This window comes from Brassica napus, chromosome C2 (genome assembly GCF_020379485.1).
Source record: "Brassica napus cultivar Da-Ae chromosome C2, Da-Ae, whole genome shotgun sequence".
NCBI classification, from domain to species: Eukaryota; Viridiplantae; Streptophyta; class Magnoliopsida; order Brassicales; family Brassicaceae; genus Brassica; species Brassica napus.
The window spans coordinates 31,777,722-31,849,302 of NC_063445.1; the positions used below are offsets into that span (position 1 = coordinate 31,777,722).

General features: G+C 38.8%; 6 protein-coding genes, 1 long non-coding RNA gene and 1 other non-coding gene across 8 annotated transcripts; 4 read left to right on the plus strand and 4 right to left on the minus strand.

The window, feature by feature from the left end:
• Positions 1–6,351: 6,351 nt before the first annotated feature.
• Positions 6,352–8,750, minus strand: LOC125581932. Its single transcript, XR_007319721.1, has 2 exons — positions 7,175–8,750; positions 6,352–7,080 (listed from the first exon to the last, which is right to left on the minus strand). It is a non-coding gene; the product is annotated as an uncharacterized LOC125581932 (long non-coding RNA).
• Positions 8,751–8,914: 164 nt separating this feature from the next.
• On the plus strand, positions 8,915–16,058 carry LOC106348846. Its single transcript, XR_007319722.1, has 3 exons — positions 8,915–14,189; positions 14,274–15,691; positions 15,777–16,058. It is a non-coding gene; the product is annotated as an NKAP-like protein (transcript).
• Positions 14,374–14,892, plus strand: LOC125574851. Its single transcript, XM_048748987.1, has one exon. It carries the CDS (start codon positions 14,374–14,376, stop codon positions 14,890–14,892), a length of 519 nt encoding a protein of 172 aa, XP_048604944.1.
• A 37-nt stretch (positions 16,059–16,095) lies between the features above and the next one.
• On the minus strand, positions 16,096–17,546 carry LOC106348845 (protein LIFEGUARD 3). The gene is made up of 4 exons (XM_013788661.3): positions 17,166–17,546; positions 16,967–17,080; positions 16,736–16,893; positions 16,096–16,517 (listed from the first exon to the last, which is right to left on the minus strand). Exons 1-4 carry the CDS (start codon positions 17,431–17,433, stop codon positions 16,311–16,313), a joined length of 747 nt encoding a protein of 248 aa, XP_013644115.1. The 5' UTR covers positions 17,434–17,546; the 3' UTR covers positions 16,096–16,310.
• A 14,255-nt stretch (positions 17,547–31,801) lies between these two features.
• LOC125582340 lies at positions 31,802–33,198 on the plus strand. Its single transcript, XM_048748988.1, has 3 exons — positions 31,802–31,844; positions 31,926–32,836; positions 33,058–33,198. The coding sequence occupies exons 1-3, from the start codon at positions 31,802–31,804 to the stop codon at positions 33,196–33,198; spliced, it is 1,095 nt and encodes a 364-aa protein (XP_048604945.1).
• Positions 33,199–36,917: 3,719 nt separating this feature from the next.
• On the minus strand, positions 36,918–37,804 carry LOC106350751. Its single transcript, XM_013790602.1, has 2 exons — positions 37,085–37,804; positions 36,918–37,007 (listed from the first exon to the last, which is right to left on the minus strand). The coding sequence occupies exons 1-2, from the start codon at positions 37,802–37,804 to the stop codon at positions 36,918–36,920; spliced, it is 810 nt and encodes a 269-aa protein (XP_013646056.1).
• An 18,191-nt stretch (positions 37,805–55,995) lies between these two features.
• On the minus strand, positions 55,996–58,067 carry LOC125582103. Its single transcript, XM_048748620.1, has 7 exons — positions 57,982–58,067; positions 57,788–57,917; positions 57,594–57,713; positions 57,331–57,507; positions 57,003–57,224; positions 56,664–56,926; positions 55,996–56,386 (listed from the first exon to the last, which is right to left on the minus strand). The coding sequence occupies exons 1-7, from the start codon at positions 58,065–58,067 to the stop codon at positions 55,996–55,998; spliced, it is 1,389 nt and encodes a 462-aa protein (XP_048604577.1).
• A 9,831-nt stretch (positions 58,068–67,898) lies between these two features.
• LOC106379110 (protein indeterminate-domain 12) lies at positions 67,899–70,916 on the plus strand. The gene is made up of 3 exons (XM_013819121.3): positions 67,899–68,401; positions 68,770–69,169; positions 70,054–70,916. The coding sequence occupies exons 1-3, from the start codon at positions 68,209–68,211 to the stop codon at positions 70,673–70,675; spliced, it is 1,215 nt and encodes a 404-aa protein (XP_013674575.1). The 5' UTR covers positions 67,899–68,208; the 3' UTR covers positions 70,676–70,916.
• Positions 70,917–71,581: the final 665 nt, after the last annotated feature.

Sequence of the window (71,581 nt, forward strand, 5' to 3'; positions counted from 1 at the left end):
CCTCATCTTGTCCTTCTTCATCAACCACGCCCTTGCCTTTGGTCTGATATTTTGGCGTGAAGAAGGATGGCTTGTCTACTAGTGCGGTAGCAGGGGGTAGGAACTCAACTGCAGCCTCTGAAAGTAGAGCAGTCAGGCCGATCTGAGGCAGGTGGCAGTAGAGTGTTTTCTTCGCTCGGTCCTGGAATACGTAGACGTAAGGACCATCCCGATGGATCCTCGAGTGGGGACCAGCTATGAACTCCTTACTTACTAGAGAAATGACATCCAGGTAGTTCCAAGCAATGTTGTTCGATCTGTCCAGTGCTACCTGCTGGTTCTCGCAGTCTACACCCACATGTCTAAGGATCCGAGTAATCACTGCACCAAATCCACATGCATTGCTCTTGGATTTGGTTACTTTCCCCTTGTATCCTGCTAAGTTTGCGGCCAGCACCGCTCCCATGTTGAAGGCAGTAGCAGGTGGGAATGTAGAGTTTCCAAATGCCGGTAGCAAATGCCTCACACCTTGGTACAGGAGGCACAACTCCCATTGCGTGACTGATGCGGCTGTGGTTGTCCCGTATAGCAATGAGCCAATGAGGCGTGTGGCATATCTCAGTACTGGGCTCCGGATAAGTGACTCCTTTGCCTGAGAACATCTATAAACCCCTGTGCCAATCGTTTCCCAGAAGTTCAACAGCTCTGAAGTCCAATAAAGACCCGATGTCCTCTCCCCTGCACTCAATCCAAATAGTCCGCAGAGGTCTGTGAAAGATACCTCATAGTATACTTTCTGCACTACGAATGCCAGAAAACCTTCCTGATGGCTATCATCGGGACGGGTGACGTATGCGGATGCTATGAACTGGCGTACCAACTCCGGATAAGTGGGTTCATTGAGGTTGCATAGTTGGCCTAGACCCATGTTCTGGAACAGTCCTTCAATGTCTGCTTTGATTCCCAATATTGTCATCGTCTCAGGACATGCTAGTTGTGTAGCCGGAACGGCTACCTTCTTCATGTTGTTGTAGTGGGTGGTATCAGACTTATCCCACTTCTTTGGCCTTTGCTTCTCCAGCTGAGACGAACCCTCTTCTTGTGTGTTTTTCTTTGCTGATGTTTTCGTGCGCTTCATTCTCTACAAAATAGAATCATTTCTCTCAACATGGTTATAATCAATTAAGAACTCAAAACAACATGAAAATGAAAAGCGAAATCGAGTTGTGATAAAAAACCAAATTGAAAAAAATTCTCAATCCCTAAATCATCTCAAATCATGTTCCAAACTCGTTGATCACAGACAATTGTGTTCTATTCCATGTTTAAACATCTGTTTCATGCATATTTGATCAAGGAATCAACACGGAAATAAGAAATTCACAAAACCCAAAAAATTGCTCAAGAACACGATTTCAGAATGTGGAGATTCGCGGAGTATACCTGTCTTAGGGTGAAGACGAGTGTAGGAATCAGGTAGAGCTCGAAAAATCAAGTGGAATAGAGCCCAAAATTGTTCAAATCGGATGATTATAGAGAGAGAAAGGGGGGGGGGCGAATTATAGGGGAAATCGGAGGGGATGAGAGTTCTAAGGTTTTGATCCAAAAAAGGTCGGGTTTTGCCTTATAATTCTGTTTTCCGAACACGCATCGATCGATGCGTTTTTGTTCTATAACGCATCGATCGATCACATTCTTACGGCCCGGGCCATCTTGGTAATCGATCGATGCGTTTTTATTCTATAACGCATCGATCGATGCGTTTTTAAAAAAACATAGAAGATTTTCCGAGGAAATTCCGAGGAACAATTCAGATTATCGATCGATCGATGGGATACTCTCATCGATCGATCACAATCTTACGGCCCGGGCCATCTTAGTAATCGATCGATTTGTTTTTGTTCAAAAACGCATCGATCGATGCATTTTTAAAAAAACATACAAGATTTTCCGAGGGCATTCCGAGGAACAATTCAGATTCTCGATCGATCGATGGGATACTCTCATCGATCGATCACAATCTTACGGCCCGGTCCATCTTAGTAATCGATCGATTTGTTTTTGTTCAAAAACGCATCGATCGATGCGTTTTTTTAAAAAAAATTACGTTTTGAAACCCCAAACACTAGTTCGTCGGAATTTCCTCGGAATATTCCGAGGAAATTCCGAGGAAGAAGAGGGTTTCCTCGGAGTTCCCTCGGAATAATCCGAGGAAATTCCGAGGAAATAGGGTTTTTAAACCGAAAACAACGTTTTGCCGTTTGAATAACACCTATATAACCCTTATTAAGTGTCTTACGTTCATTATGAAGTCAAAAATTTGTTCCTTACCGTATAATTAACACTTTTCCGATTGTATGAACGAAATCTCGCAACATAAGAGAAACACTTATACCTTTTAATGAACGGTAAAGGGAATACTTTCAATTAGTTTTGAAATTTGTTATTTCATGGTTTATGCTCATGTATACAAAGAATCCTCAATGGTATGCATTACAATTGTATAAGAAATGAAATACGGCAAAAAAAATTGATGTTTTGAAACCCCAAACACTAGTTCCTCGGTATTTCCTCGGAATATTCCGAGGAAATTCCGACGGATATTTTACTATCTGTCGGAATTTCCTCGGAATATTTTCATTTTACCGGGCAAATATTTCGCGAAAATTGAAATTAGAATTCCGACGGAATTCCGACGGATAATGTCCGTCGGACCCTAGGTTTTATAACCACGAGCCCCTTCTTCTTCCCCATTTCTCTCTTCTTCCTCTGCGCGACTCCTCTCTTTCTCTCCGGCGATTTCCCCCTGAAATCCGACGATATCTCCGGCGATCTCCCTCTTCTCTTACACAAATCATGTAAGGACCCTATCCCACTCTCTTAGGTTCTATTTGTTAGGTTTTTGTGTAGTTTTGATAGATTTTTGTTAGGGTGATTGGTTAGGATTGTGATTTGGTTGTATAATAGGTTTAGAATTGTGATTTGGTTGAATAAATTGTTTTGTTGAATTGATTTAGAATTTTTTTATAATTTTTTTTATTTTTTGTATTTATAAAATCGATTTTTGTATATAAAATCGATTTTTTTTATTTTACAAAACGATTTTTCTATATAAATTCGATTTTTTGGATTTTACAAAAAAACATTTCTATATAAATTCGATTTTTTGGAGTTTACAAAACATTTTAAATATCTATAAAACTTTTTTGTGATTAAATACTATTATTTGGGATTTAAAAATATTTTTCATATATATATATTATTAAAACTATTTTTTTGTAATTATTAAACTATTTTTATTTATTAAAACTATTTTTTGTTTATTAGAACTATTTTTATATATTTATTAAAAAAATTTAATATATATAAGTCTTTTTATGTGATTAAATTATTTGGGATTTTTTTTTAATTAAAAATAATAATTTATATATTTCTGTATTTATTAAATATATTTTTTTAATTTACAGGTCTCATGATGATCAGACCCGGCCTCGACAGCGTCGTGGTCGTGGTGGTACGGGGAGCCAGTTTCGGGATTCCAGCCATTTTCAGGATTCCCCTTCGCCCCACAGCTCCAACCATACATCTCCCTCTGCTGCACCCGCTCATGCTCCTCTCGCTCCCGCTGCTGCATCCGCTCCTGTTCCTCCGGGTCCTCCGGGAGTGATGAGGGTTGCGGAGTTGGTTCAACAGCCCGGTCGTGACCATCTTCCGTATCTCACTCCGTATCCACATGGACGGGGTCAAACATGGTAATTAAACATTTTTTTTTCTTTAAATTTGGATTCATTATTAACCGTTTGTTCTTTTAATAAGGTTCAACCGATCCGGGAACGGGATCAGCGCATGGATCAACCGTATGATGTACTCGGCCCTCGACAGTGGACATCCGACTTTCACTCACTTCCCAACCGACAAGCAGGTTCTGTGGTTTCGTCAGTTTGCGGTAAGTATTCTAATTTTTTACTTATATTTTTAATCTTTAATATAAATTTTCTACTAATTGTGTTTTTTTTTCAGCAAGAGTTCAACTGGAATTCCGATGAGACGCTCTTTATCTATCACCACTTCGTCCATAAAGTAATGAACAACTATGGGAAGCAGATCCACGAGTGGAAGAAGAAGTGGGAAATCAATAAGGTTCGATTTAATTTATTAAACAATTTTTTAATTTATTAAACTATTTTTTAATTTATTAAACTTTTTCTTTTTTTTTTAATTAAAAGGTCCCAAAGTCGATGAACGACACGGTCTGGAAGGAGTTGTGTGCGCATTGGGATAAGGAGGAGACGAAAGAAACTTCTTCCACCAACCGCAGGAGCGACCGTAAAGGGAAGAGCATCTACAAACATAACTTGGGTGCTCAATCTATTGCCACTCTCGGAGATCGCATGGTAAGTTCAACCGCTTTTTCTTCAATTATTTGAGTTTCAGAATTTAAATTTATTGTGCATTTCTTCTAATTTCTAATGTTTCTTTAATTTTATGTTTTTTTTCAAGGCGGAAGAAAATGATGGCGAGCCGGTTGATGATCTCGCCCTAATGAGGAGGGCGTATACCAACAAGAAGACCGGCCAGATTGATGACGGTCTTGTGAGGGACGTGGTCGACCTGGTCCAAACTCAGGTGGTAGACGAAGTGTCTCAGCTTCAAACCGAGGATGACGCTTCGACGGCTTCGACCAACTTGTCCCGGTTTCGAATCAACGAAATCGTTGAATCCGTAAGTTTTTTTTTTTTTAAAGTTCAATTCATTTATTTCTTGGTTTAAATTTCTAAATTTGGCTTTTTTCTATTCAGTCGGTTCCAAAGAAGAAGGGACGTTTGGTCGGTTTGGGTCGTCGCACCCGGTCGGTTCCTCCTTCTTCTGCACCACCGCCCTTTGTTGATCCAGAAGTACTTACGGCTCAGTTGAAGGACAAAGATGATCGTATATCTTTGTTGGAGACCCAGATGGCGGCTCAACAGGCGGGCTATGAGGCACAGAGGAGGCTGAACCAGCAAATGATGGAGATGATGCAGAGGATGTACCCGAACGAGGTGTTCCCGGACGTGCCAGACCCGTAGTTTTTTTTTTCCCCAATCTCGGAATGTTTTATTTTTATTTGTGAAACTTTGAATATTAATTAATATGATTTCAATTTTACTTTTAATTTCATATTTTCGAATTTAAATTTCAGAAATTTTATTTTTTCAAAAAAATTAATATTTTTTACATTCCGAGGAAATTAATTATATTTTTCACTAGATCGATCGATGCATTTTTGAACAAAAACGCATCGATCGATCCGTTTTTTTTTTAAATATAGCGAGGGACATTTCCCTCGGAATTTTTCGAGGGACAGCTCCCTCGGAAAATTCCGAGGAACGGATCCCTCGGAATATACCGAGGGAACAGTTCCTCGGAATAAACCGAGGAAAAAGTCCGTCGGTATACTCCTATCGATCGATGTATATATGTCCAAACACGCATCGATCGATGAACTTCCGAGGAATTATCCCGACGAAGTTCTCCCTCGGTATATTCCGAGGACTTTTCCGACAAACAAGGGATCCTCGGAATTTCCTCGGAAATTTATTTCATCGGAATTCCGTCGGAAAATTCCGAGGGATTTCCGAGGAAAAAAGAAATTCCGAGGAATTATTTCCGACGACGTGTTTCGTCGGAATTTCGTCGGAATAACGATATTCCGACGAAATTCCGACGATTTTTTCCCTCAGAATCCTTGATGTTTTCTTGTAGTGTATTTTTATATATTTTTATTTTTTTTCTTTCATACTATTTTTAAATTTGATTTTGATTATATATTAATCTTTTTTATTTATTTCTCAAAACTTGAGTTTAGTGATTAATATGAAAATAATATAATGATGGATTTTCTTCTTTTTATTGTGTGATAATTTTGTTCTCTTGCTATAGAAACAATTATGTATTGTAAGTAGCCTCTTTGGTAAGGTGAAAGCATGCAAAGCGATTGTTTAACCTTGTTTATATAGATTACGGATCAAAATTTAAAATTGTCTTCTTTTCAATTATTTTCAAATTGGTTTGGTTTGGATTTGAGTCGTTTAACTTATTTTGTTCCGAACCAATATAGGCTAACCAAATCATTGAATTATATTGTGTTAAAAATGAATTATATTGAATGTGTCAATCCGATTTGTTTATCAGGTTCCATAAATTTTGTTACGCAATTGAGTTTGATCTTGGTAAACTATATTATGTAAAAATGAAAAGATCTATTTGATTGGTGATTGTTTCACTTTAATGTTTGTGATAATTTCCAAACCTTCACACACTTTACTACTATTAGAGCAAAACTGACTTTTTACGGTTGGAGTAAACCATCGATGCAACAAACAGTTCACACGATTTGAAAGATTATATTTATATACATTATTGATGAACATGTTTTTGACCATCATATTTATACATTTCTAACAAATATCAGCATATACATCCTTAAATTAATGTTTGGCCACCCCAGATTGAGTATGTAAAACCTAACCCAATAACCCAAATGAAGCTACAAACGAAACTCAGTTGCACAAAGGGGAAAATAACATAGAAACCACATCTATGGGAGAAAAAATTGATCACCAAGATAACATAGGGGTTATGATGAAATGGCAGAATTAATGGTTCTGAATACTTGCAATGTCTTCGTAAGGCGTACCAGTATGGAACCGGTTTATATAAGTTTCAGCGCTGGTCCCAATTTTTTCTATTTTTTAAATGGGAGCTTTGATCTTGTCTACGAAATCCGGGTAAAGGATGTTAAATTTGTACCCTTGAAAGACATTTGGAGGCAAGATCGTCGTAGTGTGTTTGGTTATACTTAGTCTTGAGAAAAACCGGGTTGAGCAGATTAATAGCAGAAGGGGTACCTCAGAATTAAGGTTCACATCACGTTCCTCCATTGCTCCCACTGATTTAATCTCCAAGTTATCTTCTTTGACAGGTTCTAGTTTTGAGATCATAGCCTATTAAAACCGCTTCTCCTTGGGAGATGAATGACTGGGTACTTCTCCACCTTTCCATCGGTGGCGAAAAACCACATGATCTGCAACTTGTGTGATCACAAGAGTCGTCTTGTATTGTCTAAAAAAAAAATAACCAAACAGATTAATTCTAAATTGTCTTTGTTAAAACTTATTTAAAAAAAAAAAAACAGGGCGAAAATATGGCAATTTACCTCCCAGCCGTGAACCCTGCAGATTCTTGCCTCAGTCTCATTCCAAAACATACTCCATGTACTTGGTTCAAGCAAGAGTCTTGCTTATCTCTACATCTCCAATGATTACTCTAGGACACTGTAACATATAATAGTATCAGGATTTGGTAACGACATGTACTTCTCCTGAACCTCTATGAAGAACTCACAGATAAATGGAACATGAAGGTTAATTGTGATCACCTGCCAGATATGTGAGCAGTATCAATGAACTTGGTTGTAGTAAAGGATCATAGCTCAGCCTCCGTTTACCTTGGTGTTTGCAGCGGCATGTTCATATGCCTACTGTATGGAGTCTGGTGATACATGCTAGGGGAAAAAGCAGCAATGTAGTAGAACATGGCCTCTTCAACTGCCAAAGGAAAGTGAACATGTCTAACAAAGGTCTCAAATAATTCTAACAAATGAAAATATCCAATTTTAAAGATTAGACTGATAAAAAGGTCAGAGAAAGAGTTTTTACCAGTACCCAATTGTCGGAATGCTTTAGGTGTTGCATCTTGCAACAATTTGAATCAGAAGGATACGTTCAGAGACCTGCATGAAGGGAAACATGCCTCAACCAAGCCACCAGGAGAAGTTCCTTTTAAGTTAATCATCGCAAGAAGGCATAAAGAGTGATTTTTTCAAGAGTTCATTAAGAAAATAAAATCATCATAGCACATCATACTTTAGGTAAATAGAACCATCAACGAAAAACAATTAATGAGGAAAAAAATCGTTTGTATGAACTGTTAAAGAGTACCAGTAGTTATTGTCTTCCTCGGAATCGACTGTTTCCTCACGATCATCACCATACCTGAGCTCTGGGGAAAATGAACCAGCCGCTTCTCTTGCAATATAAGATTCTTCACATGTAACTGTGGAACTGAAAGAATATGTGTTCGCCAATGTAGCTTAAGGTGGGTTTTTGGTGGTGGTTTGAGCAGTGTGAAGGCTTCATATGACGACATCGTCTTATATAGAGTGGGATAGGGAAGTGGAAGGGTGATGTGAGTTAAGCTGTTTTTGTTTTGATGAGTGAAATAATGGTTTAAGTTAATGGGAATGGAAGAAGAAGTGGAAAAGTCAGAAAACGTTCAACAGCTACGAAGATAGAAGAAGAAAAGAGGCGAGGCGTTAGGTTAGATGAAATGTATTAGTTGGGCTTAGTTTTGTTGATTTTTTTCAGAGACTTAAGTATATTAAAACATAGCCCAATAAAGTTCACGAACGAAACTCACTTTCGCAAAGGAAAAAGTACATAGAAACAACACTGCTGATGTGTCACAAATGCCCTATACTATATGATGAGATGGCAGCAGGAAGAGGGGAAAAAATAAATCTGTTTTATTATTATAGATTTTATTAGCCTATTAGGGAATGCTGCTAATATATAGTTTCAGGTTTTAGTGTTGAAAAACTTTGTAAACCGCAGAGCAGTGTCAACGGGTAAATTCGGGTTCACCCAATCCAAGGCATACAAACTCTGAAGTTGGTAATAAGATTTAAGGATTGGTCCAAACATAGAAGTTGATTTGGATTCCTATGAACAAACTTTTTTCAATATTCGGAGTCTTTGGACAAAACCAGCACATAATAATCACATAAGAATTGAGGCGCTTTTGTATAAAATAACAAATCAATATAATTTTTAATTCATTTATGGCCTAATTTTTCAATCTGTTGGTGATTTATGTTTTCTCCATCGTCGTCGTCGGAGTGAATCTTGGACGATGAACTCGCTGCCAAGGAGATTTGGGAAGAATCAAGGATACTTAGATCGAGATCACCATAGAGGGAGGATATCTTGATCCCACTCATAATCTGATGAGGAGTTGAAGGGATTGAGTCATGAAGAGTACACGAAGATTAAACGACTCAAGATGAGGAAATCGGGAAATTTCTGCATCTGGAAGAACACGCTGACGAGATTCCGGAACGGGACGTAGATGATCCGAAACGGAAAGGTGAATCTGATTCTGGTAAGTCGGAATCTGATAGATCTTGGAACAGAAAGAGCAAGAGCTCTAGGCGTAGGAGAACGTATGATATCGATAGTGAATCTGAAGAGAGTGAGAGTGATTCCGATGACGAAGAAGGAAGATCTCTAAGAGTAAGCGTAGGCGTATGAGATTGTATGATAGTGATAGTGAATCCGATGGGAGTGAGAGCGATTCTGATAGGAGACGAAGAAGTAAGATGAGGCGAGGACATAGGAGGAGGAAGAAGAAGAGATACAGTGATTCTTAAGAGAGCAGTGAATTTGAGATTAGTGCTTCTTCCTCTGGTGATGAACAACACACCAAGTCAAAGAGCAAGAGACGGAAGAAGCCATGTCTGGTTCTGATACTGATTCCAACAGTGAAGGATTCTGAGCTTGATGAAGAGGAGTTGAAGAAGTTCAAAGAGATGATTGAATCAATCAAAGAAGAAAGCTTCAGCAGCTCCTGAAGATGATGAAGAAGCTGAAGTGCCATTACCTAAAGCTGAAGGTCACATCAGTTACGGAGGTGCTTTAAAACCAGCAGCAAGGGAAACGTATCCCACGTAGAGGAGTAGTGGGTCTTAACGCTGATGAGATTCAGAGGTTTGAGGATCTTGGATATGTGATGGGTGAAAGTAGGCATCAAAGGATGAGTGCTATTCGTATCAGAAAGGAAAACCAGGTTTACAGTGCTAAAGACAATCGGGCATGGGCTATGTTTAACTATGAAGAGAAGGCCAAGCGTGAGACTAAGGTTATGTCTGATCTCTCGAGGCTTGTGCAGCGCCATATGGGAGAAGAGTTGGGGCCTAATCATGACTCTTTTGGTGCTGGAAAGACTGATGGAGCTGATGATTGATCTGTTTTGCTTCCTTGTGCTGGGTACGTATCTTATACTTTTGTTTTTGTAGACTGTTCCTTATTGCGCATCATAGTCAATGTTTGTTTGCTACTTGACCGTTAATGAGTATATGCATTTAATTTGCCATGTGTATCACATTACATTACTGCATTTGTGTGTTAAAGATGAAATTGGACTTTAGGGACTTTGTATGATTGTGTTTGCCTGTGAAATATCGAAGACTCTGACTTCAGTGGTTGTGCAGCTGTTTTTAGACTATTACTTAGCTGTGTGTATGTATTTGCCGTAGGCTGTGTTTAATTATGCCAGTAGAAGAATCAATTTAGTTAAGATATTAGCTTTTAATGTCCACTTCTCAGCTTATAAGATGCACGAACGAAACAGTAGTTTTTGATTATTGAAACCTAGCACATGATATTATGTTGGAAACTTAGTCCTCATGATTTTTGCTCTTATCATTGTTGTTGTGACTATTTTTAATGGTAATGCGACATGAAGTGAAGTCTTGTGGTCAGGTCATCACATGTTATCGTTGTCGCCACTATTATTGGGATCTTTATGATTATCAAGTGCAATAATAATTTCTGAATTTGCAGGCGGATATTATTGGGTTTCAATTATAATTTATGATTCCACTTTTGTGGAACTATACAGTGCAATATCTAGTCATTAGAAGACCCTACGTTATACCTGGAGGCTGGAGGTCATGGTCTCAGGCGCGTGGTGAGCGTTGTCTGAGACTGATGGTTAAAGATGAGTTTTTTCTAGTTGAGGAAGCTGTGTGCTCGGTGGTTTTTGCCGGTATCAAGAGTTTGGTTCTCTTTTGAAACCTTAGATACTCTTGTCTTTCCCCTAACCGTGTGCTTAGACGAGCTCGTTTACCTCCTCTTCCTCCTGCTTGTGTCTACTTTGCTGAGACTGTACCCGATTAATCTTTCTGGAGGTTAGAATTTGGCTTATTTTGTCTTTGATTTAGCAACGGTGTAGCTTCAAGGTAGGGGGCTGTGGGGTGAGGTGAGCAGTTGAAGGTTATACTTGAGAAGAAGTCGGTGGTCTCTGTTTGTCCTCGGTGGCTTCTTGCGTGTTGGAGCAATATAAAGAGGTTGAAGCTATTTGGTGTCCAGGTAAAGGTGTGGTTGAAGAAGGGGTTTGTCCCGGTGTTTGCTTCTTAATGGGTTTGTTTGTCTTGGTTTTGTCCAAGTGGTTTGTGGTCATCGTGAACGTGTGGTTCAAATGAGGATTTCTGCTCTCGATGAAGAAACCCCCTGCTTTGTGTGCTTGCCTGCTTAGTGCATAACAAGAATCTGACTAGTCATATAGAAATAAGTCTTTGTTTAGTCTCTTGCACGGTTGTTTATGGGTTTAGTTTAAGGTTGGTAGTTTGATGTTCTGTTTTGAAGTATGTGATGTATGTGTCCCGTTTCTTTGGGCTTTGGGCTTCCCTGTTTGGGATTAGTTTCCGGGGATGTTCATGTGTTCCGCCGGCGTTAGGATTCTAACCTTGTAATTTTCTATTGTTATGAATGAAAAACTCGGGAAAAAAAAATCACGAAAATATAAACTGATCTTTGGTTAACTATGGACGAGAAAGCGATGTTAGCGGGTTCAAATTAATATGAAAGCATTATTGTTGTCTTATTAAACTAAGAAACTTATTCACCTGCAGCATTAACAAAAAATTATTCTAAAATTTTTGGATCTAATAAATGTCACCGTTAACGTCTCTTTCCTAGGAACACAGAATAAAAGAGGAATTTTGACCAAATGCTCTTCTAATACTGCAATTGTGAAAATGGACTAAAGTGGCTTTCAAGTTTCAAGGATCCTTAATAAATGGAAAAATTGGAAAAATTGGACACTTTGAACTTTTATTTGTCACAATAGGACTTCTGATATTTTGGGCAATTCTAGACAACTTTTATCCTTCTTTTATGGGAAAAATAGTAAACTGAATTTTAAAAATGTTAAAAAATATGAAAACTATTGAAAACATAAGTATGACAATATATATGTTTAAAAGTTTTTTTTTTTAAAAGTGGAATCATATTTTATTTTATCTTCTAGCTACAGTTAGAATATTCATTCTTGTCATCTACTTAGTCTAGAAATCGGATACTAAGTTTTATACATAGATATATCTTGGATATACAACGTAAACTAGCATTTCTTATATATTCTAACCAAGCTATATTTCGAAACGTTATAATCAAGAAAGATGTCTTCAGTATACCTACAGCTTGATAACGACATATAGCCACAACGCAGTGATATACCTTATCTATATTACGTGCCATAACATGTTCTGCCTTTTACCTTATGTGGCGCTTAAGGAAGAATATGGTTCACATCTACTCTACTGTGCTCTGAGTTAGCTAGGATATATATTCTACGTGAAATCCGAAAAATCTGGAAGTTTCCATATTCGGTTAAAGATTTTTCCTAAATCTAAACTAAATCTTCCCTAAATATCTCATAGAATATTTTCTCCCACGTTTTTCTCTTTCTCCCACGATCTTTTCTCTTCATTTTTTTGTGTTTCTCTCTTCTTCATCAACATAATCATCTCTTTTCTCTATCAATACAACATGGTTCCAATCTATGTTAAATTCGGTGAACCTGCAGTTGTATCTCTATCATCGAGGGACGTACACATAAGTGAATTTTGTGACATTATTCATTCAGTGTGTAAACATTGTTTAGATCATCAATGTGTTGTTGATGTAGTATAAGAGCATTGAGAAGAGAGAGGGAGTTTTTGGCGAGAAGGATAAACTCGAGACTGACGCCTAAGGAGAGAGAGGAGCTGTACATGAAGTGGGACGTACCACTGGAAGGGAAACAGAGGAAGCTACAGTTCGTGAACAAGCTATGGACTGATCCTTACGACTCAAGGCACGTGCAAGAGAGTGCAAAGATAGTTGTCAAGCTTGTTGGGTTCTGTGAAAGTGGTAACATCTCTAAAGAGATGTTTGAGCTCAACTTCGCCATGCCTTCAGATAAAAAGTGGAACATTGTTTGGCACAACATCTCTAATCTTTTTCATCTATGAAGATAGTTTTTTTTGTAAAAAAGTAGACAACACATAAGAGTACTCCTAGTTATATCATTATGGTTGTATTTGTAGTACTAGATTTCTTGTCAAATTTGAGACTATAACGATCAGATTACCATGTATGATCCTAGCGCCAGTACCACGTCCTCTTGATAGTGGCTACAACAAACCTCAGTTTTAGAATTGATTTTGATGAGTCAAGGACATTGTACCCCCATTGCTGGGGAGGCTCAGCTAAGTGATTCTACTTGTAATGAAGTTTTCTTCCACTGTCGCACATAAAAAAGGTTGGAACTGTAACCAGATTAATATTCGGCAATATGAAGGTACACAACAAAACTAAATCAATCTCTGCAACCTGAAACTTTTGTGTGCAACGACAGACCCTTATTTTCTGAGGAACACTGTAATATTGGAGCATGAGTATAACCAAATCTATGATAAATAATGACAACAACTGAACAATAATGAATCAAACAGCAAACTTAAGTTTCTTCTATGTTGTTGGAAAATGTAATTCTAGTTTTCTTCCCTCTCCCTGTGCTCAGCTAAACAATACGCAGCAATAGCATCTGTTAGATATATTGTTGGTTTACGTATGCCTGTCGAAAAACTTCTATGAGTACAGAGAAAGTTGCAAAGCCAGTGCAGCCTATACATGCAGCTTTTGGCCCACCTGAAACAAAATCAAATTCATCAAAATCCCCAGAGACACAACGTATAATGAAAGCAAACAAAAATCTCTTCAAAGAGAGCATGTGAAATGTCAAAGGAACAAAAGCAACTACGAGACTTCAGTTTGAGAATCAAAGATTATTACCTATTGTTAAGAAACATGAGATTTTGAGGAAGGGTATTAATGTAATATAACCTGAGCAGAATGACTGTGCCACTTAAAAAGGAAGTGCTCTGTTCCTCTTCTCTCTCTCTCTCTCCAACCTCATTTCTCTGATCCGTAGGATCTTTCGTGTCCAACCTTAAAAACCCTAACAGATTTTCTTCCAAACGGAGATCATTGATCCACTAGTAAAGAAACAATCATCTCTGTATCTTCTTCTAACGAGAAGAAATCGATCAATAGCCTTTTTTACTCCAGGTGAATTTTTCTAATAGAATCTGTTACCTTTTTAGGATGTGATGATGAGCTTACTTTGTATGGCTTTAAACTGTTTGCTTTCAGCTTTAGAGACGAGCTGATCCTGTGATCTCCAAAGAGGTTCAACAAGGGTGAAAGATTTTGATTTTTGATCAGATTAAAGCGACTAGGATTTATCTTGAAAATGGAAACGCTAATCTTAGCTGCAGAACATAGGAATCAGTATCATCATCATGGGAAGAAAACTGTTGGACGACATAGTGATGGTTTTAGATCCAAAACTTTCAGGCAAATCAATTGCAGAACTTTCCATTATGGAGTGGGTTTGCTTCCAAGGCCAAAGAGAACCTCTTCAACGTCTTTAACCAAAGGATCTCTTCCTTGCGGTAGAACCATTCCCATTCCCATTCAAGGCTCTCAGATCCGTTGTGAGTTTGTTGACAAAAGGAGAAGCCTTTCTTACTCTGAGCTTTGGGCAGGTCCTACTTACTCCAACTCTCCTCCACCTACTTCTGTCCCCATTCCTAAGTTCTCTCTCACGCAAAAGAGGACGGTTTCTTTGAGCTTCCCACCTCCCCACCCTACTGTTGAAGCTGCCAAGTCTGCGCCTGTTTCTCCAACCTCATCTGCTGATAACCCTTTTCACACTACTGTCTCTGCCACTGTGACACTGCGTCGCATGCTCAACCTTGACCATGAATGAATATCAGGAGTCTTTAGGGGGGACAGGGGTTAGTTTTAGTTTTCTGCAATACATAAATAAGTAGCTGGTTTGATTTTGTTTAGTAGCGTCTGATGGTGGTGGTAAAGGAACAACGTGGAAGCAGTCAGTCTTCACAGCAGAGTTGGTCAGTAGTTACTGGATCTCCTATCCTAGGTGGAGCAGATTGCTATAGTGAGTAGAAACATTCAGGAAGCGGATTCTTGGTTTAGCATTTAGGATGGCTAGCTAGAAATTCACCAGTCTCTATCTAACATATACCCTGGGTTGGTGAATGCTAAGTTCATGGTGCATTTCCTCTTTTCCCTTTGTATATGTTTCTCTTTTAGAGTCTTGGCTTCTTTTCTTAAGTGGGTTAGTTAGCAACTAGGTTCCTGTGTCTATTCTTCCAAGTTACAACATCTTTTGGTGGTCTTAATCTTACCCTTCCTGTTTTGTCTCCCTCCTTGTTCATCTCTTTTCTTTTCATCCCTTTGAGTCTTCTTCTATTTCGTTTATGTCCAGCCTTAAAAGATGTAAATCCTTGCTACTTGTGTTTAGTGGTCTTCCTCTTCAACCCTTTCCTTATTTTTTTTTGTAAAAGGAAGAAGGGAATGGGAAGCTCTTTCTTCTGACCAACCCTCTTGAACGGTCTCTAGTCTACTGGTAAATATTCATCCAAATCTTTCTGGCGATACTTCTTCTGAAGACAAAGACATTCCTCAGGCTCTTCTTGATACCGGTCTTACCTACTTTAAAAGTTTCCTTGGAGTTTCGTGATCCTGCCTAATCTGCTCACCAGGTAAATTTTCTGCAGCTCTCTTAACTCTCCCATCTCATGAATCTGAATGTGTAGACTTTATACAAGTGCCATGACTTTGTAACAGGGGCTTATAGAAGCTGCTGCTCCGCTCTGCTCTGTTGTTGATGCTTTTGATCATAGTTCCTTTGTCTCTACTATCTTTTGGTTTTCTTGTATTGTTTACGCAGTGACAAGTATTGTCTCAGTGTTTGGACCTCTGCTTTCCAAAAACACATATGTTTCTCCTTGTCTTTGTGTAAAGTTTGTGGCAGTGTTGTAGGCATTTTGGTATCTGGTACTGAGTTTTAATGGTGAAGGAGCTGTATCCCTTGTTCCCTATAAGTATTATTATCAAAGATTGTCGATACACTGGAGATTTTATATGGATTAATGATCTGAACATAGAAGTAAACACGAGAGAAGTTGTAGAAAGATTTTGTTCAGACTCTCAGAGAATCTATTTTCTGTTTTCTGTGTCCTCTCTACAATCACATGAACGTGTGAACAAGTAACCATAATATATACAAAAATCCACACGTTCCTTATTATAACAGTTTCGAGAGATGAAGAACATTTTAACTAGCTACCACTTCCTCACAACCTCACAAATCACAATCGTCTATCTCTGTAAAGCTCTAAATATAGTAAGAAGAGACAAGAAGAGATTGATGATATCCAGGTAGAGAGAAACCGCTGCCCAAATATACTCATCATATGTGTAACGTTTGATCAGATTGTCTGTATCATAGACTATGTACCCGCAGAATATTACCGATGCCAAGAAACCATAAATCATCACCGATGTCCTCCCTAACGGGAAAAAAACCTGCACGATATTAAACAAAAACACAGTTAGGCTACCACATTTCATAGGTTAAAACTCCCTTTCTCTCAAGTTTCTAACTTGTTCGCCTAAAAAGAATGGTACGACATTCAATAGGCAAATGCGTGAGGTGCAAGTTTCTTACTTGTAGCTGAAAACGCTACTACATTTCACTAGCTAAGCCTAAAACTCTAATGCGAGTTTGGAACAAGTGGCGTTACTTGTATCATGGCAAAGACAACGAGCACGATGAGAGCACCAAACAAGAATGGTCCAAGGAAGTTGAAGTCATATCCTCTCTTAGCAGCCCAGAAGGTGTAGACGGTGAGGGAAAGCACCACAACTGTCGTCAGGATTGCTGACTCAAGAATCACTTTCCCTGTTCCAACACATAGAACAAGACTTCAAACATACACAATAGAAACAGAATCAAAGCGAATGATCGATCTTACCATTGGTAAAGGCACATGTCAGTCCAACGACAAAAGCCAGAGCCAAAGTGAACACCCCCAAGAGTAAGTAGTTCACCGGATGTTTCTGGTGGTAATAGTACAATGGGCACAACACTAAACCGACAAAACAATTAATACACAGAAACGTGTAAATGAATCCAAATTTTTTTGATGTCTTATTAATGTAATATTTGTTTACCTATGAAGGGGGTGATGATGATGACTATGTAGAGACCTAGTCCTGCGCCTGTGGTGGCGAAAAACAGAGCGATTGGACGGACGGTGACAACAGTGGCGGAGACGGCGATGGTGGCTAGAAGCTGAAAGGCGATTATAGAGTAAACCTTGCGTATGAATCCCCACCGGAGCTCCGGAGTTTCATGCATGGTTGGGTATAAAGGTCTCGACCTTGAGCTACCGCCAGCTTCCAAGTCATCTTTCCGGTACGGTAAGTTCCACTGATACATTATCGGTGTCAACTCTTTTGGACAAAAGGGAAGGAACACGCGTGAAAGTTCAAATCCTTGGAAGTTGAATCAGTGATGGTTTGCTTTGGATTCTTCGTTTTTGGATTTTCTTAGTAAAGCGGTGCGTGAAGACGAAGTATTCTGGTCCAGGGCCTGACTGGTTCAACCGCAGCGGTTGCGGTTGCGGCTGCGGGAGTTTGTGGATGCGGTGGTTGCAGTTTCTAGCGGTTTTAAGAGATTTATACGACTGGTTCTGCGGTTAGAAATTGGTGCGTTTGCGGGATACTTATGACTGGTTAACTACCAAACGCAACAGCGGTTAAATAATAAATTAACAATATTTACATTTTATATCATTATAAAATATCAAAAATAATAATATTATAATAAATATAAAATTTATATTTAGAAAGTTATAGTTTAAAATTTTTAAAAATTATAGAAAATATTTTCATTTTAAAGTTTTATAATATTAATTAAAATATAATAGATATATTTTAGTATTTTTATAATTCTAATTTAAATTTTTTATTGAATATTTTTATTTTTGTATTTAAATTGTTTTAGAAAAAAAAAAAAAAATTTATCCTCCCGCAACCGCCCGCAACCGCAAACGCTAGCTGAAACCAGCTTTTGAATTTATGAGGTTTAGAACGATTTGGAACGGTTTGGAGCGGTTTGAACGATTGTTGCAAAACGCCAACAACCGCTACCAATCGCAAAAGCTGCGTTTGCGGGTGGTAGCGGAAAACCAGTCATAGGAAGTGACATGTGGTGACCGGAGAATACGCATAAACCATGACAAGGATGGTTGCTACACTTCTGGGATGACAATTTTAGAAGTTACTAATTTTAAGTTTGTACCGATTAAAAATAGAGTCCGTTTAGGTGCCACTTAATTAGGATAACAATTTATTTTATTTGGCAGCTTAAAAATCAATTGAAAAATATTGGTCTAAATCCAATTACTAGAGAACATTATATTAATCCAAAATATAAAAAAATGTGTGCTCTTTTTTTATTAAATAAAAGCTACGTAATTAACTGATATGATTAATATATATATGACAATTAATGACTATGAATAATAAAGATTTGATAACAATTTTTGCATCTTTTTTCATTTTTGTTTAATTTTATCTACTAATAATAGCAATCTTTATTAATTCAAAAGGTTGTGAATTCCACTTATGTTGAAAGGTTGTGTCTTTTCAACAATTAAAAGTTGTGTCTTTTTATTTTAAAATAACTATTTATATTAAAAGAATGTGACCATTTATATTGAAAAGTTGTGACTCTTCATATAAGTATTATTACAAAAAGACACAACCTTTTAATTCAAAAGATGTGACTCTTCAAACAAAATTTTGAAAATTTATTAATAGTCCAATGTCTATGCCTTCTCAAAGCATAATTTTCGCGAATCAAATAAAATGGTGAAGAAAAAAAACAATTAATAATAGCAAACCCAAACAATGTTGAAAAGTTGTGTGTTTTATAGGAATTTTATTTATTGTTAAAAGTTGTGTCTTTTCATTATATATTAAGATATGTCATTTCATTATTTGTTTCAAGAGTTGTGTATTAGTTAGTATTTAAATTAAAAAGATGTAATTATTTAAATGAAAAATTGTGACTATTCATATATGTATCATTTCAAAATAACTACCTTTAAATTGAAAAGATGTGACTATTTAAATTGGAAAGTTGTGACTATTCACATAAGTATCATTTAAAAATAACCACCTTTAAACTGGAAAAAATGTGACTATTCATCTATACGAACGTTGCATTTCTTAATTTTTTATATGAAAAGTTGTATTTATTAGTATTGAGATGAAAAATTATGTCTTTTCGTTTTTATTTTGCTTATATCTATTTATTAATATTTCATAAATATTTGCAATTGTTTTATTTCTAAAAATCAGTGTATTAATTAATATGAAAATTTGAATCTCTTAAGTTTTATACATAAAAGTTGCATCTCTTAAATGTTTTACATGAAAAACCCAAACAATGTTGAAAAGTTGTGTATTTTTATAGGAATTTTATTTCTTGTTAAAGTTGTGACTTTTCGTTATTTGTTTCAAGAGTTGTGCATTAGTTAGAATTTAATTTTAAAATATGTAATTATTTAAATGAAAAGTTGTGACTATTCATATTTCTATCATTTCAAAATAATTACATTTAAATTTGAAAAGATGTAACTATTTAAATTGAAAAGTTGTGACTAATCATATAATTTTAAAAGTTGTGTATTTTTATAGGAATTTTATTTCTTGTTAAAGTTGTGTCTTTTCGTTATTTGTTTCAAGAGTCGTGCATTAGTTAGAAATAAATTTTAAAATATGTAATTATTTAAATGAAAAGTTGTGACTATTCATATTTCTATCATTTCAAAATAATTACATTTAAATTTGAAAAGATGTAACTATTTAAATTGAAAAGTTGTGACTAATCATATAAGTATCATTTCAAAATAATCACCTTTAAATTGAAAGATGTGACTATTCATGTATATGAATAAAGTAAAAAAAAGACAAAATTTCATTTCAATACTACTAAAAATAATTTTTCATAAAAAAACTTAAGAGACACAATTTTCATATTAACAATGATTAAAAATGATAAATATTTATGTGGTGTCATCAACAAAGAGGTACAAATGTATTGTGATTTAAGAGATATGAAGGCATCATAATTTAAGAGGTATGAACGTGTTGTAATCCAAGAGGTACAAACATATCATGATCCAAGGAGTATGAACGTTTTGTGACTGAAAGGATGTGAATGTATTTTGACCAAAAATATACAAAACGATCGTGACCGAAAGACTGCCAATGATCATAAACAAAAAAGTGCGAATGGATCTTGACCGAAAGGATGTGAAATTAATCTTGACTGCAAGGGTGGGAACGGATCTTGACTGTGACCAAAAGGGTGCAAATGGGTTATGACAGAAAGGGTGCAAATGATCGTGACCGAAAGGTTGCGATTGGATCGTGACCAAAAGGTTGCGAATGGATCGTGGCCGAAAAATTTCAAACAGTTCGTGACCAAAGAGTGCACATGGTCGTGATCGAAAGGTTGCGAATGGGTTGTGACCGAAAAAGTTTAAACGAGTCATGACCAAAAAAGGGTGTGAACGGATTGTAACCGAAAGGGTGTGAACGATTTGTTACCGAAAGAGTGTGAATGGGTCTTGACTGAAAGGGAGCGAAAGAGTCGTAACCAAAGGTGTGTCACCGTCAATGGAATAAAACCAAAGAGGTAAGAATGAATCGTTACTGAAAATGTGCGAACGAAACATCACCAAGAGAATGCTAAAGGTCAACCATGATGTTGGTGATATAAGAGTATGATCTTTTTTGGCCAACATAAAAAGTCTATTTAAAACAACTACAAATATTTATGAAGTATTAATATATAGATATGAGTAAAGTAAAAACAAAAAAAGACATAAATTTTCATCTCAATACTAATAAATACAAAAAAAAATTCATATAAATTTACTTATCATATTAACATTGATTTAAAATTATAAACATTTATATAGTGTCATCAACAGAGAGATATAAATGTGTTGTAATTTAAGAGATATAAACGCGTCATAATCTAAGAGGTACGAACATGCTATGATCCAAGAGGTACAAACGTATCATGATCCAAGGGGTGCGGAAGTGTTGTGACTGAAAGGGTGTGAATGTATTATGACCGAAAATGTACAAAAGGATTGTGACCGAAAGGCTGTGAATGTCATAAACGAAAGGGTGCGAACGGTTCTTGACCGAAAGGATGTGAAATTAATCCTGACCGAAAGGATGCGAATGGATCTTGACCATGACAAAAAGGGTACAAATGAGTTATGACCAAAAGCGTGCAAATGAGTTATGATCGAAAACGTGCAAATGGGTTATGATCGAAAGGGTGCAAATGGTCGTGTTTGAAAGATTGCAAATGGTCGTGACTGAAAGGTTGCGAATGGATCGTGACCGAAAGGTTGCGAATGGATCGTGACCAAAAAAATGCAAACGAGTCATGGCCAAAGGGTGCAAATGGTCATGACCGAAAGATTGCAAATGGGTTGTGACAAAAAAGTGCAAACGTGTCGTGACCAAAAGGAGAAAACGGATCGTAACCGAATGAGTGTGAACGGATCGTAACTGAAAGAACGTGAATAGATCGTGAATGAAAGGGTGCAAACGAGTCGTATCCAAAGGAGTGCCAATGAATCATGACCGAAGAGGTAAGAATGGATCATGACTGAAAAAGTGCGAACGAGACATCACTGAGAGAATGTTAAAGGCCAACCATGGTGCTGGTGATATAAGAGTATGACATTTTTTCGACAACATAAAAAGTCTATCTAAATTAGAATATATCATTTTTAAAATATTTCTTAGATTTTGCCTGTTTTTTTACCCATCCAGAATTTGTTTTGTTTTATGGTCAACCATGGTGCTGGTGATATAAGAGTATGACCTTTTCTCGACAACATAAAAAGTCTATCCAAATTATAATATATCATTTTATAAATATTTCTTAGATTTTGCATGTTTTACCCATCCGGAAACTTTTTTGTCTTATGGATCCCAATTTCAATTTACACCCTTTCGTTCACGCCATTTACACTTTTTCGGTCATGACACATTCATACCTTCAGTCAAGGCATATCCGTCCACCCCTTGGAACAAGTTCATACCTCTTGAATCGCATCATGTTTGTATCCCTTAGTTTACGACGTGTTCGTACCTCTTAGGTTATGAGTCGTTTGTACTTTTTCGTTGACGACACAACCGTCTAACATGAACGACACATTTTTTATTTAAAAAGATTTTTATGTTTAATAAGAGATTTTATTTATTTATTATAAATTTATATAATTTAAAATTTTAGAGTAACTTAATTAAAATAATAAAAATGTATAATTTTATTAGTATTGATGTATTTGTATTTTAGTTGTAATTTAAAATTATAGAATATACATTTTTAATAATATCAATAAATAAATATAAACACACATGTTCTACGTCTTGACATGAATTTTTTTTTAAATAATTTTTTCTATATAATATATAAATTATAATATGATATATTTATTTATAAAAGTTGAGCTCCCACGCGATATCGCGTGGATTCCTTACCTAGTATTATTAAAAAAAAATTAAACAATCACATTAACCGTATAATAAAAAATAGATTTTTTCTTATATGTTATATTTTGAATTTTTTTTAAATTACTTTAATTACAAAAATGAGAAAACCTTATATGGTATATTTTATTTTTTTTTAAATGACTTAAATTACAAAAATGAGGAAACCTTACACGTTATTTTTTCTTTTTATATATTATATTTTTTCTTATATGTTATATTTTGAATTTTTTAAAACGACCTTAAATCACAAAAATGTAAGTTTTACATAAACAAACGACTGAAAGCATTAAAATGACATGTATCAATTCGATGGTTGATCTGAAACCTTTCAAAACCATATAGAAGATAAATGTCAAAATAATTCAACTGTAGAAACAGTATTGTTCACTTTTTTCAAGAATGCGTTCGATGGAAAAAAATAAAATTTTCATGTCATAATTTTTTTAATGTCCAATCCGATCAACCCATGATATATTAATTATAGTTTAGTTCCACAATTTTTAATAAAAAATTATCATGTCCATCGAAAAGAAATTATATAATAACAACAAAAAATATTGTATATGTATAAATAAAATGATCAAATATATCTAAAAATTATCGATAATATATACAGATAAACTCACCATGTCCTAGTGTACAGTTAAAGGTTTTGGATATTTTTGGTAATAAAATCATCATACTTGTACAACAATATTTCAAAAATTGACAAAACAATTTAGCAAAAATAAATTTTTTTAAACAAATTCTAAAATAAACTGCAAAGTTATAAATATAAATTTACATGTTATATTAACTTTCAGTCTAATATTTTTTAATGTTTATTGAAAATTATTTAGATATGGATATTTCAAAAAAGTAAATAAAATAAATTAGAGCATTTACAATGATAATTTTTCAATTCAAGCTCTTATTTCATATACATATGATGTCTGTATATAAATACATAAAATATTGTTTAATTATGGATATTTCAATATGGTGGGAAAACCTTTCTAAAATATTTCATTTGTTATATTTAGAGCTGAGTTTCATCATATTTAAATAATATTATTGGTTCAATATACTTAAATGGACCAGAAATTAGGAATCTACCCATAACAAAAAAAGGAACCCCAGCAGATGTAGTTAATTGTCGAAACATTTATACTCTAGGACACTTTTCCTATTTTTAATTACACCATAGGACACAATCCTATACAAACACACTTTACCTAACAGCTTGTGTTTCATTTAGTTACATTCCTAACTATCATTCCCCCCTTTTCGTTACAGTTCAAGTGCAAAGGTTCTTTCCATTGGCTATTCTGGCGGGATTTTACCGTAGCCGTCGATCTCCCATATATATGGCAATGGCTGAGATTTAATTTTGCAGATCTAGACAAGACACATAGCTTTCTTTAAACATCCACCATTAGATCAACAACCTAGTACATCCGACGGCCGAGATTAATTCCAAAAGTTTTACCATCTACTCTCATCCTTTTGTCGTCGTTTCCATACATCTAAATTCCTCATTACCCAGAAAGTTAAGAACATAATCAATTTCGGAAAGCCAAATCTGTTTATTTGGATCACAGGCTGTGGTTTGTGAGCTAATTAACCTTTCTTTTTGTCTTTTACTTTCACTTTAACTCCAAGCAATTAACCTTTTACTTCTTGCATGCATCTACCATGGTGGAACACTGCATGGTCATCGCCGGGGAATGGAAGACCTCCGACGACGGTAGCTGGAACTTTTCAATCGACAAACACCAGAGGTCGAGGATCATGACTCTTTCTCCTACCATGACTTTGCTTGAACTGCAAAACAACGTGTTGAAGGAGTTCTTTGCTAACACCCAATCCTGCCCATCAGCCTCGTTGAGCTACTGGCCTCCGAACACCAAAGATCTGGCTACCGGAATCTCAACACCACCGGTCATGCTTACACAAGATGGATCTGTATGTTACTTCTACCGTCATTTCAAAATACACAAGGGAATGAATCTGTTTGTCACCTTCAACCATAAGCCGGAACCAATCAGTTCGAGCCAAGTAGCTGAGAATCTTTTCCCCTTCACTACTCCGGACCATCCTATCACAAAACCCACCATCTATTTAACCATTATTCTGGTCCCCGTCCCCCTGCTCCTTGTCTGTCCCAGCCGTCTACAACTGCGTCCAAAATCCCCAGTTTTTCTCTTTTTCCTGACGATGATTTACTTGGAGGTAGCCCAATCAAGCCTTCCAACACAACCACGAGCCCTACCTCAGCTCCTTCCAAAATCTGCAGTTTCTCACTTATTGACGAATCGGCTCTTTGTAGCGACGAGATTCTAAAAGAGATGTTCAAAGAAGACTCCGACAACATTCCCGACAGCTGGAAGACTGAAGCGGATGAGGAGGAGGAAACCGGGCCCGAGAGTTCTCTTCCTCCAGGGTTTGAAGATGTTCAACCCCGCGGCTTTGACCACGACTTTTGGGACCCTTTGATTGACAAAAATCTTGGCGGATCTGACGCCGCTTAGGTGATGGCTGGCATCAACGTCCCCATAACCGCGCCACACATTATTCATTGCACAACTGGTGATGCGTTCGATCACACTGTCTTACCATCCGGAGAACAACCAACTAAATGGAAGCCTGATCCTGAAGATCCTACCTCACATCTCCACAGTTTCCCCTATGTATACCCCAATCCCATGGACACACGCACAACTGGATCAGAGATCTTTACCGGTGTACATCATCAGAAGTATCCACATGGACAGTCTTCGACGTCTTCGACGTCTTCGACGTCTTCCCCTGGAGTACATCAACCTCGTAATCCACATGGACAACCTACGACGTTTCCCTCTAGTGTACATCAACACACCAATCCCCATGTACACCCGGCGACGTCCACGCGTACACCACCCACCCGTTCAAAAAACTCACCCCAGTTCCCCCTTTCGACTCCGCCCGTGCGCGAGACCAAGCCACTGTCAGAGATCAGTGATGAGGAATTTGACGTTCCACCGCTCTTTGACGACCTTTCCTATGAAGCTGAGGATGTCCCCGATATGCATCTGGACGATTCAAACGAGGTACCGTTTGTAGGGAAACTGTATACGACCAAGCAGGATTGCCAAATTTTGCTTGCTATCTACGCAATCAAGGAGCAGTTCTATTTCAGGCAATCCCAAACCACTAGGCATTACTTTGTGCTTAGTTGCCATGATACTACATGCGATTGGCGCATACTAGCAAAAGAGCTTACCAATTGTGGTTACTACACCATCAAGAAGGCCAAGCTTCTACACTCCTGCACTATCGATACACGCAACCTATATAGGAAGAAGGCCACATCCAAAGTCCTAGCTCATGTCTACCGCTCGCGCTACAGCGAACCCACCAATGGACCTAAATCACTACAGCTTCAGCAGATGATATTGGAAGACCTTCGCATCTCCGCCTCCTACATGAAATGCCACAGGGCCAAAGAGCAAGCTGTAGATAACACTGTTGGTAACGCTGAGGATTCATTCCTCAACCTGGCCTCCTATTTTGAGAGGCTCAAAGCTACCAATCAAGGCACAGTTACTGCAATCGAAACTGAGCTCGACATAGAAGCTAATACACGTTTTCTTTATGGCTTCCTGGCCTTTGGTGCTTCAATACAAGGGTTCGGCAGGCTATGCAAGGTCCTTATTATTGATGGAACACATCTTTCCGGGAAATACAAGGGGGTACTACTCACGACCGGCGGCCAAGACGCCAACTTCCAAGTGTTCCCACTAGCTTTTGCTGTCTTCGATGGCGAAACCGAGCATGCCTGGACTTGGTTTCTCACCAAGATTGAACGGATCATTGCGGACTCAAATACCCTCTCCATCATCTCGGGCCATCACTCTTCCATCATCAAAGCCACGCGTGCAGTCTTTCCACATGCACCTCATGGAGCGTGCATAGTCCACTTAATGCGTAACATTATCTCACGATACAAAAACAAAGGTCTACCAAAAATGGTGTGTGAGGCTGCATTCTCTTATCGGCACAAAGATTTCGATCTCAACTTCGGAAAAATCAGGCAAGCCAATGGGGAATGCGCCAACTACCTTGAGGGGATTGGGACTTCAAAGTGGTCTAGGACTTACTTTCTAGGAAATCGTTACAACCATTTTACCAGCAACACCGCAGAGCAGCTCAACAACGCTCTCACTAAATTCAGGTCTTCACCCATCATTGAGTTATTCTTGTTCATCCAACGCATGTTGACTCAGTGGTTCTCTGCTAGAAGGACCAAATCAGCCAAGTGTCGTTGATTTGTAACACCAGAGGTTGAGAAGGTTATGCAGACACATATCAGGCTCACCAAAGGCAACAATATAACAAGTATCACCAGTTAGAGCTATCAAATAAGGGGCCTTTTTGGCCATCCGAACACTGTCTCCTTAGAAAACAAAGTCTGCACCTGCCAGGTCTTCCAGAATCTTAAAATCCCCTGCAGCCATGCTCTTCTAGCTGCTGATTCCACAGGTCTTCCGTATGTTCAGCTTTTTGGTGTTTGCTACAAAACTCAGACATGGATTGACACATACGCTGGTGTCATATACCCCGACGTTCCCATAGGAGACTTTCCAATCCGGAAACAATAACTTCTGTCACCATGCTGCCTCCTCAGACTCGTCGACCATCTGGCCGCCCTAAGGACAAGCGTGTCGCATCAACCGGCGAGATACCGGTAAAAAAAAAAATACTCACTAATGTTATACATATGCTTCTGTTTGTCCTTAACAACAACTCTAATCCCTTTGTATGGCAGGCACCCAAGAAGAAAAAACTTGTCCCTAACAAATGCGGCTGATGCGGGGCACTGGTCACAACAGGACCAACTGCATTGTCCCAATCTGAATGTGGTGAATCCTATATCCACGAGTCTTTTCTTTTGGATAGAGAATTCACCCATCCCCTCCCCCGTCGTTTTGTTTTTTGTCTGTTTAGGGCGTTTTAACGTGTAATAACTTTATTAAACATGTAATGGCTCTTATGTCAGCCCAGCTACTTTAATCGATTTGCGGTTTAGGAAACATCAAATGTACTACGCTTTCACTGCATGTACATGTGTACACGATAATGGTTTTACAGGTTACATTCCGCGTTGTCCACCTGTACACCATATGCCCCACAGCTGTTACCTACATCAATCCTTGTACACGTGTACAACTTTGTACTCAAGGTTTTTGTTTGAATGCTCCATCTTGAACACTTAGTAAACGACCATCAAGTCCTGCTACCCACGTGTGGTACTATGACACAACTGAATACGCAGTTGTCCACGTGTACCACTATGTGCAGCAACCAACTTGCATGTACATGTGTACTACCGCATTATACCCACCATGCTCCACACCAACATACACCTCAAAGACTATCAGCAAAATATCAGTTTCCAAATATACAACCCATACACGTATCCGCTAATCCAAACAACAACCTGATACTAAAACTTCGTACATCTGCTTATCAAAAACCTATTTTCTTGTATGCCAGGTATACATTTCTCATGTTTTCTTGCGAACAACAGGTCAACAACTTTATTTCTTCCAAAAAAACTGCATTGACTGTCCTAGTGTACACCCGTCTCGGGCATTGTCATGTAGTCCATCTATACAACTCTATCACTACGCCACACGGTCATGTTGTCCATATGTACACATCGATCCCTTCGTAAATCACCTTCAAGTCCTGCTATCCACGTGTACTACACTATCCAGGTGCCAAATCCTCTGTACATGTGGACTCCTTCGTACATATGCCATCCTCGACACCAACATACACCTCAAAGACCGTCACCAAAACATGACTTTCCAAATATGCAACTCGCACACGTATTCGCTCATCCAACCAACAACCTGATACTAACACTTTGTACATCTGCTTATCAAAATCATGTTTTCTTGTACGCCAGGTATACATTTCTCCAGTAATACCAAAATTCGAAGCTTGCGTCTATCCAGCACCAACAACATGTCAACACCTTAATTTCTTCCAAAAGAAACTATCCTCGCTGCCCAAGTGTACACCCGTCTCGGACATTTGTTATGTTGTCCATGTGTACAACCCTAATACTATTTCGCAAGGGTTTACCATCTGTACAGCAAGTTAAGTTATCCATGTGTATACCTATATTTCTACTCCTCACGGTCATGCAGCCCATGTGTACACATCAAACCCACAACCCCCTCCCCATCCAGCCCAGGTTTGCTGCCTACCTCTTCTTCAGCTACATAGAATGTGTTGCTGCCACTACCATAAAGCACGACATGACCATCACTGGTATCGTCCCCCTTCTTCGTATACATCAATGGAACCCCATCACCTTCTTTCATTTCCACCCCCGGGCTCGGTCACCCCATACTGGCTGCTCTCATGCCCTTTGCCAAAAACCCCCACCATCCATACTATCATCGCTCCCCTCAAGATCACTCCCGTCATACACACGCCTCTGCTCTGCAGGCTCGACCCTCTTCTTTCTCCTAAAACCTCCGAGTTTGCTGCTAGAAAACTTGCATATACCTTTGACATTGTACTTCTGTAGCAGCCTTCCTTGTTTCTCAACAACCCTATTCAGTCTGCGTACATCTTTTTGGATACCTTCCACAACTCCCAACAGAGCCTCGTACTTATCACCACCTCCGTCGCTTTTCCGGCTAAAGTACATGCTAAGCCTTCTATGCTTCATCACAGGCCCTTCCTCCTCGTTGTGTGTCAACTTCCTCACTTTCCTCTTCTCCCCACGTTCTTCTGGTGTATGGACGTACAGAGGCTCCGCGGCATTGCCGCCTCCCCACTCCCATTTCTTGAACTTGTGCCCAGACCTAACAAGCTCCACCATGTAAGTTACTTTGCGGTCAAAGATCTCACAATCAAACACACCCCATACATCCTCCCTATCCTCACCAACCTCCATCATAAGTAGCACCGTCATCTGCCAAACGAAAAGAAATCAGAAAAGACAACTAATGGACTGACATTGTACATAAGGCGAATCGTACACATGTTCATAGAAAGAACTTCGTGTACATGAATTTTATCTATACACAAATTCGAAAGTATTTTATACACGATTATGTTTGTGTTCCGTGAACTCAATAACCACTTATTTGAAATGATATATACGCACTGGTACCACCATGAAGACTGTATTCCCACTGGGTGAAGAATCAGACGAACAAACAAGGATTTTCTTTAGGGAATGCGCAGAGCAGCTTAGCCGCGAATCGATTGTACACATGTTCACACACCTTTTTTCATAGACTTAGTAAACTGTACATAAATTCAACCTTCTTACAAAGAGCCCGACAAACCTTGGGATCATGCTCCACATTTAAAACATCCGTCAGGACCAGCCCAGTGTGTGTTGGGAGCTTCTCACCAACATATCTCAGAAGCATAACCGCGTCATCGCCCCCAGATGATCAAGCAGTAACGGGATTGCTTCAAAAGCCCACAACTGTAGGGCGGGGGAATCCAACCATAAATTTACTCTCCAGCCGGAGCTTTGTGCAGAACAAGCATTCCGGATCATCACACTTCCCCAACACCTTCGGTGGTATCATTGTGCTGATTGTCAACCAAAACACCTTGCGCCCCCACTGGAAGGAGAAGAATCGATTCAGATTCTCTACAAGCTTAACATACTTAAGGGTTGGCTTCGGCATTTGTGTTTTCATAATCAGCACACCGTCCACGATGATGATCAGACATATTCTAAGCTTCTTCCTCGTTGACATTGTTTTGTCCCCCGCTACCATCCCCGCCAAGTCTTCAATAGTCAAATCACCCCCCCCCCCCAAACAACTTGTCCTAGTAAACATAGTTTTTTTTCTTCGCCTTCGTTTGGTCATCCACCTCGTAGACCCCCCGCCAAACACTGGCCACATCTCGAACCTTTTCTTTGTAACCAACTGTCTCGAGAGCAGTCCATGTACCAGTTTCGCTGAAAACGCACACCTCCTAACTGGCAGCCTGAACAGTGTCCCAAAGCATAACCCCAACAACCTCTCCATCTCTTCGGAGCCTTCCAACACATCCCTCACCAGAATTAAGTACTCCAGTGATGAGTAACAGTTATTCCTTTTACTAGGATACCGATCGGTTGAGAAGAGACGAGCCTATAGCCTCTAATTAACAGGCCCTTCCTCCACCGGAGCCGTCCCTGGAACGATTGAACGCATTAAACAGAGTAAATCGATCTGCTTTTAGTAACCAAATAAACCTCGAAAATAACCAAAATCATGACTCACCATCGTCTATGTCTTTGCCAGAGCGCTTACACTAAGTCGTCATCACCTTTACTCTCCGTTGATTACCTCCGTCGTTTCTGCCCCGTTGCTCGTCGTTGGCAAAACCATCTGGGAAAAGTAAAATTAGGTTCACAGATTGGGGGAAGTTGAAACAAATATTACAGTTTTACCTTTTTACGGGCCCAATCTCAGATAATTAACCAAACCACACTACGCCTAACGAATCCACCAATCACCTTCTATTTTTTTCGAAATTTAAAATCTCGAACCAGACAAACCAGAAGAAAATGTTCTATGACAGATATGCCCACGCCTAGTTTCCCTTTATTGAGGACAAATGCGACTTTAACCAACAAAAAGTGTTCTGGTAGCAACAACTGCTCTTTCATGTAATAAAAACACAACAACTGCCTATATCTGTTATAAACTCTTAATTGTCTCCCCCTTTTCCATTTTACCCCTAATCCTAGGACACCTAAGTTAGAGATGAGCGGAGGTAGATTTGGTGTGATCTTTTTAGTACAGTTCTAAGTTCCTACTCGGATGTAGGGTTGCAACTATTTGCTTCTCCAACCACTCAGTTGCTTCTTTCTAACTTTTCAACAACAGATTTAATATCTGTTTTAATTTAAAGTTTATAACAGGAATATATACTTATTGACTTTTTATTACATGTGGCTTAAGTCGTGCATGCCCCTAATAAAGTGTAACCAGGCCTGGGTAGTTCAGTAAAACATCAATTTGTTCTGGTTACACTTGTTTGCGGTTTCGAATTTCGAAATGAGACACACACGATTGGTGGATTTGAAAAGGGCGGTTGTGTTTGGTTAATTTCCTTTTGTTGGGCCCGTAAAAAGGTGAAACCGTAACATTTTTTTTTCCACGGTTATTTATTGAAATTTCGTTGTCGGCGGTGAGAGCAACGACGAACAACGGTAGGCGATGTCGACAAAAAGAAAGAGATCAGGAAAAGGCGTCGTTGAAGGTGAGTGAGAACCCAGCACCGGAGGCATTTGTTAAAGTTTTCTTGTCTTAGATCCGGTCTGTAATGTGTTCTTGGTCTTAGGTACGGCGCCGTTGGTTAATGAGAGGCTACCACTTCGGCTTTTTGCAACCGACCGATACCCAAGCAACAGGGACAACTGCTATTCATCGCTGGAGTTCCTACTTCTGGTGAGGGATGTGCTTGAAGGTTCAGCGGAGATGGAAAGGTTGTTGTGTTCATGCTTCGGGTCTCTGTTCGGGTTGCCAGTGCGCAGGTGCGCGTTCTCAGCGAAGTTTGTTCATGGAATGCTTTGTAGGCAGTTGCTAACGAAGAAACGGTTCGAGACGTGGCCTGTATTTGGTGGGGGTCCGACAAGGTTTTCGCTTGCCGAGTTTAGCCATGTTACTGGCTTGGCTTGTGGGGAGTTTGAGCAGGGATACGAGGTAGATGATAAACCGAAGCCGAAGAAAGCAGATTATGTTTTCTGGGACAAGTTGTTTGGGGGTAGGCGTAACTTGAGTTTAGAAGACCTTGCAGCCTTGGTCGCTGGTGACACAACTCTGTCGCAGAGGAAGAAGTTTAGAATATGCCTGATCATCATTGTTGACGGGGTGCTGATGCCAAAAACGCAGAAGCCGAAGCCGACGTTGAAGTATGTTAAACTGGTGGAGAAGCTAGACAAATTCTTCTCCTTTCCGTGGGGGCGTGAGTCGTTTTGGTGGACGATTAGCACGATGATACCGCCTAAGAAGGTGTTGGGAAAGTGCGATGACCCAGAAGGTGATTTTTACGCCCAGTTGAGGCAGGAGACAAAATTCCTATTGGGGTTCCCCCTAGCACTGCAGCTTTGGGCGTTTGAAGCCATCCCGGTTCTACTTGACAGGCTTGGAGGCAATGACAGCGTGACGCTTTTGAGTTATGTTGGGGACAAGCTTCCCACACATACGGGGCTGGTGCTTACTGATGTGCTTTTTGCGGAGAACAATCCTAAGGTTAGTTGTTTCTTTTCTTTGTTTGGGTTTTGTGTACAAGCTTATTTGTTGGGTTGAGGTTGTTTAGTTTTGGGAATGGATATTGCGTAATATATGTACATGGGGATATAGTTGATGGAGTTTTGAAGTGGGGATAAATATGGTTTTGGGTACACGTGTACACATATAATTAGCATGTACCGTTACAAAGAACTAACAAACGTTGCGGGTTTTTTTTGCAGTTGATAGTTCTCCCTATGGTGGAGGTTGACGAGGATAGAGATGATGGGTGGGGTGTTTTTGACTGCGAGATTTTGGACAGGAAAGTTGCGTACATGGTGGGCCTCTTGAAAGCAGGGCACAAGTTCCAGAAGGGGGAGTGAGGTGGCGGTGATGCCGCAGAACCGCTCTATGTCCATGACCCAGCTGCGACCGAAGTGAAAAGGAAAATCAGAAAACCAACTCATAAGGAAGAGGCGGGGGCTGTGATGAAGCAGAGAAGGCTTAGCATGTACTTTAGTCGGAAAGGCATTGAAGGAGGGGATAAGTACGAGGTTCTGTTGGGGGCTGTGGGGGAGATTAAAAAAGAGCTGGACAGACTAAACAAGGTAGTAGAGAAGCAAGGCAGGCTGCTGAAGAAATATAAGGCTAAAAGCATAGGGAAGTTTTTCCAGCAATAAGGGATTGCGTAGGAGGAAGAAGAGGGTTGTTTATGTCGATACAGGGGCTCTTTTCGGGGGAAGCGATCAAGAGGGAACCCATAACAGCTTGGAGGAACTAGGTGACGAGCAAGGTGGTGGTAGCAGGTCTCCGGCTCTCAAAGAAGGAGATGAGGTCCCACTGTTGTATACGCAGAAGGGGGACGAAACTGAACAGGCCCATGTGGTACAATTTGGGAGTGGGGTACAATTTGGGAGTGGGAGTAACACATTCTATGTAACTGAGGAAGAGGTTGGCAATGCTTACCCGGTGTCTTATGTTGAGCAGGGAAGTGATGTTGGTTCTGATATAAGCGTCCCGGGGGAGTTTGTAGACTGCGGCACTGAAGTGGTAGGTTTCTTTTGATATCTTGCTATTTACTACATGAATATTATTTAATAGGTTTGCCAATTGTTTGGCAGGATTTTGGAGACCTAAATAGGCTGGTGGGTGTTATCACGCGGGAGGTGGCGGGTGAGGGGGCTGAGAAAGAGGGTAGGAAAGCCACTGGAGGTGGTGAGCATACGAAGGACATAGATGGATTGGTGAGTAAAACCCCCTGTACACATGGACTAAGTTGGGAAATTTGTACACGTGTGTAAGTTGATTGGGGTATTTTTTTGGTTTTGTGTGCGCGCAGAGCATAAAAGCTGATGTAGATGCAACCCAGGGGGGAAAGCTGATGGAAGGGCCCAACGATAAGGTAAAAATGATGGATAGATTGGTGATGTATGTATTTAATATATGTCGGGAGAAATGATGACATAAAGGGTGTGTTTGTATCTCGTTATGTAGGGTGGTGAAGCGTTAACCGGTGACGAGGCAATTGGGGGCGTTAGGGGGAAGCCAAAAACTGACAGTTCAGCGGTGGAAGAGGGCGATGTAAATGTCGAAATAAGGGTAGAGGTATGTACATGTGGATTTACTTTAGTTGAATTTGGCCATGTGGACTAAAGTAGATTTAGGGCGTCCATATGTACTTATGATTTTGTGTGTTTCCCCATTTTGGCCTGTAGCGACCGCCGGGGGCAGGTGTTAAAGAAGCTAAGGATGGCAGCATGAAGGGACCAATTTTCGACGGTTTAGTGGCCGACAAGGACGGCTTAAACTGTCACAATGCTGATGAGGTATGTACATGTGGATAAGTGTCCGCATAATCCAGTTGTACACGCATGTAGCAGTACACATGTTTAGTGAGGTTGACATATTTTGCAGGATGCCACCCCAGCGGGGCAGGCAGTGGTGGAGGCTGGAAGAGTTGGTGAGAGCTGTGGTGCAGAAGGCGAGGGTACTGACATTGATGGCAGTGGAGATGAGCAAGTGATGGAGTTAAGCGACTCATCACCGTGCCAGAGGAGCGAGAAGCACAAACCACTTGAGAGGGAAGCAGAGTTGGCGGCCTTGTTGTTGGCAAAGGAGCCATTCACCATGGAAAAGCTTGTTCCAACGACTGAAGATACAGATTTTCGCTTCTTTGAGAATGTGTTGATTGGGAGCCCGAAAGTATAAGTCCATTTTTTTATGGTCTGATGTTGTTATAAGTATGTGATTTAGCCTGTTGTTAGGATGTGATTTAGGATGTGATTTAGACTGTTGTTATTGCAGGCTGCATCTAAATGCTGGCAAATTTGACTTGGACAACCAATTCTTCATAGAGCTTGCGACTTCCCAGGAATGGGTGTCCACTAAGGTATTGGATTTCTTTTTTTTTCCAGTTAACTTCTTTTCTGTACTTCGTTGGAAAGCTGATATTTGTACGTGTGTACACAGCATATGGAAGCTTTGGTTGAGTACGTAGCTAACAGACATGAGGACAGACTCAAAGAAAGGAGTTGCATATTTCTCCCGCCTTAGTTTGTAGCGCATTTGCAAGGGAAGACAAGGGCTTTCAATGCAGCTAAGGTCAACAGGGGGAGGGTTCTGGGCGATGGCCGGCTATTAGCATTTCTAGCAAAGGAAGGTGGGAAGTGGGGAGTGGACGTTGAGACTTTGTATGCACCAATGATTTGGGATGGGAACCACTGGGTGGGACTATGCATAAGCCTCACGGATTGGCGTGTGCTGGTCCTAGACCCTAACCCAAGGCTGAAAGACATGGCAGTGGTGCGTGGTTTGTTGGAAGCTGTTTCTAAGATGGTTCCTTATTTGGTGGAGAAGGTGTGTCCAGTTCCAGAAGATGGACCGTATGGGTTGGAGCCTTTCACGGTTAAGAGAATGGGAGGTGCTTACAAGAACCGGCGTAGTGGAGATTGCGGGCCTGTGGCAGTTAAATTGATGGAGCTTCATGCTTTGGGGAACCCACATCCTAGGATGGATGGTTTGACTGACGACCTTGTGGACATAATGAGGAAGCAGTGGGCTATGGACTTATACAAGGATTGGGTTGTCCCAGTCTATGTGGGAGAGGAGATGCAGTAAAACCCAGGGTTTAAGTAGGTTTGGTGTATTTTGGCCGTAAACATTAAGCGTAGGATTTGCTTTAATTTGGTTATGATGTGTTTGTTTTAAATGGACGAGCACAGGTTTGTAGAAACGATGGATTATTTTGGGATTGTATGATATGAAGGGTTTTCTTATTTGTTAAGTGCGATATCTTGGTGATATGTGTTTGTTGCAGGTTTAACGATGTAAGGAATGTGGATAATGAATATGTATAGATGTACACATGTACAGCAAAAGTAGAGAACTATAGGTGATACCAAATAGGAATGACTAATGTTGTTGTAGTACATGTGGATACGAATAGGAGTAGGTGTACACGTGTACTGAGATGAACGTGAAGGTTAGGATTGTTGTATGTGATGTCTGCGTGATATGTGTTTGTTACCGGTTTAATGATGTAACCGGTGTACACTTGTACGGTATAGTGAACCGGTGTACATATGTACGGTATGGTAGAAAGCTAGCGGAGATAGAAATTGAATGAGTGATACATGTGGATACGATTGAAGTGGGTGTACACATGTACGATATAGTTGTTATGCATGTATATGTGTTTGGATGAACTCTGAAAGCAAATCACATGTTTTCAATGAATGTTTTTTGTTGGTGTACGAATAAGAATTGGTGTACACTTGTACGGGATAGTATATGAGAAGTTAAGAAGGTACACACGCTAAGAGGGCTTGTTTGTAGGGGAAGCTACCGGCTGTACACATGTACACACCAGCTTTGGGACGTACAGGTGGATATGCAGATAAGCAACCTAAAGAACAACAGATGTTCCGAAAACCCCGATAGACAATCCAAAAAGAGACATTACATAAGTCTGTGGGTGATACAGGAGGCATTACATGTTCGATAAAGTTATTACATGTGAAAATGCTCGAGAAAACAAAAAACAAAAGGATGGGTGAATTCGGTATCCATGAGAGAAGACTCGTGGATATAGTATTCACCACATTCAGATTGGGAGAACACAGTTGGTCCTGTTGTGACCAGTGCCTCCACAACGTCCGCATTTGTTAGGGACAAGTTTTTTCTTCTTGGGTGCCTGCCATTAAAAGGGAGTAGAGTTTAGGGCCAGTTATAGGGTGTGTGTAACTTAAGGGATAAAATTATTTTCCTTACAGGTATCTCGCCTGTTGAGGCGACACACTTGTCCTTTGAGCGGCCTGATGGATGACGAGTCTGAGGGGGGAGCATGGTCACAGAAGTAATTGTTTCCGGGATGGAGAAGTCTCCAATGGGAGCGTCGGGGTAGATAACCCCAGCGTATGTTTCAATCCATGTCTGTGTTTTGTAGCAATCACCAAAAAGCTGAACAAAGGGGAGACCTATGGAATCAGCAGCTAGAAGAGCATGGCCGCATGGGATTTTGAGCTTCTGGAAGACCTGGCAGGTGCAGACTTTGTTTTCTAAGGAGACAGTGTTGGGATGGCCGAAAAGACCCCTATCTTGATAGCTCAAGGTGTTGATGTTAGCTATCTTGCTGCCTTTGGTGAGCCTGATATGTTTCTGCATAACCTTCTCAACCTCTGGTGTTACAAAACCACGACACTTGGCGGATTTGGTCCTTCTAGCAGAGAACCAGCGAGTCAACATGCGTTGGATGAACATGAATAACTCAATTATGGGTGAAGACCTGGATTTAGTTAGAGCGTTGTTGAGCTGCTCTGCGGTGTTGATGGTTAGAAGGTTGTAACGATCTCCTGGGAAGTAAGTCCTAGACCACTTTGAAGTCCCGATCCCTTCAAGGTAGTTGGCACATTCCCCATTGGCCTGCCTGATTTTTGTGAAGTTGAGATCGAAATCTTTACGCCTGTAAGAGAATGCAGCCTCACACACCATCTTTGCAAGACCTTTGTTTTTGTACCGTGAGATAACGTTACGCATTAAGTGGACTATGCAAGCTCCATGATGTGCCTTTGGGAAGACTGCAAGCTTGGCTTTGATGATAGAGGAGTGGCGATCAGAGATGATGGTTAGTGAATTTGAGTCTACAATGATCCGTTCAAGTTTGGTGAGGAACCAGGTCCAGGCATGTTCTGTTTCGCCATCAACGCACTAATCGTGAGTAGTGCCCCCTTATATTTCCCGGAAAGGTGTGTCCCATCAATAATAAGAACCTTGCGTAGGCGCTGAAACCCCTGTATCGAAGCACCAAAGGCCAGGAAGCCATAGAGGAAACGTGTGTTGCCTTCAATGTCGGGCTCGGTTTCGATTGCAGTAACCGTGCCGGGGTTGGTTGCTTTAAGCCTCTCAAAATAGGAGGCGATGTTGAGGAATGAATCCTCAGCATTTCCAACAGTGTTATCCACCGCTTGCTCTTTGGCCCTGTGGCATTTCATGTAGGAAGCGTCTATGCGAAGGTCTTCCAATATCATCTGCTGAAGCTGTAGTGATTTAGGTCCGTTGGTGGGTTCGGTGTAGCGAGAGCGATATACGTGGGCAAGGACTTTGGAAGTGGCCTTCTTCCTGTATAGGTTGCGTGTGTCGATGGTGCAGGTGTGATCAAGCTGGGCCTTCTTGATGGTGTAGTAACCACAGTTGGTTAGCTCCTTCGCCAGTATGCGCCAATCGCAGGCAGTATCATGGCAACTAAGCACAAAGGAATGCCTAGTGGTTCGGGTTTGCCTGAAGTAGAACTGCTCCTTGATTGCGTAGATAGCAAGCCCAATTTGACAATCATGATTAGTTGCGTACAGTTTCCCCACAAATGGTTCCTCGGTGCTATCCTTCCAATTCAAGTCAGGAATATCCTCAGCTCGTAGGAAAGATCGTCAAAGAGTGGTGGGACGTCGAATTCCTCATCACTGATCTCTGAGAGTGGCCTGGTCTCGCGCAGCGGCGGAGTCGAAGGAGGGACTTGGGGGGAGGGGGGGGGGGGTTGTTGGAACGGGCTGGGGGTGTACGCATGGACGGCGTTGAGTGTACATGTGGAGTAGTGGACTTGTGTACACCACTGGGGGTGAAAGTAGATTGTCCATGTGGATTTTGCTGGCGTTGTACTCCGGCTGAACATGTAGCGGTCTGTTCATGTGGATACCTTCGGTGCTGTGTGGTAGTTGAGGGAACGGATTGAGGTGTGCGTGTGTCCATCGGATTAGGGTATACATGGGGGAAACTGTGATGATGTGAGGTGGGATCTTCAGGATCAGGCTTCTGGTTGGTTGGTTGCTCTGCGGTTGATGTTTCAGTGTGGGCATAGCTTCTGTGGATACTGTATGGAGCCATTTTTGGAACATCTATGCCGGCAATCACCTGTTCCGCATCAGATCCACCGAGATGTTTCGCAATCAAAGGGTCCCAAAAGTCGTGGTCATAACCGCGTGGTTGAACTTCTTCAAAATCGGGAGGAAGGGGACTGTCAGGACCGATAACCTCCTCCTCCTCAGCTTCTGTCTGCCAACTATCGGGGATGTTGTCAGAGTCTGCTTTGAACATCTCTTCTAGCATATCGTCGCTACAAAGAACAGTTTCTTCAATAAGTGAGAAACGATGGATCTTGGAAGGAGCTGAGTGAGGGCTGTTGGTTGTGTTAGATGGCTTAGAAGGGCTGCCTCCAAATAAATCATCATCCGGGAAAAGGGAAAATCCGGGGATTTTAGACGCGGCAGTAGAAGGCGGGGAAAATCCGGATGCAGGGGGACGAGGACTGGAAAAACGGTTGAGTAGAGGGGGGGGGGGGGTTTGGTGATAGGCTGATTGGGAGTGTTGAATGGGAATAGATTTTCAGCAACTTGACTAGTGTTGATGGGGTCCGACTGATGGTTGAACGTGACAAACAAGTTCATGCCCTTCTGTAACTCGAAATGCCGGTAGAAGAAACAAACAGAACCATCGTGTGTGAGCATGACAGGTGGGGTTGAGATCCCCCTAGCCAGTTCTTTAGAGTTTGGAGGCCAGTAGCTTAAAGAGGCTTCTGGGCGTGTTTGGGTGTTAGGAAAGAACTCCTTCAAGACATTGTTCTGCAGTTCTACCAACGTCATGGAGGGGCTAAGCGTCACGATCCTCGACATTTGGTGTTTGTCGATGGAGAAGTTCCAGCTACCGTCGCCGGAGGTCTTCCATTCGCCGGCAATGATCATACAGTGGTCGGCCATGGTGGTTGCCTGCAACAAATTAGATAAATCTTTCTTTAGTTGGAGTTAACGTGATAAGCAGACATAGAAAAAAAGGTTAGTTAGCTAACCAAGCACGACTTGTGGTCCAGATAAGAAGATTTCCCTATCAGGAGATTGATAATGTTCTTAGTTTCTGAATTAAGAATGAGGTAAAGCTGAAGATGTTCTTAGAAACAACGACAAAAGGTTGATAGGAGATGGTGAATCTGATGCAACTAATCTCGGCCGTCCGATGTACTAGGTTTGATCTAGTAGTTGATGTTGAAAGAAAGCAATGTGTCTTGTCTAGATCTGCGAAAATAAATCTCAGCCGTAGAAAAAAATATGAGATCGACGGCTAGGGTATAATCCCGCCTAAATGGCCAATGGGAAGAAGCTGGGTACTTGGGCTGTAACGAAATGGAGAATATGTTAGTTAGGAAAGACACTAGATCAGACATAAGCTGTTAGGGAAAGTGTGTCAGTATAGGAAAGTGTCTTAAGGTGTAATATAAAGTAGGGAAAGTGTTCTAGAGTGTAAATGTTTCTTTAATTTATGTGTGTTGACAATTATCTTCAGATAATCATTTTCTTATTTTTTTTTTTTTTTTTTTTGTAAAAACTTAATGAGACATCATACTTTAATTTCTTCGTGTCCCACCTAAACTCACCATAGAGATTTAATAGTAGTGAGGTTGAAGTAAGCTGAAAACAAGATCTATTATATTTTGAGATTTCAGCGGAGCTCTTTCTCGGTAAATCTAGGTGTATTCGACACATGATAACAATAAAGTTAACTGCAGTAAATCTTGGGTATATAACGGAACAATCAGTGACTTTAGAAAAATAAATTTAATTTCACCATATTTATGATGTTAGCATCTAATATCGATTATTAAATGTAACTACTATGTGTTATCAGGCAGCTAAAGGGTTAGGTAAATATATTGGATTCAATGGTATCTCTAGCTTTATGGTATCTTAGATTCGTATGTTAGCATCTAATATATTTTGTTAGATGTAAAAGCTATGGATTATCGTGCAATACTTTGATGGAAATATATTGCGCTTTAGTATCATATATATATTTTAGATACTAATAACATTTTTTTATTTTACAATATTTGTTGGAGGGTATCTTTTATAATACGGTTCGTGAACATCCACGTCAAGTTATTCAGGGTAGACATATTTTTCCTTATTCTCCTTAGCTTTCTTTTCTTTTGTTAGATGTTAGCATCTAATATCTTTTATTTGTGTGAAAACTATCACTACAAGAAAACAGCGGTATTCTGACGGACATTCCGACGGAAAATGAAATCCTCGGAATATCCTGAGGAATTTCCGAGGAAATTCCGAGGAAACACAAAATTTGGTTTCCTCGGAATATACCGACGGAATTCCGAGGAAATACTAATCCGTCGGAATATTCTTATGGAATACCGAGGAAAAACGTATTCCTCGGAAAAAACTGATGGATTTCGAGGATATATTATAGCCGTTAGAGAGCCGTTGGAGGATTTTTAAAATTCCGAGGAAATTCCGACGAACTAGCCATTGGTGTCGGAATTCCGTCGGAATTTCCTCGGGCTGTCGGTAGGATTTCAACTATAAATACAAACACTCCTCTTCCTCTTCATTCACTCCATAACTTCATCCTCCCTCTTACTCTCTTTACACACGAATTTGATTCATAAAAAACATGTCTTCTTCAAATTATTTTCGTTCTTGGATCGATCGACCTCATTTGGATCCGAACACGAGATTGCTTACGGAAGAATACCAACGAGGTATAACCGAATTAATGGGGTTAGTTCAACGACAACCGGAAGCAAAAACATGTATGTTAAGATGTCTTTGCTCTAATTGTAAAAATAGAAAGGTTATTAAAGAGTGAGATGTTTGGACTCATCTATATTTGAGTGGGTTTACACGAAGTTACAAAATTTGGTATCATCATGGGGAAACTGATTATGAACATGGTAGTACTAGCGAACCTCAGCCAGCGGTTAGATTAGAAGAACCAATTAGAACGGATGTAGATTATGGTGTAGGTACTGAGCAGATGGTAAATGATCATTTTAGAGGGGAAGATTTACCCAATGCACAAGCTAGGAGATTTTATGATATGTTGGATGCTGGAAAGCAACCATTGTACGAAGGTTGCAGAGATGGTCATTCAGCTTTATCATCTGCTACAAGATTGATGGGCATTAAAACATATTATAATTTGGCTGAAGACTGTGTGGATGCGATTGCTGATTTTGTAAAAGGTATTCTACCCGAGGATAATGTAGCTCCTGGTTCATACTACGAGGTTCAGAAACTCGTAGCTGGTCTTGGTTTATCGTATCAGGTAATAGATGTATGCAGCGACAACTGCATGATTTATTGGAGGGCGGATGAACAGCGGGTTACATGCAAATTTTGTGGAAAGCCTCGTTATAAAGATACGAGTGGAAGAGTTCCAGTGCCATATAAAAGGATGTGGTATTTGCCTTTGACGGAAAGGTTGCAGAGGTTGTATATGTCTGAACGCACAGCGCAACCATTGAGATGGCATGCGGAGCACTCAACAGATGGTGAGATCAGACATCCTTCAGATGCAAAAGCGTGGAAGCATTTCCAATCAAAGTATCCCGATTGATTATGTACTGATGGTTTCAGCCTGTTTGGCAAGAGTGGAAGACAGTATTCTCTATGGCCCGTCATTCTTACACCATACAACCTACCCCCAAACTTGTGCTTGCGACGATAGTTTTTGTTTCTCTCGATTCTCGTTCCCGGACCAGAGCATCCTAAGAGATCACTTGATGTGTTTCTTCAGCCACTAATATATGAGTTGCAACAACTATGGGCTCAAGGTGCTGAAACATACAATGTTTCGTGTAAAGAAAATTTTCAAATGCGGGCAGTACTAATGTGGACAATAAGTGATTTTCCAGCATATGGTATGTTATCTGGATGGACAACGCATGGAAGGCTATCATGTCCATATTGTCAAGATAACACTGATGCTTTCCAACTAAAACACGGAAGGAAAACGTGTTGGTTTGACTGTCACAGGAGATTCCTACCACCTGATCATCCATATCGTAGGAGTAGGAATTTGTTTACGAAGAACAAGAGGGTGTTTGACAGTCCACCTCCGGAAATTTGTGGGAAAGATTTGAAGATACAACTAAGAGATTTTGGTGCAGAAAGGACGCCAGACGTCGGTGGACATGAGCGTTTTCCGGTAGATGCTGTTGGAGACCTACATAACTGGCACAAAAAAAGTATTTTCTGGGATCTGCCATACTGGGAGGATCATCTGCTAAGGCATAATTTAGATGTCATGCATATTGAGAAGAACTTTTTTGACAATCTCATGAACACGATCCTTAATGTTCAAGGTAAAACAAAGGATAATTTGAAGTCAAGACTGGATTTAGTCGATATATGTGCTCGTTCAGAACTTCATGTTGATGAGAATGGTAGGGCTCCTTTTCCCATATACCGACTTGATGCAGAGGGAAAAGATGCGTTCTTTGATTGGATTTCAAACGATGTGGAATTTCCAGACGGTTACGCATCAAATTTGCGTAACTGTATCGACAGAAAGGAAGGAAAGTTTATTGGCTTGAAAAGCCACGATTGCCATGTAATGATGCAGCGCCTCCTTCCGTTTGCCTTCAAGGAACTATTACCACGAAATGTTCATGAAGCAATTGCATGGATAAGTGGTTTCTTCCGCGATTTATGCACGAGATCAGTGACTCTTGAAGGTATTGAAAATTTGAAGACTAACATAGCCGTGATTCAGTGCAACCTTGAGAAGATATTTCCTCCCTCATTTTTTGATGTTATGGAGCATCTTGTTATTCACCTGGCAAGAGAATTGGAACTTGGTGGTCCTGTGCAGTATAGATGGATGTATCTGTATGAGCGGTATATGTTCCATTTGAAGAAGATGGTGAAAAATTTAAGTAGGGTGGAAGGTTCTATAGTCGCACAGATGATCAATGAAGAAACTTCAAACTTTGCCGAGTACTACTTTCCAGCAGAAGTTCAGACCAAAAACAGAAGACCTGCTCGGCATGATGATAGAGGCGAACGGGCAACATATCATGTTACGGTTCCAGACATTTTCACAGACGTTGGACGACTTAGCGGAAAACCAAAGGACCGTCGACTTACTGAGCAGGAGCGCAGTAATTTGCAAACATATTTGCTCACCAACTGCGAAGATGTTCTTCAATATGAGAGGTAAATAAATTAGCTTACAAATTTTTATTTTAACATGTTGAAATTTAAATCTTAATTAATTACATTATTGTCATCATATGTACAGGATTTTCATGGCAGAAAAGCGGTTCGAATATAGATACGCCACATATGACGAGCTAGAAGAAATGAAGCAGAGAGAATTTTCTGGATGGATGTTTACTTATGTGAGTGCTTTAAACAAATTAAAATATCATTTATCACATATTTATACTAATTCACATTTATTGATATAACATATATATGTGCTATTAATATAGGTGTCTGCTGGTTTGGCCAGAGGTGAAACATTTGACGATTGGATACGCGAGATGGTTGTTGGACCAAAATTTGTTGTGAAGTCATATCCGAGACTTTGTACTCGAGGATATGCATTCACAACTCAGAAGAGGAGACGTTCAAGTACGACTTATAATGCTGGCGTTTGTTCTGCATCAGGAGATGATGTATACTACGGACTCATGCGTGAGATTTTGGAAATCAAGTATTTGGGCATCGTTGGATTGCGTTGTACTGTTTTCTATTGTGATTGGCATGACAACACTCTAGATCGAGGTGTGAGAACAGATGCATTTGGTGTTACATCAGTAAATTCGAGGCGAAAGCTGCAATATTATGATCCTTTCATTCTTGCTTCTCAGGCCGATCAGGTAATTAAATGTTAATTATTTAGAATGATTCATCATCATGTGTATTAATTTATAATTTTACTAATAATTTTTTAAATGTTACAGGTTTGTTATATCAAGTACCCCCGGGTAAGGAACAGAGATGATCCATGGGTTACTGTTACAAGACTCAACCCGAGAGGCCGAGTTCAGGGAAGTTCTAAGCTGGAAGACCCACTACAACCAAGCACATCCGGCAACTTAAGTGCAGCAGAAGATTTAGCTGGAGTTGGCCTTGTAGTAGATTTAATCGACTTCGGAGAGGAAGCCGTCGTTCACGTAGAGGATGAACCAGTGATTGGAGAGTTTCACCAAGATCCAGATTCAGATTCATCTGGTGATGATGACTCGGAAACAGACTAGCATCGATTTTTTTTTTTTTTTAATAAATATTCCGACGGAATTCCGAGGAAGATAAGGGTTTCCTCGGAATATTCCGAGAAAATTCAGAGGAAATAGGGTTTTTAAACCGAAAACAACGTTTTGCGGTTTGAATAACACTTATATAACCCTTATTAAGTGTCTTAGACTGATTATGAAGTCAAAAATTTGTTCCTTACCCTATAATAAACACTTTTCCAATTGTATGAACGAAATCCCCACAACATAAGAGAAACACTTATACACTTTAATGAACGGTAAAGGGAATACTTTCAATTCGTTTTGAAATTTGTTATTTCATGGTTTATGATCAGCTATACAAAGAATCCTCAATGGTATGCATTACAATTGTATAAGAAATGAAATACGGCAAAAAAAATTGATGTTTTGAAACCCCAAACACTAGTTCCTCGGTATTTCCTCGGAATATTCCGACGGAATTCCGAGGAAGATAAGGGTTTCCTCGGAATTCCCTCGGAATATTCCGAAGAAATTCCGAGAAAATAGGGTTTTTAAACCGAAAACAACGTTTTGCAGTTTGAATATCACTTATATAACCCTTATTAAGTGTCTTAGACTGATTATGAAGTAAAAAATTTGTTCCTTACCCTATAATAAACACTTTTCCGATTGTATGAACGAAATCCCCGCAACATAAGAGAAACACTTATACACTTTAATGAACGGTAAAGGGAATACTTTCAATTCGTTTTGAAATTTGTTATTTCATGGTTTATGATCATCTATACAAAGAAACCTCAATGGTATGCATTACAATTGTATAAGAAATGAAATACGGCAAAAAAAATTGATGTTTTGAAACCCCAAACACTAGTTCCTCGGTATTTCCTCGGAATATTCCGACGGAATTCCGAGGAAGATAAGGGTTTCCTCGGAATTCCCTCGGAATATTCCGAGGAAATTCCGAGTAAATAGGGTTTTTAAACCGAAAAAAATGTTTTGCGGTTTGAATAACATTTATATAACCCTTATTAAGTGTCTTAGACTGATTATGAAGTCAAAAATTTGTTCCTTACCCTATAATAAACACTTTTCCAATTGTATGAACGAAATCCCCACAACATAAGAGAAACACTTATACACTTTAATGAACGGTAAAGGGAATACTTTCAATTCGTTTTGAAATTTGTTATTTCATGGTTTATGATCATCTATACAAAGAATCCTCAATGGTATGCATTACAATTGTATAAGAAATGAAATACGGCAAAAAATTGATGTTTTGAAACCCCAAACACTAGTTCCTCGGTATTTCCTCGGAATATTCCGACGGAATTCCGACGGATATTTTAGTATCCGTCGGAATTTCCTCAGAATATTTTCATTTAACCGGGCAAATATTTCGCGAAAATTGAAATTAGAATTCCGACGGAATTCCGACGGATAGTATCCGTCGGACCCTAGGTTTTATAACCACGAGCCGCTTCTTCTTCCCCATTTCTCTCTTCTTCCTCTGCGCGGCTCCTCTCTCCTCTCCGGCGATTTCCCCCTGAATTCCGACGATATCTCCGGCGATCTCCCCCTTCTCTTACACAAATCATGTAAGGACCCTATCCCACTCTCTTAGGTTCTATTTGTTAGGTTTTTGTGTAGATTTGATAGATTTTTGTTAGGGTAATTGGTTAGGATTGTGATTTGGTTGTATAATAGGTTTAGAATTGTGATTTGGTTGAATAATTTGTTTTGTTGAATTGATTTAGAATTTTTTTATAATTTTTTTATATTTTTTGTATTTATAAAATTGATTTTTTGTATATAAATTCGATTTTTGTGTATAAATTCGATTTTTGTATTTTACAAAACGATTTTTGTATGTAAATTCGATTTTTTGGATTTTACAAAACGGTTTTTGTATATAAATTCGATTTTTTAGATTTTACAAAACATTTTTAATATCTATAAAACTTTTTTGTGATTAAAAACTATTATTTGGGATTTAAAATATATATATATATATATATATATTTTATAAATTTCTATATTTATTAAACATTTTTAATATTATCAAAACTATTTTTTTGTAATTATTAAACTATTTTTTATTTATTAAAACTATTTTTTGTTTATTAGCACTATTTTTTATATATTTATTAAACATTTTTAATATCGATAAAACTTTTTTTGTGATTAAAAACTATTATTTGGGATTTTTTTTTTAAAAACAAATATATATATATACTATATTATATAAATTTCTATATCTATTAAACATTTTTAATATCTATAAAACTTTTTTTGTGATTAAAAACTATTATTTGGGATTTTTTTTATAAAAAAAAAATTAATTTATATATTTCTATATTTATTAAATATTTTTTTTAATTTACAGGTTTCATGATGATCAGACCCGGCCTCGACAGCGTCGTGGTCGTGGTGGTACGGGGAGCCAGTCTCGGGATTCCAGCCATTTTCAGGATTCCCCTTCGCCCCACAGCTCCTACCATACATCTCCCTCTGCTGCACCCGCTCCTGCTCCTCCGGGTCCTCCGGGAGTGATGAGTGTTGAGGAGTTGGTTCGACAGCCCGGTCGTGACCATCTTCCCTATCTCACTCCGTATCCACATGGACGGGGTCAAACATGGTAATTAAACATATTTTTTTTCTTTAAAATTTGATTCATTATTAACCGTTTGTTCTTTTTATTAGGTTCAACCGATCCGGGAACGGGATCAGCGCATGGATCAACCGTATGATGTACTCGGCCCTCGACAGGGGACATCCGACTTTCACTCACTTCCCTACCGACAAGCAGCATCTGTGGTTTCGTCAGTTTGCGGTAAGTATTCTAATTTTTTACTTATATTTTTAATCTTTAATATAAATTTTCTACTGTATTTTTTTCAGCAAGAATTCAACTGGAATTCCGATGAGACGCTCTTTATCTATCACCACTTCGTCCATAAAGTTATGGACAACTATGAGAAGCAGATCCACGAGTGGAAGAAGAAGTGGGAAATCAACAAGGTTTGTTTTTAATTTATTAAACAATTTTTTAAATTTATTAAACGATTTTTTAATTTATTTAACTATTTTCTTTTTTTTTTATTAAAAGGTCACAAAGTCGATAAACAACACGGTCTGGACGGAGTTGTGTGCGCATTGGGATAAGGAAGAGACGAAAGAAACTTCTTCCACCAACTCCACCAACCGCAGGAGCGACCGTAAAGGGAAGGGCGTCTTCAAGCATAACTTGGGTGCTCAATCTATTGCCTCTCTGGGAGATCGTATGGTAAGTTCAGTCGTTTTTTCTTCAATTATTTAAATTTTGAAATTTTATTTTTTTGTGCATTTCTTCTAATTTCTAATGTTTCTTTAATTTATGTTTTTTTTCAAGGCGGAAGAAAATGATGGCGAGCCGGTTGATGATTTCGCCCTAATGAAGAGGGCGTATACCAACAAGAAGACTGGCCAGATTGATGACGGTCTTGTGAGAGAAGTGGTCACCCTGGTCCAAACTCAGGTGCAGGACGAAGTGTCTCAGCTTCAAACCGAGGATGACGCTTCGACGGCTTCGACCAACTTGTCCCGGTTTCGAATCAACGAAATCGTTGAATCCGTAAGTTCTTTTTTTTAAAGTTTAATTCATTTATTTCTTGATTTAAATTTGGCTATTTTCTATTTCAGTCGGTTCCAAAGAATAAGGGACGTTTGGTCGGTTTGGGTCGTCGCACCCGGTCGGTTCCTCCTTCTTCTGCACCACCGCCCTTTGTTGATCCAGAAGTACTTACGGCTCAGTTGAATGACAAGGATGATCGCATATCTTTGTTGGAGACCCAGATGGCGGCTCAACAGGCGGGCTATGAGGCACAGAGGAGGTTGAACCAGCAAATGATGGAGATGATGCAGAGGATGTACCCGAACGAGGTGTTCCCGGACGTGCCAGACCCATAGTTTTTTTTTTCTAAAACTCGGAATGTTTTATTTTTATTTGTACAACTTTGAATATTGACTAATATGATTTCAATTTTAATTTTAATTTTATATTTTTGAATTTAAATTTCAAAAATTTTATTTTTTAAAAAAAATTAATTTTTTTAAAATTCCGAGGAAATGAACCCTCGGAATATACCGAGGGACTAGTTCCTCGGAATTTTCTGAGGGTTCAAATTCCGAGGAAATGAACCCTCGGAATATACCGAGGGACTAGTTCCTCGGAATTTTCCGAGGGTTCAAATTCCGAGGAAATAAACCTTCGGAATATACCGAGGGACATGTTCCTCGGAATATACCGTGGGACCCTTGTTCCTCGGAATTTTCCGAGGGTTCATTTCCTCGGAATTTTCCGATGAAAATTCCGAGGAACATTTCGTCGGAACTTCCGAGGTAAATTCCGAGGACGTTTTCCCTCGGTATATTCCGAGGAGATTTCCGACGAACTGGTGGTCCTTGGAGTTTCCTCGGAAATTTGTTTCTTCGGAATTCCGTCGGAAAATTCCGAGGGATTTCCGAGGGATTTCCGAGGAAAATGGAATTTCCGAGGAGTTATTTCCGGGGACTTGTTTTGTCGGTATGTCGTCGGAATAACGTTATTCCGACGACATACCGACGATTTTTTCCCTCAATATGTCGCTGTTTTCTTGTAGTGTATGAATTATCATGCAATATTTTTATGGAAATATATTGCGCTTTAGTATCATATATATTTTAGATGCTAATGACATATGTTTATGTTACATTATATGTTAAAGAGTATCGTTTGAACATCCACATCAAATGGTTAAGGGCAGGCATCTCTTTCCTTTTTCTCCTTAGCATCACTTTCATTATGTTTGTTCTTATTCATCGTTCTTGCGAGATCATTGACGGTAAGACAACCTACAAACATCACCTTCTTGAAGACATGGCCATCATGTATAAGGCGAACCATGTTATTAACACGTTGGTCCTCACTATCATCATCCCAACCCATATTAGATTCGCTTTAGGAGTGTCACTTACATCATTTTCTATAGACACTACATCCACCTGTGAGATGAAACAGTCCAAAAGAAGTAAATCCTCCCGAGTCTGAAGACATGACGTCTAATAAAATTTATTTACCCTAAAAAGTTGTTAGACTTTAAGATATTGGATTCGAATAATATATGTCACTAACAATTTTACATGTTCATATGTGGCATCAACTAAAAATCTTAGACGTTATATTCGAAGATAACATCCACATAAAACATTATTCTGTACTATAGAACGCTTACAGCTATTGGTATATGGTAACTGAAATTATCAAGATTAAAAGATTATTAGGTAGTGTCTACTTCATATCTCAATCGTAAATTAAAAGAATAATCACTTTAAGAACTATTACTTTAACATAGTCACTTTAACGCTACTGCTACTTCATACTGGCAAAATTATTATTAACACACATAGATTCTCTGAGAGGTTTATGTTATTATAAGTGTTATTTGAATGGTAACTATCAGGGCAACAAATGTATAATAGTACCTGCTAATTTTGACCTCTGTTGGGTTTATGTAGCAAATTTCTCTAAATAGAGAAATTAGGACGTATATACACAAAATATGCCGAAATTAGGCAACTACCATCTTACCGTGTACTCTTAAATTTATACCAATTTACCCCTGTAGATCTTGAAGCTAACTCTTTGACCTAGTGTACGTAGAGTGTCAGAAGCTAGCACCTAGACATCCCTATTACACGCCATGTTTTGAATGTAACAACTTTTCATTAAATATCTGAAGGGTAAACAAAAAAACAAAATTTACGGTGTATAATTATTAGTGTCTTTTCTAGACATTCACATTCTCCAACTTGTTCTTCTTCATTTCTAGAGAAAAAATATATTTCTCTCCTCTGACCAAAACCAGATAATTAACCACCGGCGGTACGGATTATATTCTACTACCAAAACAGATGTTTGTAGCCGGTGATGAACCACTTGGCAAAAGAGTCAATCCATTTCACAAACCTAAGAGGATTGCGTCCATAATTGACGCTTTTAAATCTGGAAGAGGTCGACTTCGTGCGCAACACCACGTTTGAGAAGATCATTTCACAAGCCGAGTACCCTTCATTTTTCCGGGAAAAACCCGTCTGCAAGAGGGTTAAAGACGAAGAAGAAGAATCAAAGTCAAAGAAAAAAAACAATTATCACAGATTTATGGTAAGTTTTGATAGATTGGCTCCAACAAACTCTTTTGGAATTATTGTTAACATAGGTGACGTCTCTAGATTCACTACGTCGTCTCTTAATTTCATGCAGCCACTCTGATTTTTTTCATGAGTTTCGTCAGGGACACACTCTTCTAGCTCGTGAAATAGAGAACCTCAACCTTATTTGTCTCCATCACGATCCCCAACACTTCAACAACACATTTCAGTATGTAATATTCTTTTTGATAACACTTATAATAGCAAATAATCAAATAGTTGGCTACTATTTTTTTTACTTATAAGGTACTATTATACATTTGTCTCCCTGATAGTTACCATTCAAATAACACTTATAATAACATAAAGAGAAAATTTGCTATATAAACCCAACAGAGGTCAAAATTAGCAGATTGGCTATGATGTAAAATAACTGAGCCATGTAATGCCCTTTCGGTGTTGGATTACCAAAAATGCCCCTCTATATCTGACACAAGAATCTCAAGGGTATTGACACAACAGTTATAGAAGATTTTGTGTAGGTTTGGTAAGGTTCTGTGCAAAGCCGTAGGTTAGACCGTAGGTGAATTCTCGTCCACATGTTTGATCCGGACCTTGTTCCAAAACGTGCTGGCTAGGACTGTTTAATCTGCGACGAAACATAACTCAACCTCTGTGGCGTTTTGCCCCAACTCGTTCAAAAACTAGGATTCATCCCAAAAAAATCGTTTTTTTTTTTCTAAATTGGGAACTCAAAATCATAAATTTTTCTCTAAATCTATATCTTGATATAAATTTAAGAAAAGTCACTGAAAACAAGTAGAAGACGTGAAAAAGAAGAGAAAAAATTTGGGACATGAGAAAGGAAGAAGACGTGTGTATTTGAGTAAATTAACATTCATTAAAGAAGAATGTAAAAATAAACAAAACACCTCCTCTACTTGCTCGAAACCGCATCCTCTCCAACAATATTATGCTCACGAACCACTAGACTACGGTCAATTCTGGTTATGTTTATACATTTAACTGTATATATTGTTGGCTGCGTTTATGCCACTCAAGTATTTCTACCACATTGTAAAACTAATATAGTTAAGTTATTGACAAAAAAAAATAGTTAAGTTAATATGTATCCGTTAAATAAAAAGTTAACATTTACACAAAGAAATACCAACTAACCTATTGCTAGGTATGTTACCAAAATCGTGATACTTATGAATGGAAATGTGATTAGGATATATAAGGGGGAAACACAATTAAATATATACAAAATAATATTGTTATGATATCATGTACCCGTTAAGTATAATTTTAACATTAACGCATAGAGATATAAAATACTGAGCTATTCTTGGGTTCATCCCCTAGAGTGAACCTCTAAATTCACCAACCAATAGGAGTTCATTATTTCAAATTTGATATCTTTTAAAAAAAAAGAAACAAAATATTGTCAAGTTATATTATGTTTTTAAAATAAAAAGATAAAAAAATAGTAGTTACAGAAAAAATAATATTAAAAAAAAAAGTTTTAACGTTGTCAGAAAAAACTAAACCCTAAATCCTAATCCCTAAACCCTAAATCTGAAATCCTAAACTAAAACCTAAATCCTAAACCCTAAACCCTTGGATAAATCATAAACTCTAAATCAAAAACACTAAACACTAAAACCCTAAACCCTTGAGTGTATTAGTGTATTAGTGTTTTCGATTTAGAGTTTAGGATTTAGCCAAGGGTTTAAAGTTTACCCAAGGGTTAAGGTTTTAGGATTTAGGGTTTAGGAATTAGAATTTAGGGTTTTGTTTTTCCCTGACGACGTTAAAAATATTTTTTTTGTAACTTTTTTTATTTATTTCGTTTTACTTTTTTATTTTAAAAACATAATATAACTTGACAATATTTTGTTTCCTTTTATAAAAAATATCGAATTTGAAATAATGAAATCCTATTGGTTGGTGAACCTAGAGATGAAACCACGAATAAGTCTAAAATAATAGATTGCAAGGCTTTTGCCTATTCCTGATACTTGTGAATGGAAATTGGGTTAGATAACAAATCGTGTGTGAGAAAAGATTAAGAAACATAAATTATTTATCGTCAAACAAATTAGTACCATTAAAAACTTAAGTTAGCGGGTAATGAAGATGCTTACCGATACTGATATACTTTACACAAACTCTGTAAAGGTCTACCAAATAGTTAGAGACAAAATAGTTACCACAAAGGTTCACCGAAATAGCCTCTTCTTAAAATAATCTTGTTAAATGCGTAAGCAAACTTTGTTTAAAGAGTACCAAATAACAGATAGAAATAGTACATGTTCATGGAGTTTAATTATGGAGGAAAATGTGCTAAGTTTGCAGATTCAAGTCCTTGAAGAACTTGACTAGCAACTGCTTCTTTTATCGTGCTTCTCTTTAGCTTCACTTTCCTTTTGTTTTTTTTTCTCCAGCCTCATACGAACCAAGTTAGCTGCTGTTGCACCACCTATGAACATTTCTTTACGGAATACAAATCCCTCACCAATAAGGCATACCATATTATCAACAGAGCGGTCCTCTGTTTTGTCTACCCAACATGCGGGACTTGCGGGCAGGCTCTTGTGTGGGGTGGGCTGAAAGCGGGATGGGCCAAAGACGACCTGCGGTTTTTTTGGAGTCCCGCAAACCTTAATTTTCCATTTTCCTTTTGTGCCTCCACCAAAAAAACGAGAGAGAGAGAGTGCGCGCGATAAGAAGGCGATGCGGTGTGAAGGAGCTCCGGTGACCGTGTTTCAAGGTCGATGATGCTTCCGGTCTACAATTCGCCTTCTATCTCCTCCGGTGAAGCTTCTTGGAGCCATCACAAGAAGTTTGCGAAGTAACTTTCCATTCGCCTTCTATCTCCTCCATTTCTCCTCTTTATTTACTTGTTTTGTCTCTCATATAGTTGTATTGCTTGTGATGTTTGTTGTTTAGCTTAGGTTGATGTCGTTCGTGTGTGTTATGTCTCTGTCTCGGTTAAGTTGGTTTAATTTGTTTTTAAATTGTGAATGTGTCCGTTGAACTCGCTACAATATTTAGAGAAGATTAAATCCATGTAATAATTCTGGTATCCTAATGTGAATGTGTGTTGTCTCTGATTGTCTTAACTCGATTCAGTCTCTGCAACAGATTGTAAGTTGTTACTACTCTGAAATTGTATGCTAATCATCTCATCAGGTACAAATTGACTTCAATAACTTATATCAAATGAACAATATATAACAAATTTTGAAGAATTTGAATAGTAGATGCTTCATGTATATTTATTATGTGAAATTGAATGTGTAGGGGAGCAGCCTGAGGGTCTTGGAGCAGCATGCAGCATCAGGAAGCGTTCTGAAGCGGCCTGCATTGTCAAGAACCATCGGATACACTGCATTACCCTACGTCCCGCGGGACAGCCCGCAAAGAAGTGTGCAATTGGCGGTACGGGCTTGGGACGACCTTTTGGAGACCGCAGCCCGCGCGGACCTGACCCGCCATGACCTGCAAGGAGATGAATCCGCTGCAGTTCGGGACGGGACGGATCAACCCGTTTGACATCTCTATACATATAGGCACTAGGCAGCACATATAACAGAATTTCACAATTCAAAAAGCCTTTTAAAAATAAAAATAAGAATATTCGGTTCTGCATGGGTTTAGTTATACTCGTGTCTCATGATGGTCATCGTTCACATGTTTTCTACCTGAAGGGATTCTATTGAAAATCTTACAAGGTACCCATCGGTTTACTAAAATAGACATGGGTTATCACAATGACTCTTATGAAATATAAGATACGTCTAGGGGCAAAGTAGACTTAAGAGACTTTTGGTTTGAAATATTCTTTATAGAAAAAAAAAGTTAAAGAGTGGATGTATCATGTAAGTGTGGAAAATGTCTTGTTGGTGGTGTAAGTCTTTTGTTTTTGGGCATGAAGACTTTTCAAAGGATATATGAGAATATTATGAACAAAAAAATATGAGAATATTGATTAAAAATCTAAAAAGGGTAAACTGAAAAAGGAAGATAACACAAAGTCATACACATAGGAAGACACAGAAAAAATTCAACAAAGTAAAATATTCTATTTTGATATTCAAAGCCAAAATGATTTTAGAGCATTTGTTGCTTAATTAGTAGTATATCTTTTGTGAGTGTTGTTTCCTTTCTCTACAATTGTATCTTGGTGAGTGATTTAAACTAAAATTAGGCTATGATGAATGGACGATGTTGAATTTTTTTGTTCCAAATTTGAAGTTTAAGCTGAGAAATAGATAAAATTAACCCATAATTCGTAAACTTGAAATAAGTTTTTTATATAAATTGTTTGATTTGGAAATAAATATGATAACTGATAATATCTTAAGCTATTTGATTGTTTTAGATAGAGACGCATGTATATGGAAAATTGAAAATGAAAAGCAAACTTATATAATAATAAGAATCTTTTTTAAAACTATTTTTAATACACTACAAGAAAACATCAAGGATTCTGAGGGAAAAAATCGTCGGAATTTCGTCGGAATACCGTTATTCCGACGCAATTCCGACGAAACACGTCGTCGGAAATAATTCCTCGGAATTTCTTTTTTCCTCTGAAATCCCTCGGAATTTTCCGACGGAATTCCGAGGAAATAAATTTCCGAGGAAATTCCGAGGATCCCTTGTTTGTCGGAAAAGTCCTCGGAATATACCGAGGTAGAACTTCGTCGGGATAATTCCTCGGAAGTTCATCGATCGATGCGTGTTTGGACATATATACATCGATCGATAGGAGTATACCGACGGACTTTTTCCTCGGTTTATCCCGAGGAACTGTTCCCTCGGTATATTCCGAGGGATCCGTTCCTCGGAATTTTCCGAGGGAGTTGTCCCTCGGAAAATTCCGAGGGAAATGTCCCTCGCTATATTTTAAAAAAAAAACGGATCGATCGATGCGTTTTTGTTCAAAAACGCATCGATCGATGTAGTGAAAAATATAATTAATTTCCTCGAAATGTAAAAAATATTAATTTTTTTGAAAAAATAAAATTTCTGAAATTTAAATTCGAAAATATGAAATTAAAAGTAAAATTGAAATCATACTAATTAATATTCAAAGTTTCACAAATAAAAATAAAACATTCCGAGATTGGGGAAAAAAAAAACTACGGGTCTGGCACGTCCGGGAACACCTCGTTCGGGTACATCCTCTGCATCATCTCCATCATTTGCTGGTTCAGCCTCCTCTGTGCCTCATAGCCCGCCTGTTGAGCCGCCATCTGGGTCTCCAACAAAGATATTCGATCATCTTTGTCCTTCAACTGAGCCGTAAGTACTTCTGGATCAACAAAGGGCGGTGGTGCAGAAGAAGGAGGAACCGACCGGGTGCGACGACCCAAACCGAACAAACGTCCCTTCTTCTTTGGAACCGACTGAATAGAAAAAAGCCAAATTTAGAAATTTAAACCAAGAAATAAATGAATTGAACTTAAAAAAAAAAGAACTTACGGATTCAACGATTTCGTTGATTCGAAACCGGGACAAGTTGGTCGAAGCCGTCGAAGCGTCATCCTCGGTTTGAAGCTGAGACACTTCGTCTACCACCTGAGTTTGGACCAGGTCGACCACGTCCCTCACAAGACCGTCATCAATCTGGCCGGTCTTCTTGTTGGTATACGCCCTCCTCATTAGGGCGAGATCATCGACCGGCTCGCCATCATTTTCTTCCGCCTTGAAAAAAAACATAAAATTAAAGAAACATTAGAAATTAGAAGAAATGCACAATAAATTTAAATTCTGAAACTCAAATAATTGAAGAAAAAGCGGTTGAACTTACCATGCGATCTCCGAGAGTGGCAATAGATTGAGCACCCAAGTTATGCTTGTAGATGCCCTTCCCTTTACGGTCGCTCCTGCGGTTGGTGGAGTTGGTGGAAGAAGTTTCTTTCGTCTCCTCCTTATCCCAATGCGCACACAACTCCTTCCAGACCGTATCGTTCATCGACTTTGGGACCTTTTAATTAAAAAAAAAAGAAAAAGTTTAATAAATTAAAAAATAGTTTAATAAATTAAAAAATTGTTTAATAAATTAAATCGAACCTTATTGATTTCCCACTTCTTCTTCCACTCGTGGATCTGCTTCCCATAGTTGTCCATTACTTTATGGACGAAGTGGTGATAGATAAAGAGCGTCTCATCGGAATTCCAGTTGAACTCTTGCTGAAAAAAAAACACAATTAGTAGAAAATTTATATTAAAGATTAAAAATATAAGTAAAAAATTAGAATACTTACCGCAAACTGACGAAACCACAGAACCTGCTTGTCGGTTGGGAAGTGAGTGAAAGTCGGATGTCCACTGTCGAGGGCCGAGTACATCATACGGTTGATCCATGCGCTGATCCCGTTCCCGGATCGGTTGAACCTTATTAAAAGAACAAACGGTTAATAATGAATCCAAATTTAAAGAAAAAAAAATGTTTAATTACCATGTTTGACCCCGTCCATGTGGATACGGAGTGAGATACGGAAGATGGTCACGACCGGGCTGTTGAACCAACTCCGCAACCCTCATCACTCCCGGAGGACCCGGAGGAACAGGAGCGGATGCAGCAGCGGGAGCGAGAGGAGCATGAGCGGGTGCAGCAGAGGGAGATGTATGGTTGGAGCTGTGGGGCGAAGGGGAATCCTGAAAATGGCTGGAATCCCGAGACTGGCTCCCCGTACCACCACGACCACGACGCTGTCGAGGCCGGGTCTGATCATCATGAGACCTGTAAATTAAAAAAATATATTTAATAAATACAGAAATATATAAATTAATTTTTTTTATTAAAAAAAAATCCCAAATAATTTAATCACAGAAAAAGATTTATATATATTAAAATTTTTTAATAAATATATAAAAATAGTTCTAATAAACAAAAAATAGTTTTAATAAATAAAAATTGTTTAATAATTAAAATTTTTGTAAAATCCAAAAAATCGAATTTATATAGAAATTTTTTTTTGTAAAATCCAAAAAATCGAATTTATATAGAAAAATCGTTTTGTAAAATACAAAAATCGATTTTATATACAAAAATCGATTTTATAAATACAAAAAATAAAAAAATTATAAAAAAATTCTAAATCAATTCAACAAAACAAATTATTCAACCAAATCACAATTCTAAACCTATTATACAACCAAATCACAATCCTAACCAATCACCCTAACAAAAATCTATCAAAACTACACAAAAACCTAACAAATAGAACCTAAGAGAGTGGGATAGGGTCCTTACATGATTTGTGTAAGAGAAGAGGGAGATCGCCGGAGATATCGTCGGATTTCAGGGGGAAATCGCCGGAGAGAAAGAGAGGAGTCGCGCAGAGGAAGAAGAGAGAAATGGGGAAGAAGAAGGGGCTCGTGGTTATAAAACCTAGGGTCCGACGGACATTATCCGTCGGAATTCCGTCGGAATTCTAATTTCAATTTTCGCGAAATATTTGCCCGGTAAAATGAAAATATTCCGAGGAAATTCCGACAGATAGTAAAATATCCGTCGGAATTTCCTCGGAATATTCCGAGGAAATACCGAGGAACTAGTGTTTGGGGTTTCAAAACATCAATTTTTTTTGCCGTATTTCATTTCTTATACAATTGTAATGCATACCATTGAGGATTCTTTGTATACATGAGCATAAACCATGAAATAACAAATTTCAAAACTAATTGAAAGTATTCCCTTTACCGTTCGTTAAAAGGTATAAGTGTTTCTCTTATGTTGCGAGATTTCGTTCATACAATCGGAAAAGTGTTAATTATACGGTAAGGAACAAATTTTTGACTTCATAATGAACGTAAGACACTTAATAAGGGTTATATAGGTGTTATTCAAACGGCAAAACGTTGTTTTCGGTTTAAAAACCCTATTTCCTCGGAATTTCCTCGGATTATTCCGAGGGAACTCCGACGAAACCCTCTTCTTCCTCGAAATTTCCTCGGAATATTCCGAGGAAATTCCGACGAACTAGTGTTTGGGGTTTCAAAACGTAATTTTTTTAAAAAAAACGCATCGATCGATGCGTTTTTGAACAAAAACAAATCGATCGATTACTAAGATGGCCCGGGCCGTAAGATTGTGATCGATCGATGAGAGTATCCCATCGATCTATCGACAATCTGAATTGTTCCTCGGAATTTCCTCGGAAAATCTTGTATGTTTTTTTTAAAATGCATCGATCGATGCGTTATAGAACAAAAACGCATCGATCGATTACTAGGATGGACCGGGCCGTAAGATTGTGATCGATCGATGAGATTAACCCATCGATCTATCGACAATCTGAATTGTTCCTCGGAATTTCATCGGAAAATCTTGTATGTTTTTTTAAAAATGCATCGATCGATGCGTTATAGAACAAAAACGCATCGATCGATTACTAGGATTTACGGGGCCGTAAGATTGTGATCGATCGATGAGAGTAACCCATCGATCTATCGACAATCTGAATTGTTCCTCGGAATTTCCTCGGAAAATCTTGTATGTTTTTTTAAAAATGCATCGATCGATGCGTTATAGAACAAAAACGCATCGATCGATTACTAGGATGGACCGGGCCGTAAGATTGTGATCGATCGATGAGAGTATCCCATCGATCGATCGACAATCTGAATTGTTCCTCGGAATTTCCTCGGAAAATCTTGTATGTTTTTTTAAAAACGCATCGATCGATGCGTTATAGAACAAAAACGCATCGATCGATTACCAAGATGGCCCGGGCCGTAAGAATGTGATCGATCGATGCGTTATAGAAACAAAACGCATCGATCGATGCGTGTTCGGAAAACAGAATTATAAGGCAAAACCCGACCTTTTTTGGATCTAAACCTTAGAACTCTCATCCCCTCCGATTTCCCCTATAATTCGCCCCCCTTTCTCTCTCTATAATCATCCGATTTGAACAATTTTGGGCTCTATTCCACTTGATTTTTCGAGCTCTACCTGATTCCTACACTCGTCTTCACCCTAAGACAGGTATACTCCGCGAATCTCCACATTCTGAAATCGTGTTCTTGAGCAATTTTTTGGGTTTTGTGAATTTCTTATTTCCGTGTTGATTCCTTGATCAAATATGCATGAAACAGATGTTTAAACATGGAATAGAACACAATTGTCTGTGATCAACGAGTTTGGAACATGATTTGAGATGATTTAGGGATAGAGAATTTTTTTCAATTTCGTTTTTTTTATCACAACTCGATTTTGCTTTTCATTTTCATGTTCAGCTTTGCCTTCTTAATTGATTATAACCATGTTGAGAGCAATGATTCTATTTTGTAGAGAATGAAGCGCACGAAAACATCAGCAAAGAAAAACACACAAGAAGCGGGTTCGTCACAGCTGGAGAAGCAAAGGCCAAAGAAGTGGGATAAGTCTGATACCACCCACTACAACAACATGAAGAAGGTAGCCGTTCCGGCTACACAACTAGCATGTCCTGAGACGATGACAATATTGGGAATCAAAGCAGACATTGAAGGACTGTTCCAGAACATGGGTCTAGGCCAACTATGCAACCTCAAGGAACCCACTTATCCGGAGTTGGTACGCCAGTTCATAGCATCCGCATACGTCACCCGTCCCGATGATAGCCATCAGGAAGGTTTTCTGGCATTCGTAGTGCAGAAAGTATACTATGAGGTATCTTTCACAGACCTCTGCGGACTATTTGGATTGAGTGCGGGGGAGAGGACATATGGTCTTTATTGGACTTCAGAGCTGTTGAACTTCTGGGAAACGATTGGCACAGGGGTTTATAGATCTTCTCAGGCAAAGGAGTCACTTATCCGGAGCCCAGTACTGAGATATGCGACACGCCTCATTGGCTCATTGCTATACGGGACAACCACAGCCGCATCAGTCACGCAATGGGAGTTGTGCCTCCTGTACCAAGGTGTGAGGCATTTGCTACCGGCATTTGGAAACTCTACATTCCCACCTGCTACTGCCTTCAACATGGGAGCGGTGCTGGCCGCAAACTTAGCAGGATACAAGGGGAAAGTAACCAAATCCAAGAGCAATGCATGTGGATTTGGTGCAGTGATTACTCGGATCCTTAGACATGTGGGTGTAGACTGTGAGAACCACCAGGTAGCACTGGACAGATCGAACAACATTGCTTGGAACTACCTGGATGTCATTTCTCTAGTAAGTAAGGAGTTCATAGCTGGTCCCCACTCGAGGATCGATCGGGATGGTCCTTACGTCTACGTATTCCAGGACCGAGCGAAGAAAACACTCTACTGCCACCTGCCTCAGATCGGCCTGACTGCTCTACTTTCAGAGGCTGCAGTTGAGTTTCTACCCCCTGCTACCGCACTAGTAGACAAGCCATCCTTCTTCACGCCAAAATATCAGACCAAAGGCAAGGGCGTGGTTGATGAAGAAGGACAAGATGAGGCTGCACAAGCCATTCCAGATGATTCACAACCCCATCAGCTACTCCCATCAGACTCCAGCCAGTACAAGCTGCAAGAGCTTCCACCGAACGCCACTTCGCGCCAGCAACAACATTGGAGAGATCAGAGCATAAAGACAAACAACGACATGCTACACAAGATCTGGGCTGCCATTTCACGTATCAGGCCGTGTCGTTGCCAAAAGGATGATGTAGTTCATCGGGACAACTCTCCATCCAGCTCTGGTTCGGGTTCGAGTGGTACACACAGGGTAAGAAAGAGGTCCAAGAGACCCAACGATGCAGGAACATCTGGAGCAGGAGACGAGGAGTAGGAGCTATCACCGGCTATTTTATTTTCTTTTCTATTCTAACGTTTTATGGTCTTATTTTCTGTTAATTTTGAACTGAGTTTTTTTTTAGGTTTCTTAATTATGAGTTCGTATTTCTTTTACATGGTTTCTTTGTTTTATTTGGTTGTGTTTTGTGTAGCTTTTAATTCGTATTCAGCTTTGCCTTGCTAGATAAACCAAATAACTATTATCCGAGGAAAGAGGTTATATCAAGTGTTCCTCGGAATTTCCTCGGTATTTTAAAAAAAAAAAAAAAAAATAAGTTCAATGGTAGTCTGTTTCCGAGTCATCATCACCAGATGAATCTGAATCTGGATCTTGGTGAAACTCTCCAATTACTGGTTCATCCTCTACGTGAACGACGGCTTCCTCTCCAAAGTCGGTTAAATCGACTACAAGGCCAACTCCAGCTAAATCTTCTGCTGCACTACAGTTGCCGGATGTGCTTGGTTGTAGTGGGTCTTCCAGCTCAGAACTTCCCTGAACTCGGCCTCTCGGGTTGAGTCTTGTAACAGTAACCCATGGATCATCTCTGTTCCTTACCCGGGGGTACTTGATATAACAAACCTGTAACATTTAGAAAAATTATAAATTAATACACATGATGATGAATCATTCTGAATAATTAACATTTAATTACCTGATCGGCCTGGGAAGCAAGAATGAAAGGATCATAATATTGCAGCTTTCGCCTCGAATTTACTGATGTAACACCAAATGCATCTGTTCTCACACCTCGATCTGGGGTGTTGTCGTGCCAATCACAATAGAAAACAGTACAGCGCAATCCAACCATGCCCAAATACTTGATTTCCAAAATCTCATGTATGTGTCCGTAGTATACATCATCTCCTGATGCAGAACAAACGCCAGCATCATAAGTCGTACTCGAACGTCTCCTCTTCTGAGTTGTGAATGCATATCCTCGAGTACAAAATCTCGGATATGACTTCACAACAAAGTTTGGTCCAACGACCATCTCACGTATCCAATCGTCAAATGTTTCACCTCTGGCCAAACCAGCAGACACCTATTAATAGCACATATATATATATTATATCAATAAATGTGAATTAGTATAAATATGTGATAAAATATATTTTAATTTGTTTAAAGCACTCACATAAGTAAACATCCATCCAGTAAATTCTCTCTGCTTCATTTCTTCTAGTTCGTCCTCTGTGGCGTATCTATACTCGAACCGCTTTTCTGCCATGAAAATCCTGTATATGATGACAATAATGTAATTAATTAAGATTTAAATTTCAACTTGTTAAAATAAAAATTTGTAAGCTCATTTATTTACCTCTCATATTGAAGAACGTCTTCGCAGTTGGTGAGCAAATATGTTTGCAAATGACTGCGCTCCTGCTCAGTAAGTCGACGGTCCTTTGGTTTTCCGCTAAGTCGTCCAACGTCTGTGAAAATGTCTGGAACCGTAACATGATATGTTGCCCGTTCGCCTCTATCATCATGCCGAGCAGGTCTTCTGTTTTTGGTCTGAACTTCTGCTGGAAAGTAGTACTCGGCAAAGTTTGAAGTTTCTTCATTGATCATCTGTGCGACTATAGAACCTTCCACCCTACTTAAATTTTTCACCATCTTCTTCAAATGGAACATATACCGCTCATACAGATACATCCATCTATACTGCACAGGACCACCAAGTTCCAATTCTCTTGCCAGGTGAATAACAAGATGCTCCATAACATCAAAAAATGAGGGAGGAAATATCTTCTCAAGGTTGCACTGAATCACGGCTATGTTAGTCTTCAAATTTTCAATACCTTCAAGAGTCACTGATCTCGTGCATAAATCGCGGAAGAAACCACTTATCCCTGCAATTGCTTCATGAACATTTCGTGGTAATATTTCCTTGAAGGCGAACGGAAGGAGGCGCTGCATCATTACATGGCAATCGTGGCTTTTCAAGCCAGTAAACTTTCCTTCCTTTCTGTCGATACAGTTACGCAAATTTGATGCGTAACCGTCTGGAAATTCCACATCGTTTGAAATCCAATCAAAGAACGCATCTTTTCCCGCTGCATCAAGTCGGTATATGGGAAAAGGAGCCCTACCATTCTCATCAACATGAAGTTCTGAACGAGCACATATATCGACTAAATCCAGTCTTGACTTCAAATTATCCTTTGTTTTACCTTGAACATTAAGGATCGTGTTCATGAGATTGTCAAAAAAGTTCTTCTCAATATGCATGACATCTAAATTATGCCTTAGCAGATGATCCTCCCAGTATGGCAGATCCCAGAAAATACTTTTTTTGTGCCAGTTATGTAGTTCTCCAACAGCATCTACCGGAAAACGCTCATGTCCACCGACTTCTGGCGTCCTTTCTGCACCAAAATCTCTTAGTTGTATCTTCAAATCTTTCCCACAAATTTCCGGAGGTGGACTGTCAAACACCCTCTTGTTCTTCGTAAACAAATTCCTACTCCTACGATATGGATGATCAGGTGGTAGGAATCTCCTGTGACAGTCAAACCAACACGTTTTCCTTCCGTGCTTTAGTTGGAAAGCATCAGTGTTATCTTGACAATATGGACATGATAGCCTTCCATGCGTTGTCCATCCAGACAACATACCATATGCTGGAAAATCACTTATTGTCCACATTAGTACTGCCCGCATTTGAAAGTTTTCTTTACACGAAACATCGTATGTTTCAGCACCTTGAGCCCATAGTTGTTGCAACTCATATATTAGTGGCTGAAGAAACACATCAAGTGATCTCTTAGGATGCTCTGGTCCGGGAACGAGAATCGAGAGAAACAAAAACTCTCGTCGCAAGCACAAGTTTGGGGGGAGGTTGTATGGTGTAAGAATGACGGGCCATAGAGAATACTGTCTTCCACTCTTGCCAAACGGACTGAAACCATCAGTACATAATCCAAGGTAGACATTTCTTCTCTCATACGCAAAGTCGGGATACTTTGATTGGAAATGCTTCCACGCTTTTGCATCTGAAGGATGTCTGATCTCACCATCTGTTGAGTGCTCCGCATGCCATCTCATTGGTTGCGCTGTGCGTTCAGACAGATACAACCTCTGCAACCTTTCCGTCAAAGGTAAATACCACATCCTTTTATATGGCACTGGAACTCTTCCAATTGTATCTTTATAACGAGGCTTTCCACAAAATTTGCATGTAACCCGCTGTTCATCCACCCTCCAATAAATCATGCAGTTGTCGCTGCATACATCTATTACCTGATACGATAAACCAAGACCAGCTACGAGTTTCTGAACCTCGTAGTATGAACCAGGAGCTACATTATCCTCGGGTAGAATACCTTTTACAAAATCAGCAATCGCATCCACACAGTCTTCAGCCAAATTATAATCTGTTTTAATGCCCATCAATCTTGTAGCAGATGATAAAGCTGAATGACCATCTCTGCAACCTTCGTACAATGGTTGCTTTCCAGCATCCAACATATCATAAAATCTCCTAGCTTCTGCATTGGGTAAATCTTCCCCTCTAAAATGATCATTTACCATCTGCTCAGTACCTACACCATAATCTACATCCGTTCTAATTGGTTCTTCTAATCTAACCGCTGGCTGAGGTTCACTAGTACTACCATGTTCATAATCAGTTTCCCCATGATGATACCAAATTTTGTAACTTCGTGTAAACCCACTCAAATATAGATGAGTCCAAACATCCCACTCTTTAATAACCTTTCTATTTTTACAATTAGAGCAAGGACATCTTAACATACCTGTTTTTGCTTCCGGTTGTCGGTGAACTAACCCCATGAATTCAGTTATACCTCGTTGGTATTCTTCCGTAAGCAATCTCGTGTTCGGATCCAAATGAGGTCGATCGATCCAAGAACGAAAATAATTTGAAGAAGACATATTTTTTATGAATCAAATTCGTGTGTAAATAGAGTAAGAGGGAGGATGAAGATATGAAGTGAATGAAGAGGAAGAGGAGTGCTTGTATTTATAGTTTAAATCCTGCCGACATACCGAGGAAATTCCGACGGAATTCCGACGGACAAAACTAGTTCGTCGGAATTTCCTCGGAATTTTGTAAAATCCCCCAACGGCTCTCCAACGGCTATAATATTTCCTCGGAATTCATCGGTTTTTTCCGAGGAACAGAGTTTTCCTCGGAATTTCCTCGGAATATTCCGACGGACTGTAGTTTCCTCGGAATTCCGTCGGTATATTCCGAGGAAATTCCGAGGCAACCCAATTTTGTGTTTCCTCGGAATTTCCTCGGAAATTCCTCGGTATATTCCGAGGATTTCATTTTCCGTCGGAATGTCCGTCAGAATATCGCTGTTTTCTTGTAGTGATAAGAATCTTGCTTGTAATTAAGTTTTTGCAATTAAATCACTTGTTCCCTTTTTCCTAGCTATAAGTTTATATTTCATTCACTCCTTGTTTTAATTTATTGCATAGCGTATGATAAGTTTCACTCGAATCAGTCTGCCTTTTCAAGAAATTTGGGTATTATATGAGAGAAATTGTCTACGAGGAAAAATAAGATAAAGTTCCAGCAACCTTCGTAGAAAATAACATCACTCAAATTCATAATAAACATTAAACACCAAATATAAAGTAAAAAAAAAGTAAAGATAAAAATAGTATTATACATGAAAAGATGGAATTAAAATCCCCAAAGTTTTTTTAAAGAATAATTCAAAAAGTTATAGTACATTTAACATGTATACTTTTTTATTCTCGGTGATAAATCGAATTTTTGAAGTGAAAATAAACTAATCTTGGAACATCTATAATACGCAACTACTATTAATTGACAACCTTTGAACAAAGTTAGATTTCTTAACTACTGATGATAGTTCAAACAGACTATTGGAGAAAAATATCAACATATTCGATTTTTTCTCACTGGCACGATGTATTGCATATGTAAAAGAAGCTGAGATCCAGTGCTCCACTGAGCTTGAATTTTCAATTCATATATACAAAAGTTACCTATCTTCTTAGAGAAAATATATTTTCCTATATTGGACTGAATAAAAAGTAATATTTAGTGTGTTGCTCAATGTTTCTATGATCAAGTGTAGTTCTTCTTCATAAGAACAATGTTTTTTCTTTGGCTAAGTAATTGCGTGTTTAGATTCTCTTACAAATTAAATACAACAAAAGCGTTTCGTTTATACTTTCCTAATAAACAAAAAGCATTCTTTTTTTTTGGTATATAAGTAATTATTACTTCTATTTAAGGCAATTAGGCCTGCTAAGTCTTATCTCACAATATTTCTCATTATTTTGGACCAATTGATATCTTGCTTTCTTTTCTTTCTGTGGTCTACTCTTCTTTTTAGTAGCCAATTTCAAGTAAATGCTGATAAACTGGTCCTGTAATCATCACTCTTCACTGACATGCTGTAGAGTTTCCAAAACAACATAATTTTTTTTAAACAGGCTATAATATTTGAAAAATATATGGTTCAGACTTAAAACTCCTAAGAGTATTTGACACTAAGTCAAAGTCTCACTTTCAAACACACTATCTCTCCTCTGTTATACTTATCTGCACCTAGAAAAACTAGTACAAAAATGGAATCAAAACAGTCTTAGCATTTATTGTAAGCACACACATATATGTATATTGTACATTATAGTGATAGTGACTTTGGAGAATAATAATCCATGGTCGTCCTCTTTCTTTTGAAATATGTACATACATCTTTCTTTTGAAATATGTACATACAAATGTGTGTATATATATATACACCCAAGAAATTAAATATTATGATTTTTTTTCTTACATATATAGCCAAAGAATGCTGTCTTTCTGTGTAGACTTCTTACTCTTTAGGTACTTGTTTTAAGAGATCACAAGAAACCAAAGTTTGGATAGTTTCCTTTCACCTTTGTTTTTTCTCTAGTTGGAGTTTTCTTCTTCATATAGCTATGGATATGTTTTCATCTCGCAACTGGTCCTATAGACCAAGCTCTTTGTCTGCTGAAGCAAATGCTTCTTCTGGTAATACTGTCAGTGCCATCCAAGATTTTAATGGCTTGAACAATGTTATCTCTAGTCGTCTATGTACGCACACAGAGACTCAGAAGACTAAGAAAAGGAGAGGCGTTCCTGGAAATCCTGGTAATACAAATATGATATATGGCTTTAACCATTTCAATTGGGCTTTGAATACATGTTGAATCTGGTAGTTTTTTTCATCTGGGCATTGATTCTTGGTAGAATCTTGGAACCTTTTTCATATGTTTTGTATTTCATTTGATTTTTTTTTTTTCATATGGGTGTTCAATTACTAGGTTAGCTAATAGAATATGATGACTTTATTCATATTTGTTATTTTATTACAAGTAGAATCTGGGAACTTTATTTTTTTCATATGGGTTTTGTGAAAAGTTTTTTGTTTTACAATTAGGGTTTCTCTGAAAGTAATCTCTTTACGGAGACTTACTTTGTGTTTTCTTTTTCTCATGTGAAACTGGTTTATGTGGCAGATCCAGATGCAGAGGTAGTTGCATTATCACCAAAGACACTTCTTGCAACAAACAGATTCGTCTGTGAGATATGCAACAAAGGGTTTCAAAGAGATCAGAATCTACAGCTTCATAGGAGAGGTCACAATCTTCCATGGAAGCTGAAGCAGAAAAACACCAAAGAACAACAAAAGAAGAAAGTCTATGTGTGCCCAGATACAAACTGTGTTCATCATCACCCATCTAGGGCGCTTGGTGATCTCACGGGGATCAAGAAACACTTTTGCAGGAAACATGGAGAGAAGAAATGGAAATGTGAGAAGTGTTCAAAGTTCTATGCTGTTCAATCTGACTGGAAAGCTCATACTAAGGTCTGTGGTACAAGAGAGTATAGATGTGACTGTGGCACTCTTTTTTCGAGGTACGCTTTTTATTTTAATTCTTATTTATTTATGCTGTTCTTATATGAAGATCTTTCTTTCTTCCTTGTTAATATTGATTTCTTGATATTCTTACTGATGTTTTCTGTGAGAAATTTAGATTATTTTCTATACTTAGAGAGAAATGGCAGCACATGTTATATGTCAATCTATATAAATATTCTCGAAATCTATTGTAGTCGTCTTTGCATATGTCAATTTAATGCTTTCCTGTGACTAATTTCAACTGTCTCCTTTTGGTTATATGTTTGACAAAACTGCTAGCGTCTGTCCATGGAATATATTTTGAGTGCAAATTAAATGCAGTGGCATAATTCATGGATTAAGACATTATATATAGATTTCACCATTATCGCTTATACACAGAAGAAAACATGAAATATACACATTGAAAAATAGTTTAGAGAAATGTTATTTGTAACCAGACTTCATGTACTGAGATAGACATAAATCAATTTCACGGTTCTTAAATTAAGAGTTACTGAGTGTGTATATAAGTATAGTTCAATTGAAAATGAATTTTTTAGTTTTTTTTTGTATATGTATTATGTGTTGCATTACTAAAGGAGATAATAAAAAGCCTGCATGTGAATCTTCTTATTCATCATGATGCTGAAAAAGAATCCTGAATTGTTTTTATCAATCTATAATTTGACTTGTTATATCTATGTTGCATATAGGTCCATTATTACACTGATGCTTCGAAAGCTTTTATCTTAAAACTTCTCCAACTCTGTTTGGTCCACCTTAAATTATTTCACTTGTTGCACTTTCATCGTCATCATCATCGATTATACATATACAAGTCTCGTTCATATATATTCCATATCTAATTTGTTTTGGGTGGATATTTTTTTATAAACAGGAAAGACAGTTTCATAACGCATAGAGCCTTCTGTGATGCATTAGCAGAAGAAAGTGCAAGAATCATCTCAATTCCTTCCACCAATCTCATAAACTTAAGCCCTAGTTTCCAAGATCGTCACTTTATGCTCAACAAGTCTCCCTCTTCGTCCTTGCTCTTCACGTCACCACCTCCTTACGTGAACCCTGCACCACATCCCTCCACCGCAGCAGCTCTTTCCGCGACAGCTCTCCTCCAAAAAGCGACCGCTCTCAGCTCCGGTCCTTTCGGCGGCGGAGGACAAACTCGGTCAGTTGGTCATCACCGACCTTTGACGAGGGTCAACGAGCTTCTTGGTGCTGACCGAGTTATGATGACGTCCTCGTCTTCGTCTGAGTACGACCAGCTTGTTGTTGACGGTTTGACGTCCACGTGGCAGAATGCTGACCATTTGACCAGAGACTTTCTTGGACTCACGGGTCATGGAGTGCACGTTAGCGTGACACCTGGTGATCTGCTAGAGTACGCAGGTGGAGTGTCGTTTCCTATGTCAACGTACCTTACCGAATCTCATGATCACGAGTCGTCCTCGTCGTTTCAGAAGGCTTACGATCTGGGATTCACTGGGCCCCATAATATGTAAAAAGGGTTACATTGGAACCTACTTCCATTGTTTTGTTGCTCTTTAATGAAATTAAATACCATCGGGAACATAAACACAAAGACAAAGAGCAGATGAGCATTTCTTTCTGGTTACTTTCTAGGGTTTGTTTATTTCTTTTAATTTTCTAATTGTTACAGCTTACAAATTCCTCAATTTTAACGTTAGATTTTCTTGTCAAAATAAAAAATTCCCTTTAAAAAAATAAAAACGTCGGTTAAAAGAATTAGTGTCCTTTTAATTAAGTTTTACATACAAATTACATCTTTGAGTTAAGAAAAAAATATGTATAGCGAGATCACAACATCAAAAATAATAGGATCAGTGGCGGATCCACAAACTGTACCTCTAGGGATTGACGAATGTGTCCTCTCAAAGCAAGTTTCTTTGATTGCGATAGGCATCATATTATATGCAATTATTGAAGATAGACAACATTCCCTCTATATTAAAACATAAGCATTACAACATTTGAGTTAACCATGTGTCATCACCACAATGAATCTTAGAATTTTTAAAGAATTAGATTGGTCCATTTAAATATATAATAAGTTTTTTTTTTTTTTTTTTTTAACGTAAAACGGTCATTCTATTACTCAAGCTTGAGGTGGTCTGGGTAACCAGACCGGAACAGAACAACCAATAAAATGTAACTCCCTATGGAAAGATCTAGCAGTCTTAACTAAAAAATCTGAAAACTGATTGCGCGCTCGTGGAACATGAATGATGTTAAACTCCGGGAAGCATATCATCAGCGTCTCTATCCTTTCCAATTCCGTCGCAAAGCTTGAATAGGCATGAGGTTCCTTTATCATTGCTATCAGCTCTTTGCAGTCTGTCCCAAAGCTCTGGCAAGTTGAATGTTGAAGCATGTTCTCCATTGCCCAC

Bases quoted from the DNA above. Each gene is read 5' to 3' on its own strand.
- LOC106348845 (XM_013788661.3), bottom strand. From the start codon at position 17,433: ATGTATCAGTGGAACTTACCGTACCGGAAAGATGACTTGGAAGCTGGC. The intron at 17,081-17,165 runs GTAAACAAATAT...TTGTCGGTTTAG, and splicing joins CATCATCACCCCCTTCATAG to TGTTGTGCCCATTGTACTAT. The intron at 16,518-16,735 runs GTAACGCCACTT...AATATCGTGCAG, and splicing joins TTGTCTTTGCCATGATACAA to GTTTTTTTCCCGTTAGGGAG.
- LOC125582340 (XM_048748988.1), top strand. From the start codon at position 31,802: ATGTCGACAAAAAGAAAGAGATCAGGAAAAGGCGTCGTTGAAG. The intron at 31,845-31,925 runs GTGAGTGAGAAC...TCTTGGTCTTAG, and splicing joins AGGAAAAGGCGTCGTTGAAG to GTACGGCGCCGTTGGTTAAT. The intron at 32,837-33,057 runs GTTAGTTGTTTC...TTTTTTTTGCAG, and splicing joins TTGCGGAGAACAATCCTAAG to TTGATAGTTCTCCCTATGGT.
- LOC106379110 (XM_013819121.3), top strand. From the start codon at position 68,209: ATGGATATGTTTTCATCTCGCAACTGGTCCTATAGACCAAGCTCTTTG. The intron at 68,402-68,769 runs GTAATACAAATA...TTTATGTGGCAG, and splicing joins AGGCGTTCCTGGAAATCCTG to ATCCAGATGCAGAGGTAGTT. The intron at 69,170-70,053 runs GTACGCTTTTTA...TTTTATAAACAG, and splicing joins TGTGGCACTCTTTTTTCGAG to GAAAGACAGTTTCATAACGC.
- LOC125582103 (XM_048748620.1), bottom strand. From the start codon at position 58,067: ATGAGGGTTGCGGAGTTGGTTCAACAGCCCGGTCGTGACCATCTTCCG. The intron at 57,714-57,787 runs GTAAGTATTCTA...TTTTTTTTTCAG, and splicing joins TGTGGTTTCGTCAGTTTGCG to CAAGAGTTCAACTGGAATTC. The intron at 56,387-56,663 runs GTAGTTTTTTTT...GAATTTTCCGAG, and splicing joins TTCCCGGACGTGCCAGACCC to GGACAACTCCCTCGGAAAAT.
- LOC106350751 (XM_013790602.1), bottom strand. From the start codon at position 37,804: ATGGTGTGTGAGGCTGCATTCTCTTACAGGCGTAAAGATTTCGATCTC. The intron at 37,008-37,084 runs GTAAGGAAAATA...TTTTAATGGCAG, and splicing joins CCTCAACAGGCGAGATACCT to GCACCCAAGAAGAAAAAACT.
- LOC125574851 (XM_048748987.1), top strand. From the start codon at position 14,374: ATGGAAACGCTAATCTTAGCTGCAGAACATAGGAATCAGTATCATCAT.